The sequence below is a fragment of the Dasypus novemcinctus genome, chromosome 15 (genome assembly GCF_030445035.2).
Source record: "Dasypus novemcinctus isolate mDasNov1 chromosome 15, mDasNov1.1.hap2, whole genome shotgun sequence".
NCBI lineage: Eukaryota > Metazoa > Chordata > Mammalia > Cingulata > Dasypodidae > Dasypus > Dasypus novemcinctus.
The window spans coordinates 51,084,672-51,156,760 of record NC_080687.1 but is presented as its reverse complement, the minus strand read 5'-3'; the positions used below and the strand labels follow the sequence as shown (position 1 = coordinate 51,156,760).

The 72,089-nt window shown below is 34.1% G+C and overlaps 1 pseudogene; it reads right to left on the bottom strand.

Moving 5' to 3' along the window:
• Window positions 1–30,610: 30,610 nt before the first annotated feature.
• On the bottom strand, window positions 30,611–54,784 carry LOC101445112 (mortality factor 4-like protein 1; annotated as a pseudogene).
• Between the last annotated feature and the right edge of the window lie 17,305 nt (window positions 54,785–72,089).

Genomic DNA, 72,089 nt, shown 5'->3' with positions numbered 1-72,089 from the left:
TACATTTTCCCATGTATCACCATATTCATATGCTTTCATGAGATAATGAACATGCTTCAACAATTTTTTCCTCTTCTTCATGTTTTTTTGTTATTAAGGAGACTTTGACTATATCATATAACTAATATGCATTTATCTATGTATCTTTCTGCATACTAGAGGAAAAACTGAGCTAGTAGTTAGAATTAGATAACAATGCCTAGACAGAAATTTTTCAGAGTAATCCTTCCATAGCTTGTTGAGCTGCATTTTTCTGTTATTTTATATTTTGAATTTGAAATGAAGTTATTTTAAAAAGAAAAGAAAAACGAACAGAGGTAGAGGAACCTGTGGGGCACCATTAAGTATATCAATATATGCACTGTGGGAATACCAGAAGGAAAACAAAAAGAGAAAGGGGCAGAGAGAATATCCAAATAAATAGTGGCTGAAAACTCCTCAAATTCAATGTGAGACTTGAATATGTACATTCAAGGTGCACAATGAACTCCAAATAGAATAAAATTAAAAAGACACTGGCCACTGCATATTATAATCAAACTGTTGAATGCCAAAGATAAAGAGAGATTTATGAAAGTCACGAGAGGAACAATGTGCCATGTACAGGGGGAGTCTCCATAAGATTGTATGCTGATATCTCATAGAAAACCATAGAAGCAAGAAGAAATTGAGACAACATATTTGAAGTACTGACAATAAAGAAAAATATTTTTTTTAACCTGACAAAAAAGAATTCAACATCTAGGAAATTGTTTTTCAAGAATGAGGGAGAAATTAAGACATTTCCAGGCAAACAAAAGCTGAGAGAGTTCATCACTACCAGAAAGTCCCTACAAAAATATTAAAAGAGCTCTTCATGTTGAAAGGAAAGGGTACTCGACAATAGATCAAGGCCACAGGAAGAAATAATGATCTCTGTTAGGGGAAATGACCTGGTAAATATAAAAGTCAGTATTATTGTACTTTTGTTTTGTAACTATTTATTTCCTACAAGATCTAAAAGGCAAATGCCTAAAATATGAGAAATAAGTGGTTTTGGACTCAAATGTATAAATATGTACTTTGTCACAAGAACTGCATAAAGGTGGGCAATGGAGGGGTATAGGAACATGGATTGTGTGTATAGTGAAGTTAAATTGGTATGGAAGCAAAAAAAAATTGTTGCAGATTTGGAGTGTTAAATTTAAACCCATGGTAACTACAAAGAAAATACCAGAGAATATACAATTGTATAAAGACAGAGATTCAAAGCACAGGTTGCCAGAGGTGGGGTTGGGGGATGGGATGTTAATGCAAAATGGATATAGGGTTTTTGTTTAGGAAGATGGGAGTATTTTAGTAATGGAATAAGATTACAACACATAGTGAATGTGATTTACCCCATTGAATGCTCTTCTTGGGAGTGGCTGAGATAGGAAAGTTTATGTTGTATATATGTTCCCACAATTAAAAGAAAAGGAAGGAAGGGAGGGAGGAAGGGAGGGATAGAGGAAGTTAGGAAGGAAGGAAGGAAGCAAGCAAGCAAGGAAGCAGTGATTATTAAAGCCAATACATGATCCTGGATGAGCTCTAACAGGGAGGCGAGAGATGCAAAAAGAAATTATTGGGAGAAATGGAAAAATTGGAATATAGACTGTAAGCTTTATATCAATGTTAACTTTCTGGAACTTGATAATTGCACTTAAGGTAGTTATGTAAGTGAATATCCTTGTTCTTAGAAAACAGTTATGTCACTATTAAGTGTATAAGAAGCATGATTAAGTACACAAACTGAACTCAGTGTTCAGAATAGGATTGATGATCGATAGATAGATAGATAGATAGATAGATAGATAGATAGATAGATAGATAGATAGATAGATAGATAGATAGACAGACTGAAGGGTAGATAAAATGATACAGCAAATGTGGCAAAATGTTAAAATTGGTGGTTCTGGGTACCTGTGGGCATAGGGGAATGTTAGAGTTCTCTATGAGGAGTGGTGTTACTTTTGTAACTGTCTTAAAGTTTTAAAGCTTTCCAAAATAAAGTTTAAAGTGTAAAAAAAAAGTCTTATACTATGGTGGACACGTCACTTCAAATAGGAAGGGCTGTGTATGTTTAAGCATACACAGTGAGCAGATGTAGGAAGTCAGGCAATTGGTGAGAGAAGAGATATAGGTTTTTTTTTGTTGTTAAAGATTTATTTATTTATTTCTCTCCCCTTCTCCACCCGCCCCGTTCCGGTTGTCTGTTCTCTGTCTCTATTTGCTGCATCTTCTTTGTCTGCTTCTGTTGTCAGCGGCACTCTTTCACACTGGGTGGCTCTCCTTAAGGGGTGGGGCTCCCCTACGCGGGGGACACCCCTGCGTGGCACGGCACTCCTTGCGTGCATCAGCACTGCGCATGGGCCAGCTCCACACGGGCCAAGGAGGCCCCAGGTTTGAACCACGGACCTCCCATGTGGTAGACAGACACCCTAACCACTGGGCCAAGTCTGCTTCCTGAGAAGAGATATAGTGATAACACATTTATTTTATTTCAGGTGTGGCTTGTAACCTGGTGTGATAATAAATATTACATTTATAAATTTCTTTCAGAAGGCAACATTGCAAAATGTTTCACACAGAAAAGGAAGTTTTTTTTACTACTGGATGATGGCTAAAGAACTGCGCACAATTTTATTTATTTATTGATTGATTGATTGATTGCCTCTGTATTTATTTATGTTTCTTTTTGCCCTGCATCTTTTGTTCCTCTACCTTACTTGTGACCACTGTCCTTTTTTAAAACTCATAACTCATTCTGTATTTTGCTGGTTCAGGTAGTCATTGTTTCTTAATTCCTATTCCTTAGCAATGGAATCCTCATAGTTCTTGGGGAGAGTTTTAAGTGGTGAATATATCATCTGATCAATATAGACACCATCCATTTGAGGCTAAACAGAGCACATTTCTGATATTTTCTGTATCGAAGTTGGATACAGAAAATTAAAATAATATAATGCTTTTAAAATTAAAATAATATAATGTGGCTGCTTTATTGACTAGTGGAAGAATCCACATCAGAATAAAATGGCAGCAAAATGCAGAAAGAGGCAAACAACACAAGGAGATAAGAGAAATAGAGTGTATAAGGAAAGCCCTAGTGTCATTATTTGGGAAATCTATCTGAAAATCTACCTGAAAATTTACCCATGAATTGCATACCACGTAACCGATAATTTTAACTTTTAAAAATGAGTCATCTGAGGTAGTTCTGTCACCCAGAACCCCAAAGACTTTTATTAATATAGGTATTGTTATTAGGAATGAGACCTTCAATTATCAGACTATAAATTTTGGAATTGACTGAATTAAACTCGGGTGAAAAGCTATTCCTTGCTCAGAGTTTGCAGTTATTGTAAAGTAGCTGGTTATATTATCACTCAGCTGTGCCTTGGGATTTAGAATGTGTGCCTACCAAATCTAGAGCTGTAAGGCATTCAGTAGAAAAATGTTAATATGCTAAATTATGTTGCCTATTTCAAAGGACCTTTAGTAGGATCAAACAAAAAAAAAAGTTAACTCCCCACTGATCCATTGGAAGCAAAAAGGATGCAACATATATAATTCTGTAATGAGAAGTCATTATGTCCAAGGGGCACCATACCCTTAATATCATTCTTAAGGATATTATAACAATTCAATTTTATATAGATATTTTGATAAATTTAGAATCCAGCTCTCAAATTTATTGTTCAGTTCTGGATATTCTAGGAAAACGAGTAAAATATAAGATCCAGTGCCTTCTACCCCTTCCATTCTAACGGCAGTTTCTTCCACACTCTCTGAAGCACATATAACACTGGAGACACCAAGCCAGTGTCTGGCCAGTGAGGACTCTTATCAGAGGGGTAAATGTGGTGAAATGGTGGCAGCTCACACAAGCTGGGCAACAAAGGGCTGTAGTTCCTCAAAAAGGAGAATTTAAGAATTTAGTTGAAAGTTATATCCGAAAGCTGTGAAATTTGCACCATAATTTGTAGTGGTCCCATAATGTGCAATTTGCATTATTATGTGCAATAGGGAAAATGGAAGTCTAGACCTAGTTCAAGTGCACTATATATGTCAGCAATCACTTCTTTCCCGGAGATCCAGTCAGTAAATGATGCCAGGAGGAGATCCAGTCAGTAAATGATCCCAGGAGGAGATACCTGGCACTTCAAGGTAATTTATGATGTTGTGTTTTCCAGTTAAAGATCATCTAACATCATCAAGGATGGGCAAATCGAGTCCAAGAAGGACTTAAGTAATTACAGCTTTTGGGGGAAAAATCATAACCAGATAAAAAATAATGTGATGGTAGTAGAATTTCTAGGAATGAAATAAGCGGTACATTGCAATTGAAAAACACAGTCCACTGAGAAAAATGGCAAGAACCAAGGGAATACTAGGTCAATTAGCCTTTCATAAATAGCAATTTTTTACAATTAGAAAATCATCATGATTATTATTGAAGATTGGGGAAACTTGGAGTAACTAAATAAAAGAAAAATATAGAATCACTCAAAATAATTTTTGAAAAAAGCTCTTTATAATTTGAGAGTAATATCAAATAAAGATTAGAACGGGTTTCTTCATACAAAAAACATCTGTTCACCCAAGTCCTCATCACATGAGAAGAAGCACTTGAGCCAGACTGGACAGGGAAGGGGTGGTGGCAGATAATGTGAGAAATAGGAAAGTAAAGAGAGTGGCATATAATAAAAACTGAAATAGTTTAAAATGCTAATTCATCAATGAGCTTGGTTACATTACGTTCTTAGATGTTAATTCAATTGTATATCATTTTTATTGGGGATTTATTCACACTGTAGCAAACATTGCTGTGAAAATGTACATCTGTGAAACAGGTAATAGGAAGGTGACATGCCATGAATGTTAGGGATGCAGTCTTCGGGGATATAACTGTTTTATTATTGTGGTTATCCAATCAGCGATAATAGCAGTAATCCAAGAGATGTGTTTAGGAATTCTCCTTGGTGATTCCTCTTTTCTTCATTGTAATATAATATGGGAAATCATTTAGTCAATTCTGTCACTTTAAATGAATTATTATCCTTGATAAATGCCCTCAAGGCAGACCTTGAGGATGCCATAAGTATTTCCGTTTCCTGGTTAAATATTTACTGTTCCTCTCGTAATATCTAGTGGTGCACATAATCTTCAACTATGCCAAATTATTCAATTGTGATTCTGAATTAAATTTATGATATGCTATTGCCAAATTCCAGGAATATCTTATATTAATTACTGTTGTTGACAAGTTAAGGCAATTAATACAGCATTATAACATAAGTATATGTTTTGTATAAGTGATCATACAAATATGATGTACATTTTAATTAATAACTTTCTTTTTAAAATTACAGGGTATTTTATTGCACCAAATTGATTGTAAGCATTCTTGAGAATAGGAATCCTCTTTTATATTTCCATTTCTCTTTCACACAGTTACTAGGGATATCTAACAGGGATTGCTCAATATTTTAAGTGAGTGAATTAAACAATGAATAGATGAGATAATCTAGTTTCTTTTCTATTCTTTCTCTTTTGTTTTGCTCATTACATGTATTTAAAGAGTTCTCTTTCTAGTTTAAAAATATGGATTTTATTTAACTATAAAGTATGGTAGAAAGAAGTGAAATTCTATCTTCTTACCAAAAGTCATTCTGCAATGTGCACATACATGCACTGTTTTCATCTATTTACTGTAATTTTCACCTCATTAGTTTGAAAATTATGAGAGCATGAAAACAGATGTATGAATATACCAAAATCATCTTAAAGGAACAGTAAAAGTTTGTAAAATAGCCATATCAGAGAATTCTTTAACCTAAATATATTTAAGGTAAATAAAATCTATTGATAGAGAAAATGAACGAAAAGATAAAGGATAAGGAAAGAAAAAAAAACAATTGGAGAAAAGAGAATTTAAAATGCATTCAATACCTCTTCAACAGACAATTCAAATAATCAAAATGATAAACTCAATTCTTACACCGTATTTACTTAGTGCATGAATGCACGCTGGAAAATGCAACCATTTTAAAACAAACAATAAACTTTATTTGCACAGCAATAGATGTGTAAGAGTATTTAATGTTGAATATTTTCTTTGTTTCTTTGAAACAACCTTAGGGTTATTTACAAAGATGTTGGCACATTGTTCAATAAAGTATTGTATCAATTAAATTAAAGAAAATGAATATTTTCTTTTACAGTAATTAAACAAATTTGATTAATACGTGTATCTTAAAGGGTATTAAAAAATACATGTATGTTCAGGAAACTTAACATAATTATGAGCCAAGATTAAATCTGTGACTATTGCATTTAGAAATGTTGTCATGCCTAAAATTCAGCAAACATTTTATACACACATTATTTAATATATTTTTTAAAATAAATGATATTATACATTGATCTCTTCAGGTAAAATTGAGAATGTTATGACTGCCTTTACCTGAATCTTATCCAGTGAATGCATATGAAAAAAAGTCCACAGAATATTAAAATATTAGAAATGTACATTTCTATTACAACAGTGAACTCCACAAAATGAGAAGAGAGCAATGATAAAGAATATGCTTTTACGAATGCCAGTGTGCATAATAACCACACTCAGGGAGGCTTCAAGTCAAGGACAGCTGTGCTTTCTTCTCTACATAAATTCTAGAACAAAGCAATAACAAATTAATCCTGTCAAAATATCAGAAATCATATTTTGAAATGCCTCAACATGTGATCAGATTGATTTTCTTTGTCATAAAGAAATTGATAAATGGGAAACTCTTTTGATTTCTCATTACTGTTTTGAGACTTTACAATTCTGATAGATTTAATAAATGCTGAATACAAAGTAAGGCAGAATGCCTTACTAGTGTTAAATCACTAAAGCTTTTAAGATTCATTTATCGCTACAAAGTCCTATATGGTTTCCTATGCCATAGATTTAACTGTTAATCTATAAAATTAAATTAAATTAAATATTGGCTTTGAAGATAGTCTTGTTTTTGTAATTTTAGCATATCATAACTTTTTTTATAACGTAATACTAAGTATTTACACTTAAATTTCTTAATACAATAATTGTATTTTCTTATCGAGTCCAAATATATACTCTTAGACCTTGAATATAATCTAATTGTAACTTGCAAGTGTTGTTTTTTTTTATTGTGACCTCAAAATACATTTAAATATTCAAGATGATTAATTTGTATCACAATAAGGCATAAACAAATTAAAATTACATGGGAGTTCCATTTCTTGCCCTCAATTTGACAATATATTCTGTTGGTGAGGCTGTGAAGGATGCACACACTCTTAAACATTTTGCATTGTTGAAAGACAAAATGTTACATTATCTAGGAAAACACATAGTCAGTTCTTCTTTTAGCCAGGACCCCATTTCTAGAAAACATTTCCAAATTTACATCTGGAATGACATTATTTATCAGGTATATTGTTATATTATTTATAATTACAAAAGATTGTGGCAATGCAAATGTCCATTACTATGTGGCCTAGTTGAACAAATGATGATTCATTCGTATTTTTAAATACTATGGTGATATTTTGAAATATAAGAAAAATACAAAGTACTTGTAAAAAATAATTTTTGTAGCTAAATGAAAAAATCAAATTGTAAAGAGTACCAAATAAAGTACTTTCGGTGCAAGAAGGGTATAATAAAATAAAATAACTGAAAGATTTTTACTTGTTTATATAACAACATGAAAAAGTGGAAAAATAAATGAAAAACTATGATATATTTCAGAAGGTTAACTATATACAGTAGAAGTAGAATAGGAGGAACAAGGGCAGAATTTAAAAAAAACTTCTTTGAAAATATTGACTTTTGAATCATATATTGAAATATTTTACTTTTGAGACAAATTCAAAATATAAAATTAAATCAAAACATCAAACTCAAATTAAAAGCAAATTGAAAACAGGAGCAAGACACTGAAATCAACAGAACCTGGAAATAATGAGAGAGACCTGCAGAAGTCACCATGGGCTTTGCCTGTGGCAGATGAGCCACGGATCACTGCCATTTGGTATCTGGGAAGAAAACATTGCCTTGATGCCTTGATTTGGACATTCACATGGCCTCAAACTATTTCAGATTGTGGGGAACCACAGCATGGAATGCTATGTCCTAGTGTTCAGAAGCAATTCCTTCATCACCTTTCTGATACAAACAGGTTATCACTGAAATTGTGATTAATAGATGAGAACAGAGCTGGAAATCTGGGCTCTGATGTTTACAGAAGTTTTTCTGCAGTCATAGCTGGAATTTCCGCTGATAAGGAGCACTTACACAGTCTCATCAACAAATATCAGAAAGGAAAGAGTGCATTCCACCAATGGCTAGAACTTACATTGGCCAGACCTAGAAGAAACAGCGTGTACAAGCAGAGGCAACTCTCCTGGCCTCTGAGAATCTTCCTGATATTTTACAGAGACACTCTTATTGAAATTTTATGATACTAAGTAATAATATTTTTATGTTTTGTCCTAAATCAGGATTCTTTTAAAATGTGGATTCCAACGAAGTTCAGCAAAAGAGTTACCCATATTAAAGCAATCCAACTAAAAGCCTCCAAAACACCATTGTGATCACTTACAGGGGCAAGCAAATATGACTCAGCAAACCAGAACATCTGAGATTCTCCAACCAAGAGGATCACAGTCCACCAACATAGTCCAAGTAACCATACAGTGGTTTCTATGTATCTGTAAAACACTAAATGAGTGACCAGTGTGACTGACTTTGTTCATAGATTTTATCAGAACAATAATTAGAATTTCTTCCTAATATGAGCCATTCTCTAGGATATATCTCTATTTTACTTCCAGTTTTCTGAGAGTACTATACTGACTAGTCCCATTTTCAAGGAAATTTTTTCAACACTGAAGTCCTAAAACGTTATTCATCAGCTGGTTATTCGATTTTTCATTATAATTTATCATTTACTAATTTATCAAGCTTTGTTTTCTAGAGAGTCTAGCAGAGGAAGTAGCTTTCAGAAACTCCTGTGTTTTCCAAGAAAAACATTCTCTAATATTGTGGATCTTAGGAGAGCAATTATCTTTTTCTTGTATATTAAGATATCTGTGATTACATGAATGACAATAGCATTATGATTTTTTACTATAGTGCAAAGCCTCTATTTTTAGAAAACTTCTATAAACTTCTCAATAAAAGAAAATGAAATGAAACCTTAATTCTGAAGCAACATTATTTTATGCTATCATAGTCACAAATATTAAAATCAGTATTCTAGTCTTCCTTTTAATGTTGCATGGGAAGTCTTATGTCTCTCTCCAGTGTCAATATTAAAAAATATAACAAGTGGGAAGCAGATGTGGCTTAAGCAGTTGGGCACCTCCTACCCACATGGGCAGTCCTGACAATTTTGGTTCCCTGTGCCTCCTAAAAAAAGATAAGCAGACACAGAGAGCACACAACGAACAGACACAGAGAGCAGGCAGTGAGTGCAAACAAGGGGGGCAGAGAGGGAATAAATAAATAAATCTTAAAAAAAAAAACTATAACAAGGATTTCTTAGAGGGTTTCAAGACAGAATAAGGGATGTAATTATGATGATTACAATTAAAATAGATCTTTCTCCAGTTCCTAAAATTCAGCACACACAGATAATCAGGAAAATACACAATCATGATGGACTGCATGATGTCAGGAATGGCAAAGGGTACAGGCTTCTGAAAATAGGTGGACACAAAGATCATGAAACATTATCATTAGGCAAGGCCACACTTTGCCAAACATGATGTTAGATTGTTGCTATTCACCTGGTGGAAAACTGATTCAATTTAAAAGAAACCAAATCTTTCTAAGTTTGAAAGTCAAAAGGGAATATAGGGAAGTATTCAAATCTATTGAATACTTCATATACACCCAAATACACAAATATGTAACAAACTATGTCAAAAATATTAGAATATATACGCCTGGGGAAAAGTTATGGAAAAGAGAACAGATCAAAAGGTACATATACAAATAACTTAAATTCATAAAATGCTACTAAATTTCTGATAGATACTTAACAATGGTGAACTTTATCTGAGCTCTGTGTTCCTAGAAAACAGAAATGGTTAAAAAAAAACATTTCCCCACCCTTTGGTGTTTCGGGAAATGGCTTACTGCAAAGAACCAACTCTTCTCCATGTGGTTTAGATAAAACTCAAAATGACTCCTTTGTTTAACTATGGGAAGGCCAGGCACAGACCCTACAAATTCCCATTCTTTGTCTCATAAATATAGCTAATCTGTCCCCTGAAACTAGCCAGACATTTTCAGAAATTGATGGGCGTCCATCCCACTGTCCAAGACAAATTCTTAAATATGACTTTTAAAAAAATCACATTCTATGTTCCCCTTATATTTTCTCCTCTCTAATCGTCTTAACTACTTTGTCTATAAAATCCCTCATGTACTAAGTACAAACAAAGTCCCAAACATATTCTCTTTCAAACCTGGGTCATCTTTAGCTTTTACTTTCTTTTCTCTATTCACTCTAACAGGTGTTCAGAACATACAATCTGAAACTAGCTGGGCTCCTTCAATTTCCCAATCCTTATATTGTGCAGTCTGGTTTCTTTCTTCAACATCTGATAAATATTAGTGGTAACCTCCGGAGAGTTTATTATGAATATATTTTTTAAAACCATTACTTACTCTGTTGCCTCTGATATGTGGTTCCCTTGAGTGCATCTGTGGGACTGACCCACCAATTTCCCTTCAAAACTGTATGGTGCTATTATTTTTCTCAGCTACCTTCTCAGACTCAGTTATCTGTGTTTTTATACTGCTCTTCTCATTCTTCACATTATCACATTGACAATTCTCAAATTTTCTCTAGTCATAAACTTTTGGCAAGTGCAACTCTATTCAGTTGCCTTCTGGGCACATCTGCTTGGATCAATTGCTCATACAACACTCACAGGACTGACTTCATCATCTTCATTTCCAGATTTTCTACTCCCTCAGTACTTCCTGTCTCAGTGACACAGCCATATGTCACCCATGCTTGAAAGCTCATCTTCTCCTTCTATTATTCTGTGCCCTGCCTGATCATACTGCTCTGCTCATTTCAGTAATTATGTTCTTCTTTTGCTATGTCTCATCCTGATCATTTTGATCCTCATTGATACTATTGTGATTGCTTCCTAAATGTATGTTCTCACGCCAGCTTCACCTCACCCCTCACACAGAGTACTCATACTTCATAGGCTGCCGGCATGATTCTATAGCATTTGAAATGCCAATCTAACATCATCATCTCCTAATTTTGCTTTTCCTATATATAGATCCTGGCACTAAAAGACCCACCATTTTCTTTCCTTTTTAACATAGCCTCTCTCGTATTCTATAGTTTAGCACTTTTAAATTGTTTGTAGTTTCCTATTTATAATCCTGTTTTGTATTTCTTTGTCTTTAACTGTTTCATTTGTTTACTTCCTTCTTTCCTTGCCTAACTGTGGCTCTTCTTTAACCATTCATCTCATTTCTCTTCTTTTCAAAGGTATGCTTTCCTGATACCTGGAATTGTGCTCCAATCAAACATACCCTCTTCTTTTTTAATATATATCATATTACGATTATCTATTGAGTCTATCTCAATTTCTTATGTGTCACCTTCGCAATAGTAGGTACTTTGCTAATCCTTGTGTCCTATTAATTAGCTAGTATCTGGCACAAAGTAAATATTTAATATATTTGCAATAATGTAACTAATGGAAGCCAATTGGAGATAATTCAAGCCAAAAATTACCTGAATCATGGAAGAACTATTTCAACAAATAGTTATTGCTGTTGCTTCATATATTCAAATACAGTTCTTAGCAGTCTTTGTCTTTAAAAGTTTTTATAAGAATAATTTCCTAATAATATATGCTCTATACTTAACATGACTTTGAGAATGTGAATTTGAGACAAAATTATGAATAACTCATTTTATGTTGAGTAAAGGCTAACTAAATATTCAAAAACTATGAAGGCTTGAGGAGATTATACCTTTTATCTATGTCCCAGTTACTCCTGCTAATGGAACATTGTGATTGTGCCAACTCAAAGCAGATTCAAGAAGTTAATCTCCAAGTATCTAACCTTCTGCCAAGGCTGATTTCACCGAGCCCATTCAGTAGCTTTGAGGATGAGGAAACAGATGTATCATGTACATTTAAGAAGGAAAAAAAAATGTATATATATATATCAATGGAAAGAAGAATAGCTAAAAATTATCTAAAACTTAGTTTAAAAACTACATTAACATAGCATTAATGAAAATAATATAGAACATATATATTGTGAAATAAGAGTATTTCTAGTCTCCCAAAGTATAAATATAATTTTTGGCAGAATGATTCATCAAAATTGTAAATTCGTTTAGAGCTCCATTTTTATTTATTAAGTGAAGGTTTTGGGAATTAAGTGATGCCAATAATCAATCATTCTTTTAGGAATTTGCTCAAGTTTATGCATCTTCGTTCTTCAAAGGTCTGCGTCCAGAAAGCAGATATAAATACAAAATTAGAAGTATAATATATTTATTGGGGGAACACCTGTGAATGTTAAAAAGGAGAGGGCAGGAATAAGCAGGGAAAGTCTTCAGACTGCAAGTTTGATACCTTTGAGTGGAATGGGTAAGGAAGAACAATTGGCTAAGATGAGCAGATGAGCATCAGACTGCAATATATCTCTGAGAAAGTGTAGACTAGGCCAACAGGGATTCAGGCACAAAAGTTATTCATAGAGAAATCCCACACTGGGCAGGAATAGCCAGACATTCACTGGGGCTAACCAAGAAGAGCATGGCCTTGGCTCAATTGTTGTGGCGAGTCCCAAAGTTAGCATAGTTAAAAGGTATTGACTAATTGCATCCCTCACAGCTGATCGATAATTTCTTACTTTTAGAGATCTGAATGTTGTGCCACCATGACTGTCACTGGGTCACTTATTTATTAATACATAGAAACATAAGGCAGTTGACAGAGATGGATAATGAGTGCCAAATTTCCCAGTGATTTAAGCAGAATTAATTAAAACTTTGTAATGATTTCTTTTGTCACATTCCTATCATACGAAGCAGGAGTTTTCAAGGCTTTTGGTTTTCTTTTGTTTGTTTTATAATTCTATAGACTGCCCTGTGAGGAAATATATTACAGGAATAATTCACAGAATGTATTCCTCAAACAATTCTTTAACCTTGAAATTTTAAAATTTTAAGTTTTTTCTGGAGACAACTGATTGCATATGTACTATTTTATATTAAATATCATAAGTGTATTATTAGCTCTTTCAATTACCTAAAATATTTTTAAAAATCATGTGGATTTAATATTCTGCAGATCATCTGAAGAATCTCTATCTTGACAAGTGTTGGTAGGAGTTCTTTTTAAGAAGCATTGCTCCAAAATTATAATCTTATTTTTATTTTTAGACCATCAAGGAGCCTATCAACAATACAAACTCACACGTCAAAGCTGGATTAATTTTTCTCTTCCATTAAAAAAAATGGTACAGCTAATTAACTAATTAATAAAGCAAAAATATTCATTATATAACTTAATCCACATTTCCCATCATACTGTTTTCATTATGCCAAGCAAATTTACCTTTGATTAAGTAATCTTGGGTTGCATCTATTTCTCACAGTAAAATTGTTGACACAAGACCCTTACGATAATAATGATCACTGTAACTTACAGAGTTTTCCCATCATTTAGCATACTTTAAATTTTTGAATTTAGCAAATAGAGATCATGTCTAACATTTCTTATTTTATATTTTACTTGGAAAGATGCTTTAGATTACATAAATGATACCTTGAAAATATAGGGGGATTCCTATATACCCCACCCATTCCCTTCCCACACTTTTCCCCATTAGCAACATCTTTCATTTAGTGTGGTATATTTGTTATAATTGATGAAAACATATTAAAGCATTGCTACTAACCATGGTCAATATTTTACATTATAGTGTACACTTTTAAGAGCACATTTGTATAGGTTTTGACAAAATGTACAATGGCCTGTATCCATTATTGCAATATCTTTCAGAACAATGCCAACATCCCCAAAATGCCCCATGTTACACGTATACTTTCCTCTTCCTCCCCTCAGTACCTCTGGTGGATCACTGCCTTTATATCAATATTACAAAATCTTCTATTGCTAGAATAATAATGTCTACTTTAGTCCATAGTTGCATTCCCTCCTTATCTATGTTCATTCCTTAACCTTGAGTATTTTGGGATGGTAATGCCCACCCTGTTTCTGATAGACAGGGAGCTTAGATCCCATTGGGCAGATGGATGAAACTATCTTGGTTGCAGCTGTAGATATACCTTGTTTGGGGCGATGGGTGTTCTCCATAATCATCATTTTGTTAGTTGTCCTGGTGGAGTCTGACAAACTGGAAAGTGGGTGTTGCAACTCTGCATGTTTAGCATTTCTTTACCATAAAACAACAACAGCAACGAATTAAATAAGGGACAAAATAAAAATAAGAGAATGTATTTTCTTCCCTTTGTCAAGTAATGCAATCAAAACCACTAAAGCTAACATGGCAAATTTATTATGAAGCACACTTTCAAATTTAATAATCATATATTATTTATGCCATAATTAAGAGAAATATTTTGGCTATGATACACAATAAGAGAAGTTTATAATCCTATAACTAATTATATTTTCACTCTTAGACTTGGCCTAATAAAAATAATTATAAATACATATCTATATATATATTTTAACTGAAGTAAAAAATATCTAAATGTGGACTAGTATTAGATCATCACACAATCACTGTAATATTTTCAAATGCTTAATAGTGGGTCAATTGTAGAGACTAACATTTCAAAAATATTTTCAATTGAGTCTTACCATAGGTTTACCTTTTTAAAAAGCAATCCATTGATATAGATAAGCAATTTAGATCAGACTACTCAGGAATTTGATTAAATCTGAACTCTTGCTTGAAATTTAAATTTGTATTGTGTCATTCTAGAGATTAAGGAACTAGTAAATATTCCAAGTATGGCAATTTGGTATTGTTTATGAATTCTAAAAATAGATATTGGATTGTGTTTGTAAACTTCTCTGTTCCTTTGGGCATATGAGATTGTATTAGACTCAGAGGTTTCACTTTTACTTTATCAAACCAAGATTAGGGTTTTTGTTTGACCATGTCATTAGGGTGACTCTGAGTCCCCACCTACAGGTAACTTACAGCTGTGGGCTATATAAACTCAGAGGGAGAGAGACAGCTCATTAGACATGGCAGAGGCCCCAGGAAGAGAGATGAGCCTGATAGTCTATAGCTGACCTTGTGAAAAGAACAGAGCAGCCAAGCCTGGAAAGAAATAAGATCCAGGAAGAGAGACAAGCCCTATGCCAACCTACAACTGAGATCAAAAGGAGCTGGGCCCATGGAGCCTTAAGAGTAAGATGGAAGGCTGAACTCTTCCAGACATTGCCCATCATCTTGATTCAACATGTGGCCCATGACTTTGGGTGAGAAAATGCCTCTTTTTTTTTTTTTAATTGATTTTGTAAAAATATTACATTTAAAAAATATATATGAGGACCCCTTCAACCCCACCACCCCCACCCCACCACTCCCCCCCCCCAGCAACACTCATTCCCATCATCATGACACATCCATTGCATTTGGTAAGTACATCTCTGGGCACCTCTGCATCTCATGGTCAATGGTCCACATCATGGCCCATACTCTCCCCCATTCCATCCAGTGGGCCCTGTGAGGATTTACAATGTCCGGTGATTGCCCCTGAAGCACCATCCAGGGCAGCTCCAAGTCCCTAAGACGCCTCCACATCTCATCTCTTCCTGCCATTCCCCATACCCATTAGCCACCATGTCCACTTTTCCCACTCCAATGCCACCTTTTCTCTGTGGACATTGGATTGGTTGTGTCCATTGCACCTCTATGTCAAGAGGAGGCTCAGATTCCACATGGATACTGGATGCAATCCTCCCACTTTCAGTTGTAGGCACTCTAGGCTCCATGGTGTGGTGGTTGTCCTTCTTCAACTCCATCTTAGCTGAGTGAGGTGAGTCCAATAAATCAGATTGTAGGTGCTGGAGTCTGTTGAGGCTCAGGGCCTGGCTATCACATTGTCAGTCCAGAGATTCAGATCCCCTAAATATATCTTAAACCCCAACACCAACTACAACTCCAGCACAGTAGCATGAAAGTCTTATGAAGAGAGATCCCATCTGAGTCCAGTTTCATCACGCATAAACATCAGCTCCAAAGAAGGGCCATCTGACATGGCAGTTAACCCCATCTGCCATGACCATAGAACCCGTGGGTCTCTTTAGCCCTCAAAGGAACCAATACTTGGGGGTTGTATCTACTTTATCTGTCTCTTAGACTCTGCTCAGTTGTGCATAAGGGCAATCCTTCTGACAGCCTCCAGACTCTTTTTTAGAGACTCGCAGCCATATAAACTCATTTCTCCTTTCCATTTCCCCCTTACATTAGGTCATACAGCATTTTAAAGTCAAATGCCTCTTATAGAACCTTGATTTGGACTCTTTAGGGACTTGTGACTGTAAGCTTCTACCCCAAATAAATAGTCTTTATAAAAGCCAACAGAATTCTGGTAATTTGCATAAATACCCCTTTGGCTTACTAATAAACCAAGTGAGAAATGTTAATATTGTATATTAAAATAATCTCATTTTTCTTTTAAAATATGCTATTGTTGAAACAAATTGGTCTTTGTTTAAATTATTCTTTATAGCCTTTTGAAACTCCTTAGCATCAACAGAGAAATTCTTCTCAAATTTCAAGATATGGTATCATTATTAAAATAGTTGTCTGTAAAACTTACAGATATCCTAAACAATTAAACTCATACACAGAACTGATATTAATCCTCTTTATGAAACTTCATTATAAATTGTGTAAATTTATTCAGGGTACTAACCAAATTAAAATGGACATTGTCAAAGATTAATAGGCAGGGCTTAATCAGATATTTTTCTCTGCTTGTCTAAAGTGAGTTCTTTTTCTGGAAAGGAAAAAGAAAACACTTTTTAAAATTTAAAATTTTCATTGTTTTGTCCAATGGGGAGAATGTAGAGTCAAAATGTTTGCAAATTTGTTAATTTTTACAGGTTATTGTTAGTGCCTTCATTATACCTAAATATAAAAGCCATTTTTTTCCCAAAAGAAAATGGTTCTTTACACTTCATCACCTGATCCCAATGTTATTTAGACAATTATTTAGGATATAGTACTAGGAAGAGACACCTGCTTTCCTTTCACATTTAAATATTCCAATTAAGGGCAAATTATTTTAAGCAATGCATATTTGGTTTTAGTCAGAATGAAAGAAATTCATACATCCAACCCATATAGAAAATTGCCTTGTTGTTGATGTGGTAAAACTAAGAGTTCTGAATTTGGTAACAAAACACATGGAGCGAAAAAATATATATAAGAACACTATATTACCAGACATTCCCTGTTACATAGTCTAGGCTTCATTGCTATTTTGTTGAAAATTTTTAAAACATCACAAGCTGCAAAAAAGCTGCAAAAAAAAGTATATATATACACACACACACATACATATGGCCAGTATTTTCATTATGCATGTTGTGTTAGCCACATTGTTTAAATTTTAAAAAGTACTGCTGTGAGGTCAATTATGGAGCTCACAGTTTGCATAAATTTACTAATAACAGTGTACAGTTTGAACCTCTGTATTTCTTGGAATAATAAAAATGCTGGCAGCAAAATACAAAATGTAAAGGATCTAAAGGAAAAGATTTTTAAAATGCTCAAAAACCTCATAAGATATTTGAATTCTTACTCCAGTAACATGCAATCTCTAGTTAATTATATATACAAAAAAAAGACCAAAATATTTGGAAACATTTTCTTTTGCTTTTATTGCTAATATGCCCAGTGACCATGTCAAAACTAATTGCTTTCATTCTGTTTTGAATTTCTATATTCTTTGCTTTTTATTAGTTAACATTTTACTTACTGTATTTCTGTTTCTTTTGGGAAAGAATTTCAAACATATAGAGTTAATTTATTTGTTTGTTAGTTTTTACAAGAGCAGTGCATCTGTAGTACTGTATTTCAGAAGTATTAATTTTGATATTTAAAAATTGACATGTTCTCCAAAGTTCATTCATCTTGATAGTAAATATTAAATAGGCCATTTTAATATTTAAATAGGCCAATCATTTCTGTGTACATGCATGTTAATACATGCATATTAAATAGCATGTATTTACATGTTCAGGGTTTTCATCAAGAGTGGACATTTTTCTGAGGTTCCTTTCATTGGCTGTGGAGCTTTACCCTCTGATCTCTCTTTTGTCTGTAATCTCCAACTGGCCCACTGTTCCCACTCTTATCCCCATCCCCAAATTTCTCTTTCTTATGTAAACTCCTGTTTCTGAAAACTATTTACCATTTTTGATCTAGTTAACTGCTATTTTACTTACTTAATCACTAGGTTACATAGATTCCTCAATTTTGTCACTTAACCTTAGTGTCCCTGTGTGCAGTCTGCTTTTCCTAGAACACAAAGTTTCCCAAGTTCAGGCTTCAAATATTGCTTTTCGAAATCTCAGGACCTAGCATAACCTAGTTTCTCCAGTACATGAAACTTGAAAAACTAAAAATATTAATAAATAAAAACTACTCTTCTATGTGATTATGTTATTAATGGAAAGTTGCAAGAGTAGTTATAGAGTTAGCATTTTCCAATAGCATCATTATCAGACCAGTATCTCACTGGAGATAGAAATCTTATTTATAGCCACACATAATGTTCAACAACCATTATCAGAGGCAATGCCCCTTGTTACTTGCAAGATTCTGCCCCAACACAATGGTCAATCGTAACGTCATTGAATGGTCTGAATGCAGCCCCTGAGCTTGGGCTAGCTCTCATTCAGTTATTATTGGAGGAATGTCTAAATAGGGAGAGTTGGAATTAGTCCCCTTGAGTCTGGGACCATATGCTAGAATAAACTATCCCATTAGCACAATTCAAGCTATCCAGAAATCTATGCCATTTTAAATACCTTCCTAATAACAATTCTTTATTGCCTTTTGTTTTCATGTGATAACAAAATAAATATGATTAGATCTGCTATATATGGAAAAATATTTTGATGTTTCTAGCATGTTTTTTTCAATATTTTCACTGTTGAGCCATAGTTTAACTAGAAAATACTAGACCCAGAGAGAAACTTAGAGGTAATATAATATAGTGTAACTCCCTCATAGTAAATTTAGGTAGAGGTGAAGTTGTTTGTTCCAAGGATTTGGTTGTCTATACTAGAGAGGTGACAATCAGATTTAGGAATGATAGAAAATAAGTTGCTTCACTAAGAAAGTTCATTTTATGCCAGAATCAATGTTACTTTGGTGATGTGTGTCTTTGTTCTATTAACAGTTATGTCCATTTCACAAATACCTCCAAAACAAAGAATACTATTATGTAGAAAATGATAAAATAAAAATAGACACCTAAAATAAATTTGAACAGAAGAACATTTTAATAAAAATAATGGCTGCATATATAATATTTACTTACTATGTGCCAGACACTAATATTTAGATGAATTGTCTCAATTAAAACTGATAAAGATACTGAGTTAAATTTTACATTTATTTCATTTCATTGTTAAAGACATTTTCCAAAAGTTATATCATTTTCCACTTTTACAAGCAGAGATATAACATTACCTTCTCCAATCTACGTTTGCCCACATCTTATAGTATAAATCTGTTATTAAATGCATTCTAATTTGATTGGTAAAAATATTACAATTTGTTTTCTTTGGAAGTTTTTAAATCACTCCATTGGACACTGTTTTTCCTGTTGTCTTTCTACAATCTTAGAGCTTTTTTGAAAGAGAAATATTGTGGTAAGTGGCATTTGGGGTGGCATCGGAAACAGGATTGGGAGCTTTCTGCAAAGTGAAAATCCCCTATAGTACTTAGGGGTGCTTGATACCATTTGACAGAAAGTTTCTACTACCTGTATTAATAACAATTAATTTCTGAAGTTGTTTAAATTAATTTAGTTATTAGAGGTGAATTAAAATCGAAAGAGTATGAAGTCAGTAGTGATTCATCTTTTCTTACTACTCAGACATTCTGCCTTACCCAGGACAGGATTTGGGAGAGTAGTGACCCCTCCAAAGACACCTTTGTGCACGTGCCTTCTTTATTACAACTGAAAAGATGCTGCAGATGATTTCTACTAAAACCAGAATTAGAAAACAGACTACCCTCTTTCACCTCAAGTGATTCTCTATTCCAGTTCTCTTTATTTTCTTTATAGCATTTATCATTTTCTGAAATTATTTCATTGTAAGTTTTATTTGTTATTTGTGTCTCTCATAGCAGTGGAAACTACATAAGCACAAGGGCCATTATGCTCTTGTTGACTACTGTATCCCTCAAACCATGGCCAAAAACATACCAGGCATTCAATAATGAGCTGGTAAGCAACTGAGCCAGGATCGTAATGGCAGATTTTCAGTTACAATTATTGGATTATTGACTGAAGACACCAATTTGTATCATAAGCTGTATTGAGAGATTCTGAGGATGTTATGCACTCCATATTTTAGATTTAAGCATTTTCTAACTGGTCTTTTTTAACATTCGTATTCTTATTCTTTTCTCTCTCTCTACCTTTCTATCTCTCCCTGTCCACTTTTTCTTCATAATCCACCTTGCTCGCCAAATGATTCAAAAAAGCAAATTTTCTACATTTTCCAGATCTTGAAAGGTTTTGCTGTGATGTGTCTATCACATATTTCTAACAAGTACTCTATTATCTATTCATGAAACTGGGTGAAAATGTATTTACTTGAGTCTAGACAGATTTGCTACACGGTTTTAAGATATTGTTTTCCCCAAGGATCTTAAAGTGCAATTTAAATTTTGAATGCATAGAAAGTAGCAGATATCAAACAAGCTTCAGTTCTAATGTGTTTGTTAAGTGCATAAACTTGATAACCTACTTATTGGAATTAATGCTTATGGAATCAAATATAATAATCTTAAAGACACAATTTTTATGTTGGGCCATGTTTATGTGATCTCCAAAACATCCCACTTCAAAGAGTCAAAGAGTTCTTTGTAAGTAGAAGCAGGCAAATCATTTCATTATCAGGCTATTACATCAACACATCATGATTCCTTCTGAATGCAGACTGTTGATATCCTCTGTCTCAATTCCAGCTGGCATTTTTGGACACTCCACTGAATTTTGCAGTTTTTCATCACTTCAACAATGCAGTCTTTTTATTATCTCACATTTTTAAAAATCTTTCCTATATTACAGTCCCAAATGACATATATTCAAATTCTCTCAATCTAATGCTCCAGTAATATTTTTGGCTTCTCATTAAACAAAATTAAAAATGTCATATTACCATGGTGCATTTTAAATAATTAACATTTTAAAACATTTGTGCCATTCCAGCAAAATGACATTTTTTTTCTCCTACGTAAAGAATATACATTATTTTCAAGGTTTAGCTTGATAAGCTGATAACAGTATTAGTCACACGACATTTATTATTTTGCAGTAGATACAAATTATCTATAAAAGGAAGAATTATTTCAGCAAACATATGATAAAATCTGTCTCAGGAGCAGTTAATTCTTTATCATAACACAGGAAGATTGGAAAGGTAACTGAAAAGGAAAATCGTATTTTAAGCTTTGGTTTTGAATGATAATATAGAATTCTACATAATTTTATCTGTTTGGAAATAGTTTCTATTTAGAAAAAAGAGGGTTGTTTCCAGAAATTGGGTATATCAATAAGGATTTCAGATACAAAGCATATTATACTATACAGTCTCTAAAATCAAGAGGCTACATTTTACCTACCAACATTTTAGGAAGGACATATACAACAAAATAAGTGTAATAAACAGCATTAGTTAACTGAATTTTTCAATGCCCCTTCTAGGGTATTTTAGATTTCATGAGTCAACTGCCAAGTGTTTCTGCAGCAACTCAGAATAAGAGTCTAACTCTGCCAATTTCATTATACCAGGTATGACTTGCCATATTTTTCTAACTTGTTCTTTTTTTTTAAATTTCCTCTCCAGTTTCCCGCTTCTGAAAATAGACTCAGAAATTGAACCAATTTCTTATGAAGAGTTGCTATGTTTCAGAAATGCAAACACTGTCATACAATCTGAGTGAAACAGGTCTTGTCACTTTCCAATCTAAAAAAAGTAAAAAGTATTTTGTTAATGTCTACTAATGAAACATTTCCTATTGTTGAATTGAATCATTTTCACTTCATATTGCACAAAATATTGTTCACAACACTTTACATAAAAAAAAACTTATGGAGGATGTAAAAGTCATAAAAATATAAAATAATGATGGCTTGCTAGCAATTGCTGTGTAGAAAATGTTTGCCAACATAATCTAGATTTACCTATGTCAATTTTCCTGGGAGACTGCATTATCCCTTCAAATTGAGCACAGGAGCATATGCAGAAAGCTAAAGAGTGAAGATTTTAATGTAAAGATCAAATTATGTAACTTCTTCTAGTAGTAGAGACAACACAATGAATTATGCATGATAACAGTAGATATAAATTCTTACTAGTGCAGGTTATTCATAGACCAATTAAGACCTAAAAACCCTCTTCTTAGTGTAGGATATTGAAAGGTAATTTAAAAGATTTCAATGCTATTCTAAAATTTTGACTCTCAAATCACAGTGAAATATTTTTAAATGCATAAGGTGGTACTAGTCTTTAGTACAACATTTTAATATAAAAACAAGATAAAGAGTGGATTCTATAGTTAAACATTTATAATAAAATCTAACAAAAATCTATGTATGCTTTCAAAGGATGTAATAATTGTAATTAAGTAACTGTTTTGCTATTAACAAATCTATATTTAGCCCCTTAATTGGCATCAAGAATTTCCTACCTTATATATTTGTTTTGTGTTAATATATTGAATGAACTCAATTATAAGAATGGTCCCATCTTCCTTTATGTCAATGTCCTGTTTTTTCACTACCTTTTCCAAGATAAAGATTTTCTCCTCAAAAAATCCCAAAAAACTCCATCTATTTTATGGTCAGGTGCCATATATATTTAATTGGGGATGAAGTAAACAAGGTTTCTCTACTGAGAAAAAAGTACTCAGTAAATTTTAAAAAAGGGAAATCAAATAAAAATAATTACCTTGGACATGAACCTTTTTCTGTCCCCGTTCATCACTATTGGTAAACATAAAATAAGATTTTATCACAATAAAACCTTAGGTAATATATATGATTAATTCCTCAAATAAATGAGGGCATTTATTTGCTTTTTGAAGTAAGGTAACTATTATTAATAAAGGTTATCTGCTCTTGCACATTGAAACCTATATTATAAACACATCTTTGATAGCATATAAAGAATTAAGTTAAAATTTTTAAAAATAAAACTTTAAAATTAAAAAATCAACATGTTAATTGATTTTTCAAGCTATTCATTCTAAAATTAAGCAGTATAATCATGTTATTTCCAGCTAAGTAGCTTTCAATGTCTCTTCACTGACTTCAGGATAATATTCTCTTTTTTATTTTTTTGAGAATAGCTACAAGTGTACCTCCATATTTTGGGGCTCTTGTACTCTCTAAACTGCTCAATTCTTTGCTTCCAAAAATACTTATTCTTCAATCTGAAACATATATTGTCTGAAATTTCCTTTTCCATTGTTTTCTTAACTGTTACCAACTGTTAAAAAGTCATAGCAGATGTGAAAATCAGATGTAAAAAAATAAAATTCTGTAACCTCAAGGAGTAATGATTAGGGGCTTTATCTCTGAGCTTCAATGGTTTATTTGCCTGTCTCCTTAGTGAACTACAAAATCTTTAAAAGAAAGCCCTTTACCCTATTTTTACAGACCAGTGGCTGCTAGTTTAGGTAGATCATAGCCAATCAATAATTGCTGACTGTTTTATCATTTCTCCCATGAATCTTAAAGCATTAGATAGTAATTAGTTAATTATGGCATTTGCGCACACTTAAACACATAGACCTAAATCTTTCTGTTTCCCAATTTAGGAACCAGAAATTGCATTTTGAAAAGAATACTTAGAAATTTTAAAATGTAAATAATTAGAAGATATTAACAGGAATGTCTTATAAAGAGTATGTAATATATTTTATGTACTATATTTTACAACGTAACACAGAAAAAAAGAAAATCTCCAATTCCCTAAAAAATCTCATTACTTCCCACCAGGTATAAAGACAATGAATAAATCTTCATTCAGTATGGAAAATGAGAAAATCTTTTAAGATTTTATGCTAAGAGAAATTCTACTGAAGGATAAACTTAACATAATGTTCTTATATTAATAACTGACTTTAAGGACAAATGAAAAAAATAACCCTTAGCCTGAGTTCTATTAAGCAAAATCCCATTTTTTTCATTAATTATTGATGTTTTTAAGATTTTCTGTAAAACTAAATAAGACATTTTGACCAATTCAATCATCAAACTGTGTTCTTTGTCTTTCTTGCTTACTTATCCCCAGTCTTATCAAACCTACCTTGTTTGTTTATTTGTTTATTTATCTGTTAATGCATATATAGTAAATCTTTGGGTCAACAATCATATACATATAGTGATAATGCTGTTCTCCTTTCTAATACTATTATCTCTTGAATTTTCTTCTTTCATTTTAATGTTTTTAACCTATCAAAACATTTCTAATAATACTTTTCAGAACAGGTGTCTTTCACGTATTCTTTTCTTCATCTGATATATATCTAGTAATCTTCCATGTTTGTATGATATGTATGTATGGTATTAGCTGTTAGCTTCTTAATCATTTTATTTACCATGGAGGAGTAACTTTCTAAATTTAATTTCTAATTTATTCTCAGTTTCCTCTATCCACTTTTCTTTTCATCTAGATTTATTTTCTTGCATTGTCAGTTTTTATTCCTCTCATTCTTTATTTATTCATTAATTGAATAAAGTTTTGATTGAAATATGTTAAATTCTGTTCTTGAGTTGCTGTTAAGAGCCTCCTTGCTTAGCCCATGCTGAAGGGCAGGTTGATAGGCACAGCTCCTGAGAAAGTTGCCAATTCTCAGAAGTAATATATCTAATGTGACCACCTAGATTACGGACAAAAGCTCTTGCTTCTATTTTCTGGTCATGAAGCCATATGGCAGAAAAGTTATTTTTGGATAATTAGCAACTTCAAAAATTTTCATTCTTGACAGATAATGGATTATTACTACTACAAGGAGAGTCCTTTCCCACAGCCCTTCCTATCATTGACTCATTATGCTGCCGGCTACACAACCCAGAAATAATACAAATGTCCAGACTATATCTCTATATAATAGTGGTTAATTGATAAATCTATGACTAAAGAAAGGGAGAGATTAATTTTGTCTTTTTTCTTTACGAAAGAAAAAGAGAAAGTTGAAGTGATTAGATTAGTCTCAGAAGTAGGCCTTATTTGGTGGGATTGATCATTTCTTTGTTGCTTTCTGGGAATAAGGCCAGTGCGGTTTAGAGGTAGCCAATTTCTCTTCTGTCTGGTTCTTCTCTCCGTCTGGATAGCCCAATCAACAATTCAGTTTTTGGAAATTTCCCTGGAATTCTAACATTTTACTGACCAAAAGTCATAATGCCCAGGATTACTGCAACTTTCCTTTTCTTTTTGATTTTCTAAAGTATTTTCAGAGAAAGAGAAAGAATCAAGCCAAACTAACTAGCTGACATCTAAGGCTAGAAGTTCATCAAAATATTCTCTTTAGTATCTACTTTTAAAGGAATTATACTTGCTTAGTGTTTATATAATGTTCAACCATTCCCCAACCCCATTTCTCACTAAATATTAATTTTGTTAATATGAATCTATCTTTAAAAATAGTATTTATTGAAATAACACAAACTTATGACTCAAAAAGTGACAAATGTGAAGTTCATGAAATTACTAGTGGAGATGAAGTACGATTATTTTCATGCTGAATAAATGTGAAAGTCCAATAAAACAATATATAATCATAATTTCTGTTTTAAATATGTATTTATTTATGTGTTTACTTTCTGATTAAGTTCTACAATCCCAGAGTTTATAGTTCATGTGAAGATTATGTGTGGATTAATAGATAAAAGTTCAGTGTCTTTTAACTAAAACCATACTGCACCTCATTAATTATAGCAGTTATGTATACATATATATATTTTAATAACTGCACAGATCGATGATGACTTTTCTCTTTTCCAATGGAAAGTTTGCAACTATTTTAAAAACTCCACTATCACTTATCTACTTTTTTGTTTATTCATTCAGATATTTATGTAGTATCTATTTTGTTCTAATGTTGTGTTAGGGATAAAACATTAAAATGCAGACAAATATTGTGCCTACATTGAACTTGCATGTACTCATTAAATAATAACTTCAAAGGCACTATTTTAATGAGACATTTAAGCAGATAGGTTTAGAGTTAAAAACTGTCATTATTATTGGAATCTGTTTTACTGCTCTGAACTCTTATAACATTAAATAACCTTCAAGAGTAAGTGTGGGTTTTGAATCACAGATCCAAGATAATGTGCAGCAGATACTTTTAATAACAGTTTCTGAATATGAATTCATGAGTGTGTGAAATGGAGCAGATCATTAGGGACAGTACTGTGAAGTTCAGACCTACAGTAAACATTTTAACATTTTTACAAAATGCCATATTGAGATTAAAGGCTAATATTTATTTTGAACCATCTATTTCTAGGAATATAGGATATTTATAAATGTTTTAACTCAATCTTATTGTTTTCATTTAGAATTTTACCCCTGAGACTTCCACACATTCTCTGGCCAGTAAACTTAAATTATGATTTATTCCCAATAATGAGTCATTTTCCAGATGATATCTGCTCCCAAACACTGGCTGTGTGAATTCTAACAAATGAATTTCCAACTACGGTCAAGTTGTTTTATATTGGATGATTTATTAATATCTTTACTTTTGTTTTTGAACACTGCTCTATTTTTCTGGTTTTGGAGATCAAGAACACTCAATGATAACATTCTAAACTAATTTGCTTTTTAAAATCTGCACATATATTAAAATATTTAAACCCTTCAATATATTTAATCATCTGAATGAAAATGGACTGAAAAAATCTTCAAACCAGATGATATATATCATTATATCACAATAACAAGAAAATGTGTATGGATTAAAATGTTTACAAACACTTCACATTTTATCAGAAAATTTTAGTCTTGTTGCAGTTAAGACTAAAATGTAAACAAGATGGAAATTTAATCAAATTCCTGCATATGACATGTAAAGTAAATCTAATTTAAAACTTGAAAGTTCCACTGATAAATATATGCCAGATTAAAATTGGGAAAAGATGTTGCAAAATACCCAAAGTTAAATCAACTCCTTATGTATTCAATAATATTCTCAGTATATGAATATGTAAAAGACACAATGATTTAGTTAAAAGTTAAAGCCATTAAAACTAAAGCAAAGTGACAGTATCTTTTAGTTCTGTGCAAAAATAACATTAAATTTGAAAATTATGTTTAAAATTATTAATTGACACAACTACTCATCCTTTATTAAGTTCATGTTACACTCAGTAAACTGACTGCAATAATTTCTGTAATAGATGTTGCTGGACAAGCTAAGAGGAACAGGGAATGTCTGTGTCATCCAGAGTCTTAAAACATAAAAACATTTAACAAAACAATGCAAAAAGCAATTATAAGAATACAGCAGTTTGGGAGGTACCACTAATCCCATTGACATACAGGCTCATGACATCATTTTCAGCACCCTTTTGCCCATATGTCTTAACATGGAAATAAATAATTTATCTGATTAGTGATAGGGGGGCACCCCTTTAGAGTGCCCCTTTCAGCCTTTCCCACTTTGGGAGATTTTCCTATTGTCAAGGCTTTCCCTTTCTGCTATTATGAAGGTGACCAATATCCATAGGGTTAGGGTGTGCTTCTGACTGTTGTTCTCTGACCGTGAATGAGTAACTGCATTAGGGTTCTCTGGGGAAACAAAACTGACAGAAGTTATCTGTAAATGTTAGGAGAGATTTTTATAAGAGTTTTCTCACGTGAAAAACTGTAGGGGCGGGCAAATTGATTTGAAATGAGTAATAGGAGCAAACAATGATTAATAGTCACTCTTAAAAGTAGGGATGCCTAGAGGTAAATGAACTTGCCTTGTAAAAATTGAGGAAATAGAGATTTTATTAGAAGAGGTGTCAGGTAGCTCCATGGGTAAATATTTGAGGTGGCTTTTGTGATATGCTTCAGAATTTGGTAGGTAGCAATGAGAAAAAGAGAGAGAGGTCAGGAGGTAGAGCCACTTGAATATAGCATTCCATGTACAAAGTATTATGATCGGAAAATGCATATGAAAACCAGAGAAAGTAGCTTAGCCAAGTTCACAGTCTGGAGTGTGAGGCATGGTTGCAATACTGAGAAAGATATGAATAAAGTAGATATTAACTACTTGAAATTTCTTATTTATTTATTTATTTATTTATTTATTTATTTATTTATTTATTTTTATTTATTTAATTCCCCTCCCCTCCCCCGGTTGTCTGTTTTCTGTGTCTTTTTGCTGCGTCTTGTTTCTTTGTCCACTTCTGTTGTCGTCAGCAGCATGGGAAGTGTGGGTGGTGCCATTCCTGGGTAGGCTGCTCCCTCATTCGTGCTGGGCGGCTCTCCTTATGGGCGCGCTACTTGCGCGTGGGGCTCCCCTACGCGGGGGACACCCCTGCGTGGCAGGGCACTCCTTGCGCGCATCAGCACTGCGTATGGGCCAGCTCCACACGGGTCAAGGAGGCCCGAGGCTTGAACCGCGGACCTCCCATGTGGTAGATGGACGCCCTAACCACTGGGCCAAAGTCCGTTTCCAAAATTTCTTAATAAAGGTTGCCTGCCGGTTGCTGATGTGGTTTGAGTACCAGCTTTCCATATACAAGGTCCTGGATTCAATCCCTGGTCCCAGTATCTAATAAAAGAAAAAGATAAAAGGTTGCCAGCAAATATATATCTGCTTTATGTCTTAGTAGATAATACATATAAATAGATAATATATGTATAAAATATGTAAACATAAAAAATAAAGTAACATATACTCCTTGGTGGGTGGGGACACACAGAGAAAACAACATGGCAGAGGAGTTAATTGGAGTTTTGGATGCTGAAATCCTGGGAAGTAAGCACACAGTAAAACACAGAGGAATAGAGATGGTTCCATAGAGGCCCTGAAGAGAGACAGTCTGATATTCTACAGCTGATGTTGTGGAGACAACAGAGCAACTATGCCCAGAAAGAAATGAGCCCTGGGAGAGAGACAAGACTTATCCCAGCCTAGGCTGCTTTTGGAAGAATCTGGGATCATGGATTCTTAAGAGGAAGAGGGAGGCTGAACACTGGCAGTCTTCCTGCTTTAACACATAGCAACAGACTTTGGTGGGGGAAGTAACTTATGATTTATGGCCTGGTAACGACAAGCTTTTTATCCCAAATAAATACTCTTTATAAAAGCCAACCTATTTCTGGGGTGGGGACTCAATGTCCTATTGATGTGGGCCAATCAAAGCCTTAATCATTATTTAATCAAGTAAAAGTGAAACCTCTAAATCCAATATAATCTAATATGCGCAGAGGAACAAACCAGTTTGCAAACATAATCCAGTATCTATTTTTGGAATTCATAAATAATGCCAAACTGCTATTAATAGCATTAAGTAAGGACAAAGATTGAATATTTAAAATATTTTAAATGTGAAATATATCGCAGAAGAAAGCACACCTTATTATGAGTAGAAAGTAAGATACCCAAGTGGCTATAGTTAAGGAATAAAAACAGTTTGGAATTAATTGCTAAAGAGTCACATACACAAATCATATATATCCCATCTGATTTTACAGGCTTTAATTTCCTTTGTAATGCACCAAAGAAAAACAATATTAAGTAGAGTAATAATTATTAAAATAAAATTTTGTAAAACTACTTTGGATGGCTACATAGACTCAGCTAGACCTTGATGTAGTGCACACTTGGATGATTGAGAACAGAACATGTTTTGAGTTACCTCAATTTGTTATATTCTCTACACATAGAATTAACTTCTGTCAGATGACCAGGCTTTGTTCAAAGATATATTTGTAAATACTGAGCAACTGGAAAAGAATGAAATTATAATCAACATTTTTTGACTAATAAGTTCTAATACTATTCCAAGTAGAAGCTTTGTTTGTATTATCTTATTTAATTCTCAATATGTATTTGTAAATAACTCATTCCAGAGTTTAATATTTGAGAAATTGAGCTCTGTGTGAAGTTTAAAAGAAAAGAGGAACAGAATACAAATACAAACATCAACTCTGTTACAAGCTAACATTTTCAAAGTACATCTATTGTACAAGAGAAGGACTAGAAAAAAAAAGTGTGTTAAAAGAGATTTAAACATAAGTGAGTGTCAGCAGCCTCACCTTACTTATGGTACTCAGAAGCAGCTACTTCATAATCAGGGGCACTAAAAAGAGTCACACAATTCTTTGCAAGATACTTTGGGAAATCATGAAGGAGTTCAGTAATAAAGAACGGCTATTTTCCCCCAGAGTAGTATAGGCCAACATTGCTCCAATTCATACAAATAATCCCAGTAGGCATGGCACTCAAAAACATGTGAGCATCAGGTCATCTCCCAGGATTTCAGCAATTCTCTCAAATTGTAGAGTATTTTATTTTTTTTAAGATTTATTTATTTATTTATCCCCGCCCCCCCAGTTGACTGTTCTCTGTTTCTATTTGCTATGTCTTCTTTGTCCACTTCTGTTATTGTCAGTAGCATGGGAATCTGTGTTTCTTTTTGTTGTCATCTTGTTATGTCAGTTCTCCGTGTGTGCAGCACCATTCCTGGACAGACTGCACTTTCTTTCGTGCTGGGTGGCTCTCCTTATGGGGCGCACTCCTTGCACGTGGGGCTCCCCTATGCGGGAGGCTCCCCTACGTGGGGTACACCCCTATGTGACATGGCACTCCTTGCGTGCATCAGCACTGTGCATGGGCCAGCTCCACAGGGGTCAAGGAGGCCTGGGGTTTGCACCGTGGACCTCCCATGTGGTAGACAGATGCCCTAACTACTGGGCCAAGTCTGCCGCATTTTAATGCTAAACATTACACTTAATTATTCTTTCATCCTTGCCAAAACTTAACAGCATCCCTTATTGTCTGTGTTTCCTCAAAATTTCTTTTAATTTTCATAATTCTCTAAAATGGAATCCAGAGAAGTGGATGTGACTCAAGTAATAGGGCTTCCACCTACCATATGGGAGGACCCAGGTTTGATCAGGGTGTCCTGATGAAAAAGAAGAGAAAGCATGCCTGCACAGTGAGCCAGTGCCTATGTGGCAAGCCAAGTGCCTGCGCGGTGAGCCAGTGCCCACACAAGTGAGTCATACAGCAAGATGATGTAACAAAAAGGAAAGACAAGAGGTAGAGTCAAGGTGAGGCTCAGCAGAGACCAGGAACTGAGGTGGAGCAGCTGACAGGAAACCTCTCTCCCATTAGAGTTCCACAATATCGAATCCCAGTGAATACTAGAGGAGAAAGATAAGAAGAGAAGACAATAAGAGAAATAGATACAGAAAACAACACAGTGAATGGACACAGTCAAAAACAAAAAACAAAAACCCAGCAGGATGGAGAAGGGGGAAGGGAAAATAAATAAATAAATCTTAAAAAAAAAAATAAATTGAAATCCACATTCTTCTTAGAAGGTAGATAAGAGCTGTTTTTGCCTGGTAATTAAGTCCCAGTCATTGACAAGCCATGGTTTTATTTCTTCAGGAATCTTCACTTTAACTTCAACTCTGTCCATGAATGTTTCCTCATTTTTACACTAGGATCTATTGAGGCCTTTTTCTTCCCAGGAGGCTGAGGTGTCTCACTGGTACTGACACCATCTCCATTTCCAGGTGTTTTCTGTTTGTTCTTTTTCTCTGTTGCAGACCAGATTTCTTCTTTTCTGGGGCAGTCCCTCTATCTTCTCCTATACAACTCAATGCATAATTCTGAATTTCAGTCCATTTCTTCTGTAACAAGCTGTTTCACTTTCATTTGTATACTTCTTTTTATTAATATTATACTGAGTGTTTTCACTTATTTTTCCTTATTTATTCTAAATATAACTATGGAATAGTTTTATTTCCACTTGACCATTGAGAAAATTTAGGCTTAGTGTAATTAAACAAAATGTTCACAATTTCAAGGCAGTGGTAGAGTTTGAAGCAAAAGTATTATTTCATGTATCTACTAGGTATAGGAGCTCATTTGCTTATAAGAAATATATAAGAACATATGTTTCGTATAGTATTCAAAGTTTAAATTTGTTCTTACTCTCACAAGCACTCTCTAAATTATTTTAAACATTGTATAAAATTGTATTTCCAATTTCAATACATTTGCTAAGACTTTGGAATACATACAATTAATTAGAAATAATTTATTTTGGTTGAGTCAAAATACATGCTGAACGATTGAAGACTTTAAGTTCAAGATTGCTTATGTTTATGTTGTAAAAACTCTGATCTATATAAAGCCTGTAATAACATATTGAAAGTAATTGTCTGCCATACAATGTTTGATATGCATTCGTTGGGTTCTAAAATTTTCTGCCTGGCACTTACTATCTGGGTCATTTTGACCAAATTACTCGGCTAATTTGATTCCTCTTCTTACTTACAATATAAGAGTAATAAACTATTCACTTAATAGGTTTGTGCCAATTAAATGACACAATGCTATGAAGTGCTTAGCACCATTTCTGGCATATAATAAAAATATGGTAATTATTTTATCAATACTGAGTAGTTATTTTCTAAAACAGCTGAATACTAATCCTGAATCTTGCCTCTTTTCTGATTCCTCTACTAGTACAAACACTTGCTTTTGCTGTTGGTTTAAGTCTCAATCTCAGGCTATCCTAATTTATGTCTCAGCTTCATCCTTGCCACTGACAGAGAATGATTGAATTTTGCAAGATGATCTATGTCTCATAGTCCCTGCTAAGAATTATTATTCTTTCCCAGGACCAACTTTTGCACTTAAATACCTTTTAAGTTTTTAAGTCCAGAAAAAGAAGAAAGAGGAGAGGGCCTGAATTTAGATTTTGAAGAGAATGAATTTTATGGTTTTTCCTTAAAGTTGAGTTTGACATGCCCAAAAGACACTCACATAGAGATGCTGTGTAGGAATGGTGAAACATGGATCTGCAGTTCAGTGCAAGGGCGGGAAAGATAGTTTTGTGAATGATCAATGTACTGTTGATAGTTGACACTATTATAGTATTTATTCTAAGATGCTTAAAGTCTATTCTTTTTATTCTTTTTATAATTTTTAAAATATTTTAAAGTAAAACATTTAGATTTCTCTATTGCCAACTATTCTATTTCCAAGTATTTTCCTTATTATTACAATAGAAATACTTACTGAGTGTTAACTGTGTACCATGTATTGTTGTAAGCATTTCACATATATTAATTCACTTAAAACTTATGATGATTCTATAATGTAGATATATACTCTTTTATTTCATTTTACAGATTATAAAACATATACATAATAAATGAGGAACAGTAAACTGTGGAGTCAGAGTTTACCACTAAGCAATTTGTCTTCAGAATCCTGTACAATTTCTACATTTGTATTAAAAATATATTGAGGTTCATGGTGAATAGATTATGATCCAAAGACAAAGGAATGATAGATATAATTACTAAAAATATGAGGTTTGTTTTGGACTTGACATCAAGTTCCCTGACATATTTAATTAACGATTGATATCATTGAAACCATTGGAAAGCAAAAGTTGAAGAGAGATTAATAGAGGTGAACATAATATAGTATCTAATGTTAGGTCACAATATTATGTTTGGTAGTATTTATTTTGATCTATAGGGGGATATTACTTGCCTGGGAGGGACAGTTTTCATTAACATGATTGGGTTGGAAGGCACACTGATATAGATTGAGGAGAGGAAAGCAGTGATGGAAAGGTACCAATTACTCTTTCAAGAACACTGATTCTAAAGGAAAGGGGAAAAAGGCATATAAGGATGCAAAACATTCTTTGGTTTGTTTGCAGAAAGAGGAATATTTGAACATATTTGTATGAAAAACAGAGGGAGTAAGCAAAAACTAAGGCAAAGACATATTTCTACTAGATAATTTAAATAAAAATGATGAGGACTAGATTCTACAAATTGCTATGGTAGAATAATTCATAGTTGAGAAAATTTAGATTTTATGAAGGCATGAGAAGATTTCAGAAAGTCCTTAAAATACCACATTTTGGTCCATAAAATAGAGCAAATAATCTAGCACAAGAAATCCAAAGCACAACAATGACAATATATACAAATAGATTAATACCTCTAGACCAAATCTCATGGTGCATAGCTTACACTGATGCAATTTTTTTAGCATAGTGCCATATTGGGAACAAAGGTTTTATTTTAAGCAAAAGCAGATCCTGAGTCATATCTCTAGAGTCGAAGTATTTGGCTTGAATTCTACTCTTAGCTATTTTAGATTGTGTGGGCAAGCAACTTAAATTTTAAGATTTAATTCTCACCTGTAATATACAAATTATAAACATGCCCACTTCTCCAATTGTTGTGAAAATTAAAAATGACATAACAAATGAAGAATGGCAGCTTAGTTTAATTGGTATTAAATAGATTCCCAAGTTTGTATCAACGTATATCTTCTTATATATGATTCTACAAATCATCTTTACTGCCTCTCATAAACTGACTATTGTCTTCTTAAACAAACTATATTTCCAAGACTTTTAATACTACTTACATGAGAAAAGTATACGTTTTACCATTTTAATATGCAATGCTACCACATTATATTAGGTTTTCTGATAGGGTGTTGCTAAGCTTGTTCTAATTTTTCACTTTTTTCTTGATTTTGCAAATGGTGAGAAATACCACAAGCTTACAGTAGCATGGCCCAGTATCCCTCTCAGGAAACTTGGTACAAAAGAGGAGAGCCTATGCTACAAAGAATTGCCTAGCTACCCAGATTGAGCAACACAGCTAGTAATCTTTGAAATAACTTAGAGTTTTAGAGCTATTACCTCACTCTTATCCAGTTTGGTCTTACATTGCCTTAGTCTCTTTTCTGTGTTTGGTATTTACAAATCAGAAGATTAGAATTTATGATTTCAATGCAACTTCTAAAGCAGTGCTGTCCAATAACACTTTCTCTATTGATAGTAATGTTCTGTATCTGCATTGTCTAATATGGGAGTCACTAGGCACATGTGGTTACTCAGTAGATGAAATGTGTCTTGTGTAACTGAGGAATCAAATACGAATTCTATTTAAAATTAAATTTAAATAACTTGTGTTTCTTGTGGCCAATGTGTTGGATGCACAGTTCCCCAACTTCTAAGATTTTACTAACAGACATATATCTTCATAAGTATATCTGGAATATGGGTTATTCTTTAAATTCAGAAACGGTAGTATTATGTATAAAGTCCTAGTTAATGATGCAATGCAAAATAACATAAAATTGTATGGTCTTGAAATATTATTCATAATATTAACTCTGTACATGAGTCCATAAGTCTCAATAGAGGCCAAAATTTGTCTGGTTTATTGTACCCATACCTAATGTGCTTTGAATGCTCTTAGTCGATTCATTATGTGTGTGTGTGTGTGTGTGTGTGTAACTGTTCATTGGCATAGTGGGTGGGACTAGAGATGCAGGAAGACAGCTAGTGTCAGGACTTTATAAATTTGCAGAGATTTCACTGACACTCAAAGACAGGTGGGCTCCAGAGGTCTGCAATTCTTGCACATGTTCGTTGACAAGGAAATGGCCAGTAATACGTAGGCCAAGTGAACACAAATTTCATGTGCTTTTAACATTTCAGTAGTTATTTTAGTAATGTCCTTGTTCTTTACTAGATCAAAGAAGTTTGTGATCATTTCTTAGGGATTATACATTATAAAGTTTAAACTTGGCTTTTAATAAATGGTTTTGTCTTTGTTTCATTTATAGTAATGTGAAATTTATTTATATGTTAACTTTTTAAGATTAAAACAACCAGAAGAAAATGTTCTGCCTATCCCTTTAGATCATTTCCTCTTTTTTTATTGTCTGTGCCTCTTTCATTTGTAGCCAATTTCTCACGTGCATTGCACATTGCAGAGAGACATATTAAGTTCTGTATCTGAAGATGTTAGGTTTGCCCTTCTTGTGAGAGAACTGCCCATAGTCAACAAAGGGAAAAATTATAATAGAGGAAGCCCTAGCATTTGCTATTTAAGGTCAGATTAGGTACTACTATGAATTGACTTAATAAATTGGGAAGTGATCCACTGCTGTCTAAAAAGCAGTGAGGTCCAAATAATTATTATACCTGATTTAGAATCATTTTTGAAGTAATCAATTAAAAAACCTACTAGACAAGCCATTTGACTTATTTCTAGAAAATCTGGGCAGTAAAAATCAATTTAGACAGAATTAGATAAGGTAATTCCTTCATGGACGCCTTTTCCATGTTTTGGCTTATAGAACTAGGAGTTCCTAGACTGATGGTAGAAAAAGAAAAGTAATCAAAGAACCCTGTGGAAAACCAAAAGAGTTATGCAGTTAAAAATAGGTTCACAGAGGGGAGTTATTCATTTCCTGTAGTCTTGAAGTTGAAAACCAAAACTGCATGGGCTGTTAGAATCTAGATTAGATTTTAGAGACATTAGGTGTTTTACAGTTCCAAATATTAACAAAAGCAAAAAAAGCAAAAGCAGAGAATAAAGAGAATAGGACTGACTATAGTTTTTGCTAGGTGACTAGAATATGACACAAACTAGTGAAAGTAGATTGAGGGGACAGATGTACCATGTACTGATACATTTTCCCATCTGGATCTGAACAATGACAGATTCTCATCAAGGGATATAGGTCAATTCACAACTGTATGTGCTTTCACAAAGTAGACATTAAACAAATATTGAATCTGCCTATGAGTAAACTAGCCTCTTTCAAAAAGTAGCATACATACTTCTTATATTGTCATTGGGCTAATTTCAACATGATTGCCTCATGCAACAGAATATATTTTAAATAAACCTCTGTCATTCTTAGGTATATTTCTTCACAGGGAATCTATAAATATTTTCTGCAAATGGAAAACTTGCCAAAGAAATTGCCTTAATTTAGCATGTTGTTTTTGCCTTCTGACTATCATCTTTCTAATTGCAAGTCTAACTTTTATCTGTTGCTGTTCTCTATAATGTAAAATTAGAGATAATTTTCAAGAAAAACATTGTAAAGGGGTTATTACTATTTAGTGTATATTCTTTATATTAGAATATACATAATATATTAGAATATTACATAATATAATATGAGTGAAATAAAATTTGAAATGCTCTTTGCAACTTTATAGGGAAAGTAGGAGGGATGTTATTGAGCCCATTCCATTGACTATGGGATCAGAATAAAGTTTGGTGCATGAGGTTCTCTGATAATCATTCTTTCTGAGACTCTTTGGCTCACTTTTCTTGAGCAAACATGAAATATGAGCAAGTTTCTCCCAGCAACTAAGTTATAACATGAAGAAGGATATTTACATTCGAAAACTTTGTTAAACTTTTTAAAAGTTGCTGAAATTCAGAAATTCTGAAACTTGTAAGTATCAGCAGGGAGTGAACCATCCAGGATGAATAGATCTAATAATGCCTAATTCAGACATATTTCTAAGGCCAATATTTTTATCTGATGTTTCAAACCAATTATTTCAGGCATAGTGGGAATCTTTTTCTTTACAAATGTCTACACTAGCCAAAATAAAATGTTAGCTGACACATATAATGGATGTTTTAATTCACAGTATATAGTTAGAAAATAGAACCCTGACAAGCTATTAAGAAAAAAATGTTATCTGACAATAAAGCATTTTGCAGTCCTCATTTCACTATGAATTATATTCCTTGATCCGAAATATTTCCTCTCAAAGAGAGTGGAAGATATTATGCCAAATAACTAGAAACAAAAGTAAAGAGAATTTTATTACACAATTCATTAATCTGTACTTGAACATTTAGGTTATGACATAGTTTATGTCACATGATTTTCCTTCCTCCTCTATACTTATTTAAAGTAGTAGAAGGCATAGATACAGAAATAGAATAGAACAAAGGTTAATTTAGTTTAATTTGGGAATGACTTCCTGAATTCTCATAACCTGCCTGCCCCCATCAATTTCCTAGAGTTACAGGACTGTGAGGCAAAATCCTCCTGAAATCCCAAATCTCCAATTACCATTAGAAAGAATAACTTAAAGGAGACAAAATGAAGGTCAATATTCAGAAATGATACTATGACTTAGAAGTTTATCACAATCCCTGACTTTTCCTTCCTTTGTAAAATTAATATATGTATGTGTATATATATATAAACATCCTTTTTTATTATTAGAGAAGTTTACAGAGAAATCACGCATAAAATGCAGAGTTCCCGTATACCACACTATTAATAATACCTAGCATTAGCATGATATATTTGTTACAACTGATGAAAGAACATTTTATACTTGTACTATTATCTGTAGTCCATGGTTTGCATTATCTGTAGTCCATGGTCTCGTTGTACATTCCTACTTTTTAAAAAGTTTTATTCTATTAATGGCAATGTTCATACAACTTAAATTCCCCACTTTTAACCATATTGATGGTAGCACAGCATTATTAACCTAATTAACAGCACTGAATTATATTTACATGGCTTTTAGAAATTTATATTCACATTACGTTTTCAGATAATTAATAATACTGAATGAACATCTATAAATTTTGCTGTATATTCACATAGAAAAACACCTTATTAAGGTTGAATGCTGGTCATAAGCTAATGAGGGTTTCTCTTTTTTTCATTTTCCTTCTGGGATTATTGGAATATGGGTTCAAATACTGAGTGATCATTCACTCAGATACAAGGATCTGTGTATAACAAAATCTACAGGGGAACTTTAATTTGGAAATTTAGGAGGTTGACGAATATTTGTTGAGAATAATCTATATATTATATACAGGTTAGAGTCTCCTATATACTTTCCATATACCTGTTTTTCTATACATGCACAGGAAATTCTGCTTTTTGGTTCATGACCTGTGGCTTTGAAATGTGGCAACTGTCTAAGATGAACTACATTTTCCAGAATTCCCTTCTCCAATTGTTTCTGTTTGATTATGTAAGGGGAGAGATTCTTATGGAGATTTGGAAGGAGATAGAAAGCAGGAGCCATTTGGTAGTATGTGCATGTTGTCAACTAAGTATTGGCTCATGTTGTTAGTGGGTGGCAGCAGCTAGGAATGCAACTGCTCCACATTTCCTGAGATACTCCTTCAACATCTGAGAATCTTGGGCCAAGCATATGTGTCTAGATCTATGATGAAAGGCTTAGGCTTCTGAGGATACCCAAACTGCCAAACTCAGAGGCACTAAGAACTGACTTGACTTTTAGTCATTCTTATGGATTCCAGCTAGTTGTGGATGCAAGATGTTCTTGATCACTCTGACTTTTCATCATTCTTCTCTTCCAAATTGACTACCCTGTGAACTTCAAACTTCAGCATCACATGTGAAGATAACAGGGTTACTGAGATTAATTGACCAGCTCCTATCGTTGCGTAAGTTCAAAACTAACATACAGTAGTAGCCAGCCTTCAGTATGTTCCTCAATATTAACTGTTTCTGTGTATTCCCAAGCCTGTGTGGTCTCCTCCAGCACTGTATCATGGTTGGTCTGTATGACCAATAGAAATGGAACATGTGATGGGATATTACTCCTGTGATGAGATTATAAAACACTAAAGATTATCTCTTGGAAAAGTTTTTGTTCTTGCCCTGTTGGATCACTCACTCTAGAGATACATACTGCCATATTGTGAGCAGCCTTATAGAGATGTCAATGTATCAGGGAACTGAAGTTTCTGGCTAACAGCCAATGAAGAACTGAGAACTGCCAGTAACCATGTGGGTAGCCTTTAAAGCTCTTTCCCAGTTGTGCCTTCAGAGAAGACAGCAGCCCTGACCAACGACTTGGAAGCAACCATGTGATAAACTTTGGGCAGGGTCACCCAGTTAAATCATTCTTAGCCCACAGAAACCATGACGTAATAAATGTTTGCTGTTTTAAGCTGCTAAATTTTAGGATAATTTGTAATATATTAATAGATAACAAAGTTTATTTTTACCACATCCTACTTTCTGCTAATGAATTCATTACAAGTAGAATTTTTATCAATTGATTTCCTTCTGAATAATATATATTCAAATTGTGATTAAGAGGTAACATAGTATTGGTCTCTTGGCTGTCTAATCCTCTCCCACCTCAAAAATATAAGTCATAGGAGGTAACTAACATTTTTCTGTATGATTCCTGTAATGTTACCAGTATCTAGAACAAAAGCTGACATAAAATATGGTACTTAATAAATATTTGTTGGGCCAAAGAATGTCGATCCACCACTAAAGTCCTAAAATGGCTTTTCATCTCACTGAGAGTAAGGTACAAGATGTGTTCCCTCAATACAATGCCTTAAGGTCCTCTGCTAATTCTCTGATCACATTCTTGCCCTATTGATTTTGTTCTAGCTATCCTGACCTCACTACCTGTCCTTGAATATGTCACATGATGATCACCTCAGGGCAGTTGCAGGTACTCTTCCTTCTGTCTGCAATATTTTTTTTCTCTAGGAATTCATTTCCCTTACACTCTCACTACTCCGTTTTAAATATTTGCCTTTTAAAGAAGGCAAATTTTAATAAATTTTTTGAATCCCTAAGAACTAATCAGGGCAAATATATTCTGATTTTAAATATATGTTTTTAATCAGAATTATATATGGGATATTTCATTTTTCCTCATCCTATATAAGCATATGGAACTCCTTAGATAAGCTTAGAATGAATGTCTGCAGCAAAATTCTCTGGAAAAAAAAAATCGGACAATAGATCAAATGGATTTTCAGCTTTGTGAAATGCCAGAGGAAGAGCTGAGCAGTTTGATAATTGCCAGAAACTTTCTTTAGAGTTCACCAGGACCATGAGCCGTTGTTTAGGTGACAAGATGTCAGGATATGACAAGACATTTTTGTTATATAACATGACAAGGAGCTTAACCCAGTTCTAATGCTGAAAAATACAAGTCAAAGTAAAAATAAGAATGAAATAGGTCCTCCTTAGTTCCTTTGATAACAAGATATCAAAGAACTTTATGAAGTACTTCTATTTTCAAAATGTAAAAAATCAGAACCTGAGCCAAAACGTAGAATATAATGGAGACTAGAATGTTCTTTCAGTGGTGTATACAGTGATCCTAAGACAAACCTGGCAAAAGACCACAGTTTTGTAAGAGTGCCATATTAATCAAGAGGAAATAGTCTTTATTAAAAACAGAAGATTTTGATGAATAAGAAATGAAAGTTCATTGCAATTTTTATAGATTTACTGACATTTCCTTGAACCTATATAAAACCATATTACTACTTATAACTATTTTCCAGAAGAAAATAGGGCAGTTCCCCCATAAATTTCAGCATATAGATTTAGAATGCTAAATTTTTCAAAAGGTAAACTTTATTATGAAATAAATTCAATGAAGAGGGAAAGCCTTGTCAGTGAAATAAATTGTATGATTTATAAAAATGATGACTTTGGTAAATCAAGTCCTAGTGAAGAAAAAAAAATAAGTTCACTTACCAGTAATGGTTCCATTAATTAATAGGAATATGCAAAGCTTAACTTACTAAGTCATTATTTTAAAGGAATTATGAGTCAAAAGTATTCTCTGATCATAAAAGTAATAACCTCCATTTTAATTATCACAATAACAGAATAAAATAATTGAATAATTTACATTATACCCTGAAACTATCTCTCTTTATAGGCTAGGCTAACTCCATATGCTTATGGAAAACATGTATGCATATGATAATTAATCATGTGGGAACAAAAATGCTATCATTATTTGAAAATTTTAGAAAAATGAAGGTGTTCTATTACTTTTTTGGATATATCTAATCTTTCAGATATGTACAATATCATCTCTTTAGAACTTCAGATTTATAGTGCAATTTTCCCAAACTTTTAGCATCAAGGGACAATTTGGATTTTCAACATACACATAAAGAGCCAATTTTAGTTGGGAAGTAATTGGGAATGAATCACCAATCCAATAAAATTCCAACTTTAAATCTTCATAGCTATAATTATTACCTCTACTTTGCTTTTTCTGATGGTGTTGAGAAAGTCATAATTTTCAATTATACATTTTACCATCACATTCAGATTGTAATTCTATCAATGGGGTTTTGGTCCACTATTTAAGTTCTACACCAATTTTTCAGCTGTAATACTTATATTACTAATTCATCACTACTTGTGTACATCAGTGGACCACTTTTGAGCTCACAGATCCACTTGAAGTTCAAATGCACCATATTTTTTAAAATAATAAAAATCTACCATTTCTATAAATGATATAAAAATTTGAAAATATATTAGATCAAAAGAACTAAACCCCATTAAATGAATGTTGGGAGAAACAAACTCACCAACCAGATATATTGAATTTCTGTAGAAGTTCATAATTAAGTTTTCCCTTCAGTTATGAAACATTTGTGAATAAAATTATTTCATCCCTAAAACTGGTTAAAACTTAGTGATTCACCTAAAAGGCAACTTAGACTACCAATAGTTGATCTACTAAAATTTGAAGAACCCGTTTCTGTTATAGTACATAATTTTTTAAAAAATTATACACTATATTAATTTCCTAGTGCTGCCATATCAAATGACCACACAATTGGTGCTTAAAATGAGAAAAATTTATTCTGTCAGAGTTCTGACAAAGGGTGGAAGTATGAAATCAAGATATCAGTAAGGCTTTGTTCGTTCTGTAGGCTTTAGGGAAGAGTGCTTCTTGGCCTCTTCCTAGCTTCTGGTGGCTGCCAGAATCATTACAGATATCCAGAATTAGGACTTCAACATATCTTTTTGAGGGATAGAATCCAATCCAGAACATATACATGTTTATTGCCAGCTATTTTATTGAGGCAAATGTAACACAATGTTAAACTTTTAAAACCAAGATTCGCTGGGCAGAGGTGATTTCGTTATGCCTACTCGAAGATTTCCATTCAATCTTAGTTATATTTCTTAGCATGGATCTTTATACCTGGATTAAACATGTATCTTTGTGTTAGATCAAAAATTATTTTCTGAGTAAAATCTTAACACTATTCTTATTGCATAAAACTCACATCCAAAGAGTCACAATTATATTATGGTGAAGAATGGGTTTTCTGTGCTTGTAAGCATTTGGACGATGCTCAGAAAGCAGTATTTATAAATGGCATTCTGGAATAATTTATATAATCCATTTATAACATTAGATCCTCTGGAATCAATTTTTTGAGAACCCCATATCTATAAAATGAAAGTTAGAAATTTAACTTTGGGGTAATTACATTCACAGAATATTTTGAGGGTTATTCTAAGAATCATTAAAAAACACATCACCTCCATTTTATTCTAATATTTTATTGGTAGAACATTGCTAAATCAATATATTAATAAATGTCAATTGCCCAGAAAAAAATGGAAGGTATTATTATAGAGGAGTCATATAATATAAGGGTTTGGAGTCTGAATTTTCAAATCAATTAGATCTGAATTTTAAGTGCAGAACTACCACTTTATAGATGAGTGACCTTTGGCAAATTCATCTTAAATTTAGTTTCCTCATCATTATTAGAATGGATCTTAAAAGACAACACATCTTAAGTACTGAGAAAATTGAAGATATTCTGAGTACAAATCATGAAATGTTAAGATTAGTAGGAGAAGAAGGAGAAGCAGAAGGAGGAGGAAGAGGAGAAGGAGAAAGAGAAGAAGATACAAGAGGTTTTCCTCTTGCAAAATATGTGGGAAAATAGAACCTTTGGCTTTAAGTGAGGGATGGTTACACTTCTCATGAAGAATATTGTTTTACACTATAGGAACTTGTGACTTTTGTAACTGATTTTGTTTCTATCTTTCATTTTACTGTTAAAGGTTTAGATTTACATATGTACCCACCTCAAGAAAACATTTTGGCATCACTGCATCACTTTCCTTTTCTCTAAATTGTTTAATTATCTTAACTTTGCCTCATGTTTAAATTTATGCTTAATTAAATTTAGCTTAATACTATTCTTTAGGCCACCTGTTTCAGTGAGAAATGAGGCAAGAAATCAAAAATGCTTCTATGTAAAAAGTTTTTATTAAAGTGTTTAGAATTAGTATTGTAGTTTATAAGACTCTTGGAAGAGCTGGGGTGTGTTGGTCTGTGAAACTTTCACTGAAAGTCAGAGGATTTGACACTGAAGATTTCAAATTAAAGCAATGAAGTAGGATTTTATCCAGAACTAACTTGTAAATTTAAGCAATTCTCAAAATTCTATATTCCCATCTACTTCTGATATTGCAGTGTGGAAATGAGTAAGAAGAACCCAGGGGACAAAATGTAAATGTCTCTGCTTGAGCTTCAGGCTGCAACCATCATCTAAGCATAATGGCATTCAAGTCTCATTATCTAACTCTTGATAAAAAAATAAATATATGGAAAAAGGTTCTGGGAAACATAGTTCCCAATCTTAGAAGAGAGTGATGGTGGTGCCTAATTGACAACAGGCAAGACAGCACACAACCTATAATGGTTTTTATTCATTCATTCATTCCACAAAATCCTAGAATATCTACTATGTGTTTGACACATACCCCCAATAAAATTCATGTTTTATACATATATATGAATGGAGCTTCAAAGAAGACAGTAATTGGGCTAGAAGTTAAGACACATGGTGACTCTATGAAAGATAAGTCCAGACTATTGGAAAAGAACTTTAGAGGTGTAAATATCCTAGGAGTGGTATGGGAAGTGGTTTTGGCATAATAAATTCTTCTTGGAACATGGCATTTTAAACTGACACCTGAGGGGTAACTAGGAACCAAAATACCATTTATTATTTGCCAGCAAATTTGCATCCTTCACTTCATTTTATTATTATAAAAAATGTATGAGGTAGTTCTGGGTATCTCCATTTGAAAGACAGGAAAACATGCCTAAGAGCATGCTAACAGTAAATAGAAAAAGGAAAATTTGACTGAAGATTTTACTTAATCAAAGGTCTGTGCTTTTCACCTTCTATACTGATTCCCACATAACCCAGGGATCTTTTAATAAATGAAGTTACTTTCTAAATAAAATAAAGGCAAAGAATTAAAAGAACTCTATGTAAATAATTATAAGAACTTAAAAAGGCAATGAAACAAAATTAATGGATTAATATATTTTAAACTGTAAATAGATAAAAGAGACATAGAATATAATAATAGAATGCAAATTGATTTAACCCCTGGTCCTACATACAAACAAACTGGAAAAAAAAGGTGAAGGAAAGAGAGTGAGGGAAAAATGGAAAGAAAGAGAGAAAGGAAGGAAGGAAGGAAGGAAGGAAGGAAGGAAGGAAGGAAGGAAGGAAGGAAGGAAGGAAGGAAGGAAGGAAGGAAGGAAGGAAGGAAGGAAGGAAGGAAGGAAGGAAGGAAGGAAGGAAGGAAGGAAGGAAGGAAGGAAGGAAGGAAGGAAGGAAGGAAGGAAGGAAGGAAGGAAGGAAGGAAGGAAGGAAGAAAAATTGTCTGTTTTTTCCCATGCCTTATCTAAATAGGAGCTGATAATATTGTAAAAAAACTAAATGATTCATGATACCTGCCCTGAAGGCTTGACAGGTCATGGAGCCAGTGATGACAGGTGTTACATGAATGTACATACTAATGCTGAGTGAGCACACATAGTTTTAAGTATCATCATTTCTCCGTTTCTCTTCCACGCCAGTATCACATAGTAATCCATTGTTGTTGTTTTTCATTTTTTTTATTTTTAAAGAAGTTTTAGATTACATAAATGTTAAATCAAAACTATAGGGGATTCTTATATACTGCTCCACTTCCCATTCCCACACTTTCCCCAAATAATAACACTTTCATTAGTGTGCTACATTTGTTACAATTGATGAACACATATTGAAGTATTGTTACTAACCATGGTCTGTAGCTTTCATTATGGTTTACACTTAACACTGTACAATTTTATAGGTTTTAACAAAATGTATAATGACCTGTATCTGTCTTGCAGTATCATGCAGAACAATTCCAGTGTCCTCAAAATGCCCCATGTTACAGCTATTCTTCTCTCTCCCTCCCCTCAGAACCTCTAGTGACCACTGTCTTTATAACAATGTTACAAATTCTTCCATTACTAGAATAATGTCTATGTTGGTTCATAATTGCATTCTGCCCTTATGTGTGTGTTCATTCTTCAGTCTTGAGAATTTGGGGATAAGGATGCCCACATTGATACCAATTGAGGGAGATCTTAGAACCCATGGGGCAGATGGATTGAACTGTCTTGCTTGCAGTTCCAGAAACTGTCTATTTATTGGGATGGGCACTGTCCATTATCACCCTTTTTTTAGTTGTCCAGGGTGAGTCCAATGAACTGGAGATTGGGTGTTGGCTAAAATTCTGCGGAGATCCAGGGCTCAACCAGCATATGATCAGGAGGATTTAAGTCTCTGAGACATATATTTAATGAGTATAGCACTGAGTATAGTGGTATTTATAGGTTCAAATAAAAGTGGTAGAAGAACCATGTGTGGGAAAATTATAAATGAGTCTAACCCTATACACTGGGGATAGAGGTTATCATATATTCCAAGGTAAGGCCCACTGACAAGGTGTTGATTTCCTAGGGTTGTCTCCCCTAACTATAGTGTCCAGATGTCTCTAGAGCCATCAGGAGCATATCTGCTTGAGGCACTGTTTACTGTGGCAGTCAGTGAGATCTTCCTGAGACTTGTATAAGCATAACCTCTGGAATGACCTTCCTACTCACTTTGAAATTTTACTCATTTATATTTAGTATTTCCCCCTTTTGGTCAAGGTTTTTTTCCAAATGCATCTCTAGTTGGTGCTTGATAATGATCCCTCAGTGCCAGGGAAGTTCATCCCTGGGAGACATTTCCCATGTCAGGGGGAAGATAGTGAGCTTATATTTTGAGTTTGGTTTTCTCCTTCCATCTTAGCTAGACTACTCAAAATCCTTAATATAATAAACCCACTCAAAATACAATTATTTTTAACTATTCTGACTTAAATATTAGAAAGAATTCATTTGATAAGGAATAAGTTATGGATAACTGAGAATGTGTCATAAGGTGTTAGATTTTTCATATTTGTTTATAAATTAAAGGAGTTGCTCATTATAAAAATAATGCCACTCCAAGGGATTTTTCTGAAAAGTAGGTATTTCTGCACCTTACTAATTATTGACCAGAAGCATACTTACAATCCCACTTAGGCTTTCATTCCCATCACAGAATTATTAACCCAAGTAAGTCAGATCAAATGATTTCCATACTGGAAACTTCTGTTCACTGATATGTTGAGTGTCTAGAATCTTTATTTCTGGATATACATAGCATGGGGAACATTGAAAATTAAAAGTATTTAATACATAAAATACAAAAAACACCATGTTTTCCTTTATAAGTTAATCATATGAGAAATACACTATAAAAGTAGAGTACTATACTAAATATAAGGTAATATAATTAATGATTAATATAACATCTTGAAACAAGCTAAAGAGGAAATAAGAATCTATAACACTCAGGGTTCAATCAAGAAAATAAAAACCAAGCCAGATACTTCAATAGAGGGAATTTAATAAAAGAATCAATTTTCAACAGTTCAAAATTCAGAAATTGTGAGGCATATCAATGAGCAACAGTCTAAAGTTCTGCGCTCACAGGGCTCTAAGTTCAAACAAAAGACAATGTTACCAGACCTCAGGCGTTTGAATTGCCTGGTAGATTCTAGATGTGCGTGGGAGCCTCTCAGAGGGGTCTTGGATCTACAGGGCAGTAACTGCCAGAAATGTCACCTGAATCAGCGAGAGTAGAAGTGGCTGGGCTTCCCCCACCTACTGTCCTCCAACTTTCTGCCAGACTCTCCCAGTAGATAAATGTAATTGAAAGCCAGTTCACAAGGGAGTCAGGAAATACTCTTTGAAAGGTCTGCCACGAAACAGAGTAGTGCAATGGAAAAAACTGAGGTCTCAAAGCAAACAAGAAGTGGCTGACAATATAGCTTTTAAAGAATGCTTACTTTTTATTTCTCATTCACTGAAATTGCTTAGAACATTGACATTTCTAGTTAATAATATGACAAATAGTCAAGATATGCCTTGAAATGAATTTTGTCTTTTTTAGTGGAAAAAAAAAAGTTTTCTTAATGAATCTACTTACTAGTGACCACATGCTCAAATTATTATAAATAGTAGTACACATTTTATTTTCCTGCTTAAAACTCAAAAAGGTCTTTCACTGAGTGCAGAATTAAAGTGAAAGCTGTTACGCATGTTTAACAGGCCCTATGTATCTCCTGCCAGATCCTATGAAAACATGTCTGTCATTCTACCCTCAGTCACTGAATTCCTCTTGCTCTGATCATCTTTATCTTTCTGCAACACATCAAACTTGTTCACCATAACATATTTACATGTGCTGCTGATTTCTCCAAGAATGTTTTCTCAGGAGATATCCTGTGGCTGGTTTCTTTCACATTAAGTCCTCAGCTGAACAACAAGCCCTAAAAGAAGGCTATGTCTACTCTATACAAGGAATTCCAATGGTCACAGTTTTTAATCATATTGAATCATTTTCTACATAGCACTTACCAGTCCTTGTATTTTCTTGTTTAGTTATTTTTATTGTCTCTACTGGAGTGTAAGCTACCTAAAATTAGAAAATGCCTCTGTCCTGGCTTCTGAGGAACCCAGTTCCGAACACCCAAAATATACTTGGCATATAAGGTCACTGCATAATATTTATTAAATTAATAAATAAATAAATGAATGAATAGTCTATTGTTGGATTTTAACAATCCTACTTAGTTTCGGGCCTTCCTACTTACTAGGCCTAACATACTCCCAAGAAGAGTTTTTGAATTGTTTACCTACCAGGTCACTATAACAACACAATTAAATGTTTCACTTGCATATTCTTTCTTAAGTTTAGTTATTGCAGCTTCACCGTCCTCCTTTACTTCTGGCTTGGATATAGTCACAGATTCTCCATGTGTCATCCAGATTTTCAAGAAAAGTTATATGGGTCTTTTCTATAGACCTAGTACTTAGATTCAGAAAAAAATGAGGTAAACATCATGTTGAACTTGGTCACATTTTCAAATCCAACTTTCTCCAAAACTGATTGCAGTATTTGGTTGCTTGCTCAGCTATTTATAAACTAATACTTAATCTCCTCTTTGGATTCCTATGAAGGGATGTCTAATGTCATAGGCAAGGAATCTTCATATGAAGAAGAATGTATCATAGGATGAAAATTTCTATCCCTTTCCTCTAATAGTGATTACTCATTAAACTATCATCCAGTAAACTTGCACATTTACTCTTTCGTTGTCGTTGTTTGAAGAGTAGATATATTACTGATTTAAAGTCATAATATAAACTGGTGAAACTTTTTGCTACCCAAAAAGATAAAATAATAAGACAAATGTGGAGCTGTAGTAATATGAAGAATAAAGCTATGATGAATGAACTATAAGTCTTTACTCTATAATGGACCACTTTATGCTTAGGTTGTATATTGAAACAACTCCTGCCAAGTCTTTTTTTTACTTTAATGTATGTACCCTAAGTGCTACATATTGAAAAGAATGGAGCTCATGACAATTGATTAAAAGTAGCTTTATGTTTCACCATCCCTCTCATTCTGTAGTCCCTAATGTTGCATTTAGGTACCATTGTTTTCCCTTCCCATCTCTCTGAAACTTCCATTCCACTATCTTTATAATAGTTCAGGATTGTTTCCCATTCTTCTTCTTCTGGCACTGGCTTGTGTCTTGCTTTCTTTCTGGCTTTAAGCCCTTTTCCCACCATCAACCCCTTTCCAATGTCAACAGCTACAATATTCCTCACTATACTCCACTTCTAACTCCAAACTTACATTTTTTTCCTGGCAACTATCCACTCACTTTCCTGCCCAATCCCAACTGCCTCTTATACAGTGTCATTTAAATCTCAGAAATTACTCTCTAATTCCTCCAAGTCTATGGAGATTAAGCCTTTCCAAATGATTGTTATTTTTGGATCTATTATTAATATCACTTTATCTTCCAAATGTGCAGTTCTCTGTGTCACAGTGTTCATAATACCCAAGACTAATTCATACCCTTCACCCCATTCTCCCTTCTTCTTTCCTGTTTTCACATTTCTTTGTCTTTCTTGACCTGGAGAGTTTCAGTCACTTTCACCGTTAAACACTGAAGCTTCCAAGCCATGCAACAATCATTAGTCAAAACTGAACTCTTCCAAATACAAATCTAGCACAATAGTAGCTTGTACTTTTCAATTTTCAAGTTCCCAACACTTAATAACAGATTTCCCATTCCCACAAATTCCATTTTTCTTCCCATAGGTATTCTCTGGAACTTGGTATCTTCTTGCTAGTCCCATTATTATTTTTATTTTCAGTGGCCAACTTTAAACAAAACAGTCACTCATACTCTCTCTCTGGTTTCATAGAAGTTATGATTTTCTTTTCCTGTTCATTTACCCCTGTGCTGAGTCTCACGTTCCTGACATTTCAAAAGCATTCTCAACTAAGACTTAATGATCATCAAAGTTGTAAGAAAAGAAGAAACAGACATATTATCCCTCAAAGAAAAAAACAAGTCTTTGTATTTGGAGGTTTGTAACATTCAGTGTTCTCTATTGAGCAGGGCTAAGTCAGCAAACCCTCTTGAGAATATAAGGATAATGAGCAGAAGCTTCCTTATCCAGAAAAGTAGATGACTCTTGACTTCCTGATAAACTGGGGAGTGCCTGGTACTAAATGGGGTAAGCTAGAAGTGCAGAGTGTTGCCACATGGGGACAGCATTGGAATGAACTTGATAAATACTTCAGATCCCTTACCTCCCCTGTGAAACAGGTCTAAGTAGAGTTCTAAGTGCATTCAACCCCATTCAACATTAATGTATTCAAGTATCAAAAGTTTGACTTAAAGACTGAAAGAAATCAGGCAAGATGAGTAATTAGAATTATAATATTAAGTAAATAAAATAATATCTAGGGCAGCCGACTTGGGCCAGTGGTTAGGGCTTCTGTCTACCACATGGGAGGTCCAAAGTGCAAACTCCGGGCCTTCCTGAACTGTGTGGAGCTGACCCATGCGCAGTACTAATGAGCGTAAGGAGTGCTGTGCCATGCAGGGATGTTCCTGTGTAGGGGAGCCCCACGCGCAAGGAGTGAGCCCCATAAGGAGAGCCGCCCAGAGTGAAAGAAAGTGCAGCCTGCCCAAGAATGGCACCGCACACGGAGAGCTGACACAACAAGATGACACAACAAAAAGAAACACAGATTCCCTTGCCGCGGACAAAGAAGACCAGCAAATAGATACAGAGAACAGACAACAGGAGTGGGGGGGAAAGGGAGAGAAATAAATAAATCTAAAAAAAAAAAAAAAAAAGAATATCTAACTGTGATAGTTTGAGGATTTTTGGATCCCAGAAAATTATGTTCTTAGAATTAGTCCTTTCCTGTGGGTGTGGGCATATTGCAGGTCCACATTTTGATTAGGTTACTTCAGGTAAGGTACGGTCCAGGGTGTCTTAGTCCTTATAATGGAGAGCTTTACAAGATAATGAAGTTGAGGCAAAAGAGAGAGAAAGCTATGCAAATCAGAAGTTGAAAGAAATGAAACCCAGAAGAGAATGGAGAGATCAGCAGGCTTCACCACATCCCTAGTGTGTGGCAGAGACCAGGATTTCCTGCAGACAGTCTTCAGAGAGAAAGCATTAGTTGATGATGCCTTGATGTAGATATTTTCAAAACCTCAGCACTGTGATCTTGTAAACTAATAAATCCCCAATGTAAAAGCCAAGACTACTTTTGACAGACTAGCAGAGTAAAATAGATTATGGTATCAGGGAAGTGAGGTGTCACCATAGCAAATATCAAAAATGTGTTAAAGACTTTATAAATGAGTAAGGGGTGGGTTCTGGAAGAATTGTGAGGTGCTCAATAGAAAAGTCCTAGATTGCTTTGATGAGAATATTGGTGGAAATAAAGTTACTTCCATGAGGCCTTAAACAAATGATAAATGTATTGTTGAAAACTGGAAAGAAAAAAAAAAGGCGTTCCTTGTTCTAAAATGGCAGGAACTTTGGCAAGATTGAATTCTGATATTGAATGGAAGACAGAACTGGAAAGTGATAAGTTTGGATATTTAGCAGACAAGATTTCAAAACTAAATCTGGAAAGTCCAGCCTGGCATTTCCATGTACCTTATAGTAAAATGTGGAAGGAAAGTGATAAACTGAGAACAGAACTCTAGGGCACAAAGAAACCAGAAATTGATGGTTTGGATCTTTCTGAGCTTCTGGAAAGTGAGTTCCAAGAGAATAGAGCTCCATGTGAAGGCTTAACTGAACATGGGACCAGTCAACCATTTCGTGCAAGTCAGAATTAGAGGTGCAGTTACCTAGAAAGGATCTGTGGAAAGTAGTACTGTCTGAGATTTGAAACCCTGTGTACTATATGCAAAACTGACAAGTGTTTTTGCAAAATCTATATTAACAGAACCACTGCCAGACAGGATTAAAAGGGACAGATTGGAGAAAAAATGACCACAAAGGTTCAACCATGGAAGCTGAAGTCTGGATCGAAGACATCTTCTTGGGCCAAAAATGCAGACCCATTCTTGTATGCCCCAGCTTGGAGAGGGTGGACCTTCTATCCATTCTTTAGGAAAAGTGTTACCCCCCCAGGTTTCTCAGATGCCTGGGGGGATTGATGAGAGGCCGGACACCACATCAGTGTTTGACAAGGGTGAAGTCTAGAGTCCAATCACTACCATGATGCTTGACAAAGGTGGAGCCAAGAGCCTGTCATCACTCCAGTGTTTGAGGATGTTAGAGCCTTCACCCCAGTGTTTGGGAAGGCATAGTCAATGTGCAAGCTCTTGTAAAGGGTGGGGCTTCTGCTCCATCAGTCCTCAAGGACAAGGCATTGTTCTGTAGATGACTCTGAGAGCTTGAAATCTAACAGGAGTATGCCTTGTGGGATTTCAGTACTGTTTGGGACACGTGATTCCAATTTTCCTACCAATTTTTCCATAGGGAGATGGGAATGGTTATCCTATGTCTGTCGCTCCATTGTATTGGTCTCACAGGTCAATAGACTGAGAGGAATTTTGTTCCAGGACAGGCTATATCTGTAACAAATTTTAATTAGACTTTGAAATTAATATTGTTACTAAAATTATTTAAGGCTTTAGAATATTGTGATGAAACGAATGTATTCTGTTTATGGAAAAAAACATGACTTTTGGATGTTCAGAGAGTAGTGTATGATGTTTGTGGCTTTATGGACCCCAGTAAAGTATGTACTGAGTTAATACATTCCAGTGGGTGTGGACCTATTGCAGGTCTGACCTTTTGAATAGCTTACTTGACTTAAAGCATGGCCCAGGGTAGTCTTAATCCTCTTATTGGAGTCTTTTATAAGAGAATGAAGTTCAAATGAAAGAGTAATCCATGGAAAACAGACTCAGAAAGCAATGAAACCCAGAAGAGAAGGTAAAGAACAACAGATACCACTATATGCCTTGCCATGTGACAGAGGAGTCCAGGATCACTGGTAGCCAGACTTTGGTGAGAAAGCATCACATTATGAGGCCTTGATTTGGCTATTTTCATGGTTTTACAACTGTAAGTTTGTAAATTAACAAATCAAAGACAACACATTTCTGATGTATGGCTTTTGGCATTCCGGCAAACTAAAACACAAATAAATAAATGTCCTTTAACTAATTTTTCCTTATGGTTTTGAAACTCAATTACATCTATTGCCTTTATGATTCTAAACTGCTTAAATTTATTGATTAGTTAAGAATAGAAATTTTGAAATAATTATGGCCATATTTATACTTAGCTTTCTTTTTTCCTTAGAAATTTAGAGCCATATTTGTCCATATTTCATTGAGTAATTTGTGGATATATGGATCCTGTTAATATAGATTTTCTTAATGAAAAGACACCTTGATTATTAATTAAGTAACAGGCACCATTCTAAGAGATTTATGCATATTTGCACATTTGATCCTTAAACCTATCAGATAGTGTCATAGTTTGCCACAGGGCTGTCAATGCAAAGTACCACAAATGTGCTGGTTTTTATAAAGATAATTTATTTGGGGGTAAAGCTTACAGTTCCAAGGCCATGAAATGTTCAAAACAAGGCACTATCAGAGATGCTTTCTCACCAAAGTTAGCTACTGATGACCCTGGTATCCTGCCACATGGTGAGACACATCTTCTCGAACTTGAGCTACTACATGGGCCCAGTCTTCAGGGGCTTCTTTCTGTGCCTCTGTGCTCTGCAGGTACCAGACTCTGGGACCTTTCTCAGCCTCTCGGGGTTTCTCTCTTTTCCTGAAGTCCTCTCCATCACCTGGCATATTCAAATACAGCATCTTTCTTTCTCTGTGTGTTTTTATATAAGGCCCAGCAAGAGGGCAGAAACACAACTTGTGTCATGCCTCACTGATTTAGTCCAATCCAAAGCAATCTAATGAAGTGATCTAAAGTGAATCTAATACAATCAAAGGGTATCACACCCATAGGGATAGATTAGTTTTAAAGAACATTATTTTTGGGATTCAGAAAAGAACTCCAAACTGTCATAGATCGCTCTTGTCATCAGCCCAGTTTAAGAGATGAATTAACTAAAGTAAAGAGATCATGAATAGTATGGCTAAGAGATGACAGTTAAGAAATGGCAGAGCCATTAACCAATCACTGCCACCACCCTTCCCCAGCAGTCTCTTTTAGAACACATTTCCTTAACCACTTTGTTGCAGCACATACATTTTCCAATCGAATTACACCTAAATTATCTAGAAAAAAAGTTGGATAACTTTAACTTTTTTAGCTGGATAGCTAAAGAGATTTTGTTTTTAGTATATTGAGCAAAAACAATGAAAATTTAAATATAGTTACCAGGTTTACCCTCATCATTGTGGTGTGTATAAACATGCCTGACATGCAGTGTTTTTACTGGTTTAAAAAAGAAATCCCACCTCTGTAGCATTTTTTTTTCTTATTACTAGTGTTTTATGTGGTTACAGGGAAAGATCACATTGCACAGAACTCATCATTTATCTTGAAAAATTTCCCATATTTAATATCTCTGCATCTTTCCTCCCCTAGATGTCTTCTTTCACATCATCACCTGGATTTTACTCATTTAAGCCCATTCCTCTATACAGTTCCCATCCCTACTGGGTCTCTTTGCCAAGATATCCTCAAGGCCCCCAATATCCCTATATAACTCAGAGAGTAATAATTTTCCAAATATATATAGTTCTTCCAAAGAGGTTTGGTTACATAAATAAATCATGAAAACAGAAACAACAAAATCTTCCTAAATGCAACAATTCCACAATTGTAATAGAGATAAGGAACTTAGATAGATGTGTGTGTGCCTGTGTGTGTAGAGAGGGGACTTAGTTTGTGTCATGCAATATGCTATGCCGTTTATAGATGCTATCTTATTCAGTTCTAATCAAATGTCTTTGAGTTGGGCAGCATTGCTTCTGTCTTATAGAAAGGGAAATTGAAAAACGTTATAGGTCTTCCAGACCATCGCCTTTTTCTACTTACAACATGGAAATAAATGAATGTATGGATAACCTAAAGATAATGTACAAAAAAATTCTCATTTAACTAACTTATTCCAGGCTATTACCAATGGTCAAGCAGTTCTGTAAAAACAAGTCATTTATGCAAGTATCCATTATTTATACTTTAATTCTAGTATCTTTTCCACTACATCACAATGCCTTACTCTCTCTTTGCTCTTTGTAATCAGAAAGCAAAAGTTTATGCCACATTATACTTAAATTTATAAAATAAAAATCAACAAATTATTTGATTATTTGTAAATGAATTCTGATACATTAAATTTCAATGGAAGTTTAGGGGTATATAGTAGAAATAATTCTTTAACATATATTGCCTATAGGAAATTAATTCTGATTATCTAATAAAATGGTGTAATTTTATTATGAATTCAGAGGAGGAAAGATTAATGCTCAAAGCATGTTAAATTCATCCATGGCAATGTAAATCATTTCTATAAGGTCATGTTAATAGTAAAACTACACAATATTATGGAGTAAATATCTTGAAAAATGATATAACAGTTCAATTACAGATCATATTGAATATAGTAGAATTCGGCATAACTTTCCTAAATTAAATTACATATTCACATGCATAAAAACTCACATCCACATTTGCACACATACAGTCACACATAGCACAGGATACTCACAAAGCACATACTCACAGATGCACATATTACATGTGGCCACACAGTCACATATGTACATGCATTAATACACCACGCACACATGCTATTGCACAGACACACTTGCATACATGTACCCATAGCACCTGCAATACATGAAAACACACATACACACAGGCTGCACACACACTGTTAAACAGTAAAAATTTATAAGGTCTGAATAACGGTAATTGATCAGTTTTTATCTATCTTATATAGTGAAGTCCCATTTAGTGTTTGGTTTGAATTGCATATTAAGAATTATAAAATTTTGAACTAAAAGTGCACTTCCAAACATTTTGTAATGACAGTGCAAAGTATTACCAGTTTACCTTTTCTTTCATATCTCCCATCACTCCTTCTCTTTGTCCACTCTAAACCCAAGATACACTATAGAACACTTTCCATTATTCAATAATGCAACAGATGTGGCTTTTCTTATACTATTTCCTCTGTTTGGTTGCTTTATTCCCCTTTAACTATTGCATTCCTAAGTAATTTCGAAGATGCATTTCAAATGCCACTTCTGTGACAACTTCACTAACCTCTCCATATACAATGAATTGGTTCATCCCTGTATTGAGTAGAATTTAATTATTCTCATAACTATTTTGATATTGGATTTCAGTTAATTGTACATGTGTTTCCTTTGTTGATTGTGAACATCTTGAGCATAAGGAAAATAAGTAATTCTTCTTTTTTGTAGCTGTCATTGTTTAGACTAAAAAATTGTTTAATATGTATTTGTTAAAATAATGGAATATTTCAAATTATGCTGTTGAAATCCTATATGGGCTTTAATTTTTAAAGAAAACCATATCCTTTTTTCCAGAAGGTTCTATGTCAAGTACAGAAACGCTGTATTTATTCTGTTATTTGGGTAAATAAATCCCAATATAATGTAAATAAGACTCTATGTCAATTACATAAACACAAGGCATCCTGGTTTATGATTTCTGTTTATATTGGTATTTTTATTATAAGTGATAGAACAAATTAATGTCTCTCTATGTTATAGTTTGAATTATGTCCCCACCAAGACATGTTCAAATCCTAATTCTTGGTTCTGTAGGTATGAAGGCATTTGTAAATAGGATCTCCAAAGAGCCTGTTAAAATGAGACAAAACCGAATTAGGGTGGGCCTTAATCCAAAAGAACTGGGGTTGCTGTAAGCAGTTGGAGTGAGAAAGAGACAGGAGACAGATCACTATGGATCACTATGTGATAAAGGCATGGATGAATCTCAAATTGCTGGCAAATCACCACCAGAACACTACCTATTTTAGAAAAATCATGGCTTGCCAAAACCTTGATTTTTGTCCTTTAGCCTCTAAAATTCCTGTTGTTTAAGCAAACCAGTCTGTGGCATTTTTTATAACCGCCAAGACAAGCTAAGACACTATACTTGAGAAAGGAGTAAAAATTAGATATAAAACAGAACATGTCTAAAATGTGAAATGGCTTTACAAATTCAAGTTGATTTTTTAATCACTCATCAGAACAAGACTGCCTTTACAACTGGACCCTTTCATGGCATTTTCAATCTTTGAACTGATACTTTATAAAAAGAATGAAGTTAGTGACTTTAACATTAAAATGATATAAACCAGAAAAATAATAATGACACAATAGAAAAGAAATTGGGAAAAGGATATTATGCTTTTAATAATGCTTTCAACACATTTGCAACAGAAGCAATAGCACTTTAACTCTAAATATGTGCTAGCCATCAAAAATTTTTCAGCTATTTTATCCCTACATATTTGATAGCCTTATAACATTTTTCTGATACAACTTTAATTCAATTAAAATAGGTTCAAATATTGAAATAGAGATTAAGGGGAACTGTAGCAGTTTGATAGAATTACAAAAATAAATATTGGATTATGTATGTAAACTGGTCTGTACCTGGGCATGATTAAATTATGATTAGGGCTTTGATTGAGCCACATCAGTAAGGCATTGTGTCCCCACCCCTTGATGTGTGGGGGCTCACAGATAAAAGTCATGGCAAAGGATAGAGTTGTGAATGAGCACAACAACTTAGCCCAGAGAGAAAGGGGAAGTAACTTACGCTTTATGATCTGGTAACTGTAAGCCTCTACCCCAAATAAATATCCTTTATAAAAGCTAACAGACTTCTGATATTTTGCATCAACACCCCTTTGGCTGACTAATACAGCAACTAATAATTTATAAAATAGTATTGAATCATATCGTTGCCTTTATAATTCCACTGAAATATTAAGTATTTTGTTGTTGACAAAGTCAGAGCCTTTAATTCTGTCTTAATCATGTGGCACAAATTACTATTATCATACAGTCAATACACTATAGTTTTTCTACCCTATTAAAAAATGTGCTTGCAAATTGGAAACACTGATGTCACAAAAAGTCTTCACAGAGCCTCTTTGTTGCTCAAATGTGACCTTTCTCTAAGTCAAACTCAGCATATAAATGCAATAACTTCTCCCCAGCATGGGACATGACTCCAGGGAAGAGCCTCCCTGGCACCAAGGGATCACTACCAAGCACCAAATAGCAATGCAACAGGAGAAAGACCTTGAGCAAAAGGGAGAAAAGGTGAAGACACATGAGTTTATATGGCTAAGAGACTTCAAAGTGAGTTGGGAGGTCATTAAGGAGGTTACAATTATACACATCTCAGCGAGTTCTCATTGACTACAAAATTAGACACTACACCAAATAGAGGGTTCAAGAGGACTCTGGAGACATTGAGGCACTATGGTCGGCGGATAGCTCAGGAGTTTGGTGCCTTGCCAGTAAGCCCTACTTTGGTGTCTGTGTGCCCCAGTATGACAGAGTGGGACTCAATTGTGGTTTCACAACACATGGCTTTTCTGTCTCTTCTATTGGAACTTATATTTGGTTCTGAAGTTGGCAGGTGTACATTCAAAAGACTTGAATCTTGGGCTGTCCATGTGCCAGCTGGGCCCTGAGCCTCAACAGAGTTGCAAGACCTACTATCCAATCCATTGAACTCACCCAAGACAACTACCAAGGAACCAAAAGAGTCTACAATTGCAAGCAAGAGAGTCTCATCATTGGCATATGGGACTGAAGCCCCCTCTCAATTAGAGGCAGAGAGGGCAGGATTAGGGAATGAACTATGAACTAGAGTGGTCTTAGCAGTATTCTACTATAGACTTATCATGATTCTAGCAATGGAAGAATTTATATCATTGATGTGAAGGCAGTGGCCAATGGAGGTTCTGAGGTCATAGAGATGGAAAACAGATGCAATACAGGGGCTTTTTCAAGAGTTGGGAATTGTCTGGATGACAGATGCATATCATTATAAACCTTGAATAACCTACATAATTATGTGGGAGAGAGTGTAAATGACAATATGAACTATAAACCATGCTTAGTGGCAATGCTTCAAAATGTGTTCATCAATTGTAATGAATGTACCACTCTAATGAAGGATGTTAGTAATGTAGGTAAATATGGGTGGTATGAGGAGTAGGGCATCTGGGAATCCTCTATATTTTTTAAGTAACATTTATATAATCTAAATATCTTTTAAAAATAAAAAAAGAAATGGAAAATAAATAAATAATTACTCTTCAAGTAAAAAAACAAAAACAAAAAGCCTTCACATTTTCATCTTCCTTTATATCATTTATGAATAGTAATTAAAGTTCTGTCAATGCAAACATAGACCTCCAAAGCACATTTGTGATTTGCCCCCTTCTATAATGCTTACATTTTTGTCTAGTGGAAACCATTTAATTAGTTGACTTACATTCAAACTTGTTTAAAACTAGGGCAAAACCAGTGACACTGCATATATCTTAAACTACATGTGCATAAGTTATTTTTCTGTAAAATGCATTCAAGGGGGAAGCAGATGTGGCTCAACTGATAGAGTGTCCACCTACCATATAGAAGGTCCAGGGTTCAGTACCCAGGCCCTCTTGGCCTGTTTGGTGAGCTGGCCCAAGTGCAGTGCTGCCGCACATAAGGAGTGCCATGCCACGTAGGGGTGTCCCCCACATAGGGGTGCCCCACATGCAAGGAGTGCACCTGGCAAGGAGAGCCACACCACGTGAAAACAATAAAAGGGCAGCTTGCCCATGAGTGGTGCTGCACATACAGAGAGCTGATGCAGCAAGATGACGCAACAAAATGAAACACAGATTCCTGGTGCTGCCTGACAAGAATGCAAGCAGACACAGAAGAACGCACAGTGAATGGACACAGAGAGCAGTCAACTGGGGGGGGAGGAGAGGAGAGAAATAAATAATAAATCTTAAAAAATGAAATAATAAAATAAAATGCATTCAAGGATATCTATATATTTATATCTGCAGTTTAATGATATGGGAAATATTAAATTTCACAACTCACATTTTGCTAATTGGCATCCCTTTTTTTTAACTGATTGCAATATAACATGAAAGAGAATTATGTCTAAGTTGATATTCTGCATAGAATTGACTTGATGAAAAGATCAATGAAAACTTGATTTTATGCATTTTTCTGTTTGCTATGTATTGATTTATACACATCTTTAAAATGATTTTTTCCCAAAAATACATAATTCTGGATAAAAGTATGACACAAAAATTTTGGAGAGATACAAAGAAGATTGGTATGGCTGTTTTGATATTTATGAATTCCCAAAACAGATATTGATTATGTTTGTAAAGTGGTCTGGTCCTCTGGACATGATACCCTTTGATTTAAATTCAAAGGCTTTATGTTTGCTTTTTTAAATCAAGATTAGGGCTTTGATTTGACCATGTCATTAGGCATTAGCAAGGTTGAGTTCCCACCCCCTTGGTGAACTGGTAAAAGAGACCCACACACAGAAGCAGGTACACAGAGAAGATAGAGGAAGAGAGACAGCTCCATAGACATGTCAGAGGCCCCAGGAAGAGAAAAGCCATTTGGCTAATAGTTTATAGCTGACCTTGTGAAGAGAACAGAGCAGCTGAGCCAAGAAAGAAATGAGCCCTGGGAAGAGAGATGAGTCCTATGCCAGTCTACAGCTGAGATGGGAAGAAGCTGGAACCACAGGGCCTAAGAGGGAAGAGGAAGGCTGAATCCTCACAGACCTCACCTGCCATCTTGCTTCAACAAGTGGCAAGAGTTTGGTAAAGAAGTAACTTTGAGTTGAATTCTTTAGGGCCTAGTAATTGTAAGCTTTTTTCCCAAACAAATACCTTTTATAAAAGCCAACGTATTTCTGGTACTTTGCACAGCACCCCTTTTGGCCGACTAAAAGAATTGGTATCTAAAATACACACTTACACCATTTCATTGCAGGCTTAATTTTTGGAAAATTACTTGACTTCTTAAAATCTCAATTCTCTCATTATAAAATGTGTATATTAATGAAAAATCATAATAATTAAAATACTAGTCATAGTACTCCCAGAATTAAATAATAATGATACAACAATTTCTTTACAGAGTATTTGACACTTGGAAAATCCTCAATAAAGGTACAGATTATATTACTATTAATTGAATAGATAACTGTAAAATTTTTTGGAAAAATATACTTCATTTAAGACAAAAAACATGTATTTTGTATGAACTAATCTGGTATATTACTCATGTGGAAGCCAAGTGCAGCCTGCAGCCTTTCCCTGTGATCCACAAATAAACCCTTTGCTTGCAACTAGTTGTATTAGCCTGGCACGTAGAGCAAGGTTAGAATGTGTGTTCACTCTCCTCTGGGGTGGCATTGATATCCCACAACAGATAGTTGTCTGCTGCACATTCCTTCCCTTTTGCCTTGAGCACATAAAAACATTACCAGACCAGTATGTTAAGTTTTATGGCAACTGGCCCATCCCCACTGCTCTGTCTCTTCCCAGCGGGGTGGAAGCAGTCCTTCCACTGTGGCATGATCATTTACCTGTGTCTGCCACAGGTGGAGAGCTGTTGGCTATGGAGTCTGACACCCACTAATGAAGCTGACCTTATTCTGTCTCTTCTCTACGTAAGTGCTTTTCTACCTAGTGCTGTGTGATGCATGCTTTTGCTGGCAACTCCAATACCTGCACCACAGGATGTGTTGGGACCCTAGGAATGCTGTTCCTGGTGGTAGGCATTGTTATCCTCTTTGTTGCCTTCCATGCAGTGTTACACTGCCCTTGAAGATGGTCATAGAGGTCTCTCTTATATGACAATTCTTGATAGGAAAGAAATTGGAAATGTTTAAACAGTATGACCCAGAAATTTCCCACAGCCCGTCTACTTATCATTCCCTTGTCACCACCTAGCAGCTTGGAAATTTAGTATTTAATGAGAGACCACCTGCTCAACTATAAGTCATGTCCTTTTAACAACAGAGAAAACTTAGACTAGATGTTGGTATACAAGAAAAATCTCTCCCATAAATTCTTTATATTTATTAAAATAAGTACATAATTTAATTTTTCTTCCTATTTTGTACTTAGTTATAATTCCTCCCTTTTTCATCATTTTTCATTTGCTAACTTGACAAAGTTTTCTTTATTTTACTTCATTTTACCACCACCATCCCTACTTCAGGTCATCTGGATGTTCTATTTGATTCTTCATACCACCAGTCATTCTCATCTTGCTTCCTTTTTGTCATGCTGAGTGTGAACATGTAGGACAGCACCTGCAGCTCTGTCTCTCTGTACAGACATCTTCTCTTTTTCTCTCTTTATATGTACAGAGATAGTTCAACAAGCCCAGTTAAAGTGCTTTCCTTTAGAGCTTCTGTGTTGATTTTATTTATAAGAAAGCTTGGTATACATGTCTCAACTTTTCCAGGAACAGCTCCCATCATAAAATCTACCTCAAAAAAATCAGCAGAGAGAATTTTTTTTCACTAACCATTACAAAATTTCAGTTATCATTCCCCATTAATTTAGCTTGGTTTGCACATTGGCAAACCAATCAATGATCTTTGAATCAGAAAATCTGGAGTTATATAGGAACCTTTTCCTCTTTCTCCTCATCTCCAAGTATTGTCTCTATGTATATGCACAGCTTTTGTTTTTAATTATTTTTTTAACCTCAGGTGGAGAGGATTGTGTTTTGTTGTTTCTTTTTCTTAAATCTATAATTTATTCAGATTTCCTCAGTTCTCCCCTAATGTATTTTCTTCCCGCCCCCCACCCCCCACCCCCCACAATTCTCATCAAGGACATGATAAAGCATTTAGTCACCTTGTATTCTTAGCCTCCTTTTGCTTGTGCCATTTTCTCAGACTTTCCCCGTTTTAGATGACCTGGACAGTTTCAAGGATTACTGGTGAGGTATCGCATAAAATCATCCCAAATTGAGGGTTGTGATTTAATCCTCTTCAGTGTTTTCTCCCCATTCACTCTCTATTTCCTTTTCCATTATTTGTATTGAAGAAGTAGCCATTTTGATGTGTCCAGTCATATTTTTGTTGTTTGTATATGTTCTTATAAAATACAGAAATGGTGAAACTTTGCATAGGATCAAAATCATTTTTTTTCTTTTGGGCTTCAAACTGATCATTTCTACTGATCTGTCTTCTGGCACATTTTTGCTTTTTTTTTTTTTTGCTGTCTGAACTGCTGATAAATCCCTCTTTTCAGTTTTTAATACTAGCTCTTGTATTTTTAAATTCTAAAATTTGTATTCCATTTTTTTAGATTCCAGTTTGCTGATGTTCTCCACATGTCCCCTATTTTCTTGAACATATTAATTGCAAGTATTTTAATGCCTATGTCAGAAAATGTAATATCAACACAATCGTAGTTTTTTCTATTGTTTTGTGGGGTTTCTTTTATGTTTTCTGATTGAAATTTTTGTTTTAATTTTTAAAAAAGAAAAACTTGTGGTTTTGACTATTATCCTTCACTAGAGATGATTGGATTTTGCTTCTGACATGAGAGTTAAGGATAGAACATCATGATAAAGTTAGTAGTTAAGCAGTTTGGAGCCTAAATTGGTCATCTATTTCCAAAATTACCCTTATCCTTAGAGTATAGCACTTCAGTTGCTGCAACTAAATTCCTACGTATTTTCCAAAGCCTCTTCTCCTTCATGGGACTTGAATTCCAATTATGATTTTCCTCTCACTTTGAGCCTGCCAAAATTTATTTCTCTTCTGCCTCCTAGTAAACATTTTCTTAAGAAGAAAAAAAAAAGCTTTCTACCTCTAACACAGGGCTGATTACAAATCAACAAATTGCTCATGGTGAAAAGAAATGCAGAGTATTGGTCTCACCTCTGCTCTTTCCATTTTCTTCAAAGTCTTAGTACATGAAGTCCTAAATGCCCTCTGGCCAAGTACTCTAATATTTGATTCATCTGAACTAATAAGACTATGGAAAGCTCTGTTGCCTTTTTCTTTCTAAACAGCTTTCTACTCCTATTAACTTCTAGCACAGCATTGCTTATTAATTTTACAAATGCCTAGAGGGAAAATGCAGAGTAGCAGGTTAGGCTCACCTCAATGTGCTGCTTCTACCACGGAGACTGGGTCCCTCAAATCCTGGCTGCCTTGTAGTCCCTGATATTTTCAAACAGCTTTTTTGTTGGTTATTTAGGAGAAAAGTTAGTCTTTTGTAACCAAATCATATTATGCTAGAAAAGGAAGTACTTCACCTCACACCATTACTTGCCCCAAAGTGTGTATACAAACTATTCCCAACTATCTGGAACACCTGCCCAATTTACTCATCTAACTGAGATTTTTCTTAGAGTGGCATCACCAGGAATTTTCCTTAAACTTAATTATGAATAAATGCTGTATCCATGTGCTGTCCCAAATCTTGTACAGATACATGCACACATACACACTGTGTGCATATATATATATATACACATATATACACACACATATCTATTAATATATTTTTTAAACTTGATTTCATTTATGCTAGGACATTGATTTAACATATGCTTTAAAATGTTTATGAAGGTATGATTTTAGATTTATTAGAAGGATTATGAAAAATAAGAAAATGGACATGGGTATTCATAATTTTAGAAAAATAAGTGTAATGATTTGGAAAATTAAATTCATTTCTAATGAAGCCCCATTTACCATCAGGGAACATTTTAATTCTGATAAATTAGGATATTAATAGTAATAGACACAATCTGTTGTTCATTTAGCATTGCCCATGAATAGATACTTATGACCACCTGTAGGAAATAAGAACAATCATTCTAAAAATTTCAAGACACCTAAGGAGAACTGACAGCAGGAGCTAATCAGCATGTACAAAATCATTCTAATGAGGTTCAGAAGTGTTGTTTTCATCTCATTTGTGGCTTGATAATGTTCCAACTATTTCTTGTATTTAAATATGATTTATCAACCAAGGTTGTTATTTTTGTTTATTATTTATGATCTAGTTACTAGGATATAACAGTAAATAAACTTCAACATACTTAGTAAATATATAAAGATATTATAACATATTAGAAAATTATTTGGCTTGGAAAAAATAAAGCAAGGAAGGTAGATAGGAATTGTTGGAGAATGGAATTTTTAAATAATGTAATCAGAGGTCTCACTCAAAAAGTAAAAACTGAATAATTTGGATGTGAGCTATGTGGATATATAGGGGAAGGCAGACCTATCTTGAAAAAAACTCTAAGGATGGGACTTGCATTGTCATTTTCAAGAAAGAAAACAAGAGTTTAGAAAAAAATAACAGAAAAGGGCAGAAAGAGTTTGGCAGTAGAGGTGGGAAAATTTCTGTTGGGGCCTTATAATCCATTTACTCTGAATGAGATGCAGAGTTGGCCACTTATGGGTTTGAGCAGAGGTACAATATGACCTTAATGAGTTTTTAAAAGTTTCGGTTATAAGAAATGAAATGAAAGAAGGTAAGTACAAAATCAGGGATTCCAGTTTTGTGGCAACTGTAACAAACCATGTGAGAAATGAATGTGTCATGGGCTTGGATGTTAGCCCTGGTGATGAGATATCAAGGGTCTGAAAATGAATATATTTTGAATAAAAAGCAGGAAAAATTTCTGACATTATTTGTGGAGTGTGAGAGAATGGTAAGAGCTAAGGATTATTATAATTTTTTTGGTTTTAAGAAATTGGGGTAATTTATTTTCCATTCATTGTGATGGAGAAAATTTCAGAGCCAGGGATATTGGGTAGGGATTGTCAGAGATTGATCTTTAGAAATGTTAATTTTGAGTTTCCTATTAAATATACAAGTGAAAACTTTTACTTACCAAGAAGAAATAAAAGTTCAAGGGAGAAGTGTGATCTTAAAGTGTGAATCTGAGAGTAATAAATACAAACATGAGTATTTCATTCATGAGCCTGGATGAGATAAAAAAGGGAGTCAGCTCAGTTACAGAAAAGAGGACTTTGGAGAGATGAGAAATGAGTGATAAAAAACAAACAAACAAAAGTTAGGGAGAAATGGGTGAAGAAGCTGCAAAACCAGAAGAGCCAAGTGAAGATAGGCTTTAGAGAAGAAAAAAGTAGTCAAATATGTCCAAAATTACGCACCAAGGTGTTAGATGAGGACTGAGATATCATCATTGGTTTAACAAAATGGAATAAATGGATGCATTCTATAAAATATTTCCTGTGTAATGGTGGGATTGAAAGGTAGCTTAATAAAAGTTCAACAAAGAATTGGAGGAGAGAATGTGGAAATATAAGTTTGAAATAAATGTACATAAATACATCGATATCTGGAGTAAGAAGAAGGGTAAACATAATTTCAGGTAAGTAACCATAGCTGTTGTTACTTTTATATATTATTACCTTAAGAGAGTCCAAATTTATTTCTTACTCACATGAAGGTCAAGCAATAGTTCCTGGTTGTGGCCTCAATAGCAGGAAGTTTCTGACCTTTAGAACCTCTGTTTCCTTTCTTTTCAGATAACAGATGGGAGAAGATAGCACATAGAAAGCTCTCCTATTTTTTAATAATTTAGGAACAAAATGGTATACCTTGTGGAATGGGTATAGCTCAGTGGTTGAGAGCCTGCTTTTTATGCACGAGGTCCCAGGTTCAATCCATAGTACCTCCTAATTAAAAAAAAAAAGGGTACATCATGTTTGTTCACATTTCATTGGTTAGAACTAGACCCATGGCCCCATATATTGCTAAAGAGGATAGGAAATTTTGCCAAGTCTCCTATGCATAGGAAGAAGATGGAGTGGGTTTATGGGTTTAGTGTTGCTCACACAGGTCTTCTCCATATCAAGATAGTTGGGTTTTGTTGTTTTTTTTTTACTTCATTACATTGATTTTTTTAAAATTTAGTTAACAGAAAAATTGCAAAGAGTGAGATTCCCATATTTTTCAGTTTCACATGTTTTTAATGTCTTATAATAGTATGGTACTTTTGTCACAAGTAGTGAACTAATATTGATAGACTATTATTAACTAGAGAATCAATTCTTTATTCATATTTCCTTAATATGCATTTATTGTTTCATGGTCCTACACAGGATGCCACATTGTATTCAGGCTCTTCTTGGCTGGGAATATTTCTCAGAATTTCCTTTTTTTGATGACCTTGACAGTTCTGAAGAGTCTTGTCAAGTCTTTTACTTCATATTTGTTTTTTCACTAGACTGAGGTTGTGAGTTTTGGGGGGAAGACTACAAGACAAAGTGGTCTTGATTTATTACTGTTGATATGTACATTGATCACATGACTGATGAAACTTTATCACCTGGCTAATTGTTTTGTTTCAAAGGGAGAAATGAGAACATAGGTGTGGGAAATTGGCTTACCTGTTATTGTAAATGTAACACCTGTTAAATGTAGCAGTTGTTAGATGTTGCAGTTGTTCCCTGTTATTGTAAATGATGTTACAGTTCAAATAGCAAACAGCTGCTTGGTAGTTTCCCAATAAATGCGATGGGAAAACTAGGGTTGAGGCTCTCAGTTCCAGAAGCTGTGAGTCCCCTGGTCCCAGGTTTGTCTCCCCTCTTGTGTCTCTACCTTTATTTCTGTGTTGCCTTCCCTTCGAGCCAACCTATTGTGAGCTGAATGCAGCACATATGTATACGTTATTTGGATGATGCAGGAGGATCAGGCAAGAAGCAAGGACAGGCCTTTCAGAGTAACTGGAGGGAAGGCAGAGTATAGGACATAGTTGCAGGTACAAGAGTAGAAGTGTCAGTAGGAGTTTATGCAGGTTTTTTAGATGGTTCCTTTTTTCTCAGGGAAATGGAAAGCAGAGTCATCAGCTGACAGTGTTGATGGGATAGGATATGCTGACCATTTATGAAGTCAGAATGCATATGCAATTTGAAGCCAGCTATGCTTAGTTTTCGTTTTAGTTTTATGAAGGGACATATCAGTATTTGCTTCTTCCTTTAATTTGTCACATACTTACAAATACATGCGTGTGTATGTATATACTTTGGTGGCTTGGAATTATGTGCCCCAGAAATAACACATTCTTAATCTGAATCCATTCCTATATCTGTGAACGTATGGTAAATAGGATCTTTTGATGAGGTTACTTTGGTTAATGTGTGATGTCACTCAATCCAATTGTTCTTTAATCCAGGTTACTGGAGTCCTTGATCAGCAGCAATCCCCAATGCCACAGTCTTCAGGGAGAAAGCCGCACCTTGCTGACTCCTCAATTTGGACTTATCTTAACATCAAAAGCATGAGCCAATAAATTCTCACTGTTTAAGCTTAGCCATTGCATGGTATTTGTTTTAACACCCAGAAAATTAAGTTATATGCAAAACTAAAAGGCAATGCAAATCACAAATATACTTATTTCAAGTATTTTTTTTTTTCCTATTCTGTATCAATGCCCTTGTTCATCTAGTGTGTGTTTGGGTATGTATATCAATCTGGCCTACTGACAGTTAGTCAGAAGACTTTTCATTTTTGGACCTGACAAAAATGAGTCATTGAGACTTATGCTGTGAGGGTTTATATCAACAGGAGAAAAAACAAATGTATTGAAATAAAGATGAAAAATCAGTTCCTACACAGATACCTACATCCAAACACCATGAAGGAAATATCTTTTGTTTTTGTGTGCATATAGATCATACCATCTTATGTTATTTATCGAAATATATATTTGCACATTCCTATTACATCAAATTACTATTATGTGGTAAAACTTTTAACATGTTTATATCAAATGAGAAGGAAATTTATATAGTCCTAATTACTGGTTTAATTTAAATATACTTTCACATTTGACAAGAATCCTTTAAATTAAGTGATATTAAAATGATAACATGTGGTTATCATGACTTATGGGAAACCCTAGACTTTTCACATGAAACATCTGTTTCACAAATAAGGTTTCCATTACCTCACTCATTGGACAGTTATCCTCTTTCTAGAAGAGTAACTGTTGGTAATATCAGGTGATTGAAAGTGGAAATGAATCAAGAAACTACCATTGTTTTCATTGAATTTATTTATAATTAAAACAGATTTCAGGGAAAAGGCAGCTTTTGTTTTTGGCCACTTGCCTACTACTGGCATTGATTATTGGTAAATTTAATTCTTTTTATCTCGAATCATTGGCAGGCATATGAACTTAATCAGAGAAAAGTATATTTGTTGTTATTGTCATTGTTGTTACTGGTGTAATTCCCACAATCCCGGGAAACAAAAGTTTTCCTGCAAGGCTTAAGTCCAACCCATAACGGTACTTAAAACTTAATCTTTATTTTTTTTAATTGGGAATCTCAGAAATTCCAGTTTCTAATTAGTGTTATTTCAGAATGTTTATGAAGATAAATATATTTTATTTTAAATAGATTCACTAACAAAAAGAATTAACATTTACTTGGTTTATTTTTTTACATTTTTACATTAAAATAATTTTATGTTTCATAAAGTAAATTGTAAAACTCCTACTTAAGAACATAATAATTATTTTGTATTAAAATAAAATATAACATTTAACTTAGGAGAAGAGTCAATAGTATAAATTAGCATCTTGCTTCCAATTAAAAAATAGTTTTGCTCAAACAACTGTACAGATAATAAATCATATGCAGGAAATATTTTGTTTAAAATTTTGAAGAGTGCTTAAAAAACTTTATCAGTATCTATCATCATATCTATCTGTCTATCTAATCTCCATTATATATTTATATAGTTGAATGACACCCTGACAAATGCTCTTGGCCATTTGACGTATAAATTAATTAACATGCTACATGTAGCAAACCATATTCAAGTGATTATATCCTTAACATTTCCTTGGTTATCACAGTTTAAAAAGAAGAGATTTTATAGCTGAAAAAGTAATGCATTTAGGCATTCTCACAAATTGTGTCAAAATTCCTAAAGGCAAAAACTTTCTTTGATAGCCCTCATTCAGGGTGTTTTATTTATTTATTTTTCTGTTTAACACAGAAATTGATTTCATCGTAACATATTTTTGCAAATCATATTATTCTGGCCATATAAGGTATATTCCCTATATTCCAAGCCTAAAGCCTCATATTTTGAACGAGACAAACTACTTTTATTTGCCTTCTCCATTGAAAAGTAGAACAGGATGGGTGACCTCAGTGGTCATATATTATATGTGGTTTATATTATATTCTTTTGACATGTTTCATCTGCCTACAGCTTTTATGCTACCTGTAAATTAAAGATATTAAGATCTGCTTTTACCTTTTTACAGTAATGCTGTGGTGATTGTTATGTGGTCCCTCTTGGGGTTTCCTCCTTACTCATTTCTCATAGAGTACAGATTTGAAGAGAGAATTTTATTATTCTTAGGTAGTGTCACAGTAGGCTATACATATTCCACCTCTATTTGAAATAATGTGTATTTGTACTCTGACACAAGATCACCAAGATGATGAAGACATGACATTTATTCACACATGGGTTATTTTGATATGCCAAGGACCAGTTCATTCTCTCTCTCTCTTGCTCTCTCTCCCTAAGAGTGTCCCTAAATGAAGCTGACGTTTATAAGCAGCCTTTATAACCCTGTGAGTCACTTTATCATGAGTGGGGAAAAGCAGGAGAAAGCCGAATGAAAGAGAACTGGAATATCTCATGACCTTCTAGCTGCCAAGCACTGTGCTGGCTGATCTTATACTGTTGTTCAACAATCCTGCAAGGTAGGGATTTTTGTATTACTCTAGTTTTGAGAAAATATGAAGATCATACATGGTAATTATTTTTCCAGAGAGGCACATGTCAATTGTCCAGATCCAGGTATCAAGCCCAGCATTTTCTGGCTTCCCAGCATTATATTTTACTACATAATCATTTGGAAGGTGGACCATAAACAAGGGCAGGTTGAGGGTAGGGCTTGTTCTCCAAAAGTGTGTTTCCTAAAGTATTACGATTTCAACAATTAAAAATAATAATATATATTGACATGATATTAGTTAAGAACATAGTGAATGGTTATGGAAATCATGTGAAAACTGTCTATGAGAAATTTAGGGAAATAAGCAAATGACAGCCAATTAGTC